The sequence below is a fragment of the Hevea brasiliensis genome, chromosome 9 (genome assembly GCF_030052815.1).
Source record: "Hevea brasiliensis isolate MT/VB/25A 57/8 chromosome 9, ASM3005281v1, whole genome shotgun sequence".
NCBI classification, from domain to species: Eukaryota; Viridiplantae; Streptophyta; class Magnoliopsida; order Malpighiales; family Euphorbiaceae; genus Hevea; species Hevea brasiliensis.
The window spans coordinates 32413694-32485782 of NC_079501.1; the positions used below are offsets into that span (position 1 = coordinate 32413694).

The following is a 72089-nucleotide window of genomic DNA, read 5'->3' on the forward strand; positions in this document are numbered from 1 at the left end:
TCAACTACTAATCCAATTTAGCCTAAAACTTTTTTATTTATGTCCAATTCAGTCCAATTTCCCTAATGGGTGTCACACATGCCATTTACTAAATATTTAATTTTTTTAATATATATTAAAATTAAAATATTTTTATATTTTATAATTAATTAAATTAAAATATAAAAAAAAATTATTTTTATTTTTAATATTATTAGTTAAATTGAAATATGAAAAAAATTATTTTTATATTTTCACATAATAATTAAAAATAAAAATTATAGAATATACTTAATTAAATTAAAAAATGATAAAATATATTTTTTCATTACATAACTATAATAATTTTAATTATTTAAATTTAAAAACATTATTTTTATATTTTCTTTTTTAATTAAAATTAAAAAATTATAATTAAATAAAACTAAAATATAAAAATATTATTTTTATATTTCTATATTATTAATTAATATTAAAAAAGTAAAATATAATAAAGTTAACTAATTATAATTATTGAATTATCATTAAAAAGTGATTAACTATGTTAAAAAAATTAAAAAGATTAACTATGTTTAAAAGAATTAAAAAATAATTAACTAAGTACTTAGTATTAAAAATATTTAAAAAAAAGGCAATTCACACATCAAGTTGTGTACATTCTTTAATTTTGGGCTAAATTAGATACAAATTAAAACTTTTGGATTAAATTAAGCTAATAAATACAAAGATAAATTGTAACACTCCTCACTCGTCTACAGTGTAGCCGAGCGAGGCGTGCTACACGGCATGCCAAAGCACCTAGTCCGTGATTATCTTATTTTCTGAACTCAATTTGATTTAAGAAGTCTTTATATGATATTCATAACATACTGATTCTATTTTCATATTTTAATAAAATTAGTGTTTCAAAAATGGTAATAAAAATTCGGCAAGATACCGTCTGTATTTTGCACAAACTGTCATTCTAAATTTGTTAAAAACAGTTCAATATAATAATCTCAACCTTCCAACTAATTTTTCAGTCTCAAAATTTCATTGTTTCAAAATACAATCCATCATAATTTACATTCATCCAAATACTCTCCATAGGAGTTTAATATATATAAATTATTACAAACTTAAAGTTTTATGATATACATATTACATAACAAAATGTCAAAATATAACTGATAGTCATTACACAAGATCCTAAGTCCTACCATGTATGCAGTGTAGTGCAGATGACTCTGGACTTCTGTGCAGATCTGATGTCTCACCCGGTCATAGGTCTACTGGGCTCCCCAGCTGTGTCTCCAATTCCTACACGTAGCAAAAGCAACGCGCAAAGCAATTTTGCTTAGTGGTGCCAATTATAAAGAAATATACACTAAAATAAAATAAATGAATTGTTTATGAATTTATGACATCGATATTCTTTGCAGTTGCTGATTCTACTTTTATTTGGTAACCTTTTATTTTTGCTAATTTTGGTGGTGCTGTATGTCAATAAACTGAATTTAGCTATTTGAATTTAATAATACTTAAATTAACTGCCCGTGTAGCCTATACACTGACCAGACTGGATAAACAGATATACTGGCATTGGGTACCTAGTACCTCGGGCCGTCACACCATCAGTCACAAAGTATCTCCCAGTGTGCAAACAGTGTGGTTAAAAAGCCATATAGTCAAGCAGGCGATAAGCCAAGTATAATAACATAATCCGTATAGCCGCAGGCTATTAAAATCACAGTGCGACATAATAAGCCGTAAAAACATAGTATGGCGTAAAGCCATTTACAGAACAGCTGTCAGAATCCTATTGGCATGCCAACCTATCCAAACTAGTCAACTAGGCAAACTAGGGCACATTAAAAATTAATTGTTTAATTCTTCATTTTTAGAGTTTACTAGTTATTATGTAATTCACAAGAAAATGTAAATGTTGACCTCTTTAGATATCATGGATAAGTTGATTCTAGAGTCAACATGTCATAGTTTGTAATTTAATATGCTGCTAATATAGTGCAATTTACCCTTTTCACAAGTTGGCATTTATTGCCAAATTACTTCAAAGCTTCATTGCATGTAAATGTCAAATTTTCAGTTTTAGTATGCTAGATTGGTCTAGCTTAATATCCTATTTCTCTTAGTTTTTAGCTTCTGGTCAAAGAATAAAAATTGTAGCTCTATGTCTTATTGAACTTTTGGCACAAATTTTAGGTCATTCTGAGTTGTATAGACCAAGATATGATCAATTTACTAAAGCTAGACAGATTGCATCTTTAGTGCAAAATTTGGTCAATTTTAGGTCAAATTCAGTTCTGGCAGTTTTGGTACCCTAACTTGGGCAAGCAATTTGACTTTGTTCTGGCCATTTCTGGGCTTTGGTGTCTTCATAAGAATTGTAGCTCTATGTCTAAGCTTTCCATGGTATAAATTTCAGATCATTTGGACCTATTTTGAGTGAGTTATGGTCATCTTAGTGATTACTATTCATATGGTCAAAAATCTGGGCTTGCACATTACCAATTCCGGATTAGGTCATTTTTAATGTCAGTTTCTAGGCAGAATTTTGGCAATATTTCTGCATGAAAGTTAGCCTATTTTGTGTCTAGTTTCACCTCCCATTAGCCTCATACCAATTGGGGTCACCAATTTTCACTTATGGTTCAATTTACCTACTGTCTTCACAACACACAATCTGCACATAAAAGAACACTCCCAAATGCCATGTCTCCTCCTCCCAAAACTACAATTATACATTCATAACACTTCTATACCATTCATCATATCTCAATCATGTCCATTTGGGCAGAATATACAAGTGCTCCATATACATTATACAACCCTAAATTACAAAGTTAAATTCAACATAACATATACATGAAAACACTTAATTATTACATATACCTCCCAATCATTACTTCACATACACTGCCCACAATTCATCTTTACCATAATTCATCCATGAAATTCATGAAATTAAACATTAATTCATGAATTTAAAGGCTGTCAAAAGTGGCAGTTTGCTAAGGTATTCAAATGGCTTTCCAAACCCTTGAATTTAAGTACACGATACATATTCATGGAAAGTAAATTACTACAACTTTAAAATGACTAAATCAACATTAATTTCCATCCATTAGAGGTAAGAAAAATTCAAGCAATATAGGTTCTCATGGCTGCCGAAATTGAACAATTCAATAACTCAATAAATTCTTCCATTCTCTTCACCATTCAACTCACCTCAACCTAAACATGAACAAATCAATAACTCAATACCTTCAGCTCACAAGGTGCGGCCATGGAGGTTTGGTTTGGGAGCTCCATTTCGGCAAGAAGAAGAATGAAGAAGAAGAAGATGAAGTTAGTGGGATCTACTGTCCCAAAGTCCCATATATGTGTCCTAAATCATGAGTTAGTGGAGCACTTAGGTTACTTTTATTGTTTAATTATTCAAAGTTTCACAATTTATATTTTATGCCTCATTTCTTTCACTATTCATATAATGTACCTCATTTTAATTTTTCATGATATTTTCAAAGTGTAATATCATTTATTTTTAATGGACATTGAGGTCAAAAGGCAACTCTAGGTGTCAAATGACCAAAATGCCCTTTGTGGGTTGTATTTTCGATTTTTCGGTAATACCGATTTTTGTCTGTTTCTAGATTTTTCGTTTTTCTTTATACCAATTTATTAATTTTCTTTGATATTTCTAGTGTCAATTACATTTCAATAAACCTTTAATTATGTCTCGAAATTTAATTCCAAGGGTTTCCCGCAGTCCTGAGCTCGGCAATTACTTTCGCCGTAACTTCCCTGTGCGATCACCCATCGCTACGGTGACGGCTCATTTAACCTAGTTTCATTTTCTCTTTTTTATTTTTCTTTAATTTTTCTTGTATTTTCTTTTTATTTATTTCATCATTATATATCTGTTCACTATCACCAAAGTGTAGTTGTAGACATCCTAACTTGCCCGGACTGATATTAGGTCACTGGAGCAATAGAACATACAGAATACGTACAGAGAGGATGTTACATAAATTGAGCTTTATTCCTCTAAAAATTCATGTGACCAATATGATCCGCACAGTAATTTCTTACTGGAATAAAACTTAATTTACTCTCTATATTTATTAGGGAGGTCTAATTTCGTTAATTTTTAACTTTTGGTTCAATTTAATTAAAAAATTTTAATTTATGTTCAATTTAGCTCATTTTCCCTAAATTGTTTTACACGTGTTATTAACTAAATATTTACTTTTTTATTTTTTAATATCAAAACGTCATTTTTATATTTTATAATTATTTAAATTAAAATAAAAATACTGTTTTTATTATTTAATATTATTAATAAAAATGAAATATGAAAAAATATTATTTTTATATTTTCATATAATTAATTTAAAATAAAATTTATAATAATTATACTTAATTAAATTGAAAATAATAAAAATATATTTTTTTATTTTCAAATAATTATTAAAATTAAAAATTATTATGAAAATAAATTTTAATTATTTAAATTAAAAAAAAACATTACTTTTATGTTTTCATTTTTTAGTTAAAATTAGAAATTATAATAAAATAAAATTAAAAATATAAAAAATACTATTTTTATATTTCCATATTATTAATTAATATTGAAAAAGTAAAATATCGAAAATTAATTAATTATGATTATTGAATTAACATTAAAAAATAATTAACTGTATTTGAAAAAAATTAAAAAATAATCAACTAAGCAATTAACATTAAGAATATTGAGAAGTAATAAAAAAAAAAAACAACTCACACCAAGTATATGTATATATATATATATATATATATATATATATATATATATATATATATATATATATATATATATATATATATATAAAATTAAATTTTATTAACAAATTAATTTTTGCTCAATTGATTTAATTTAAATAAATTTTCTCTTGTTTTAATAGCAATTTTTTAAATTAATTGATGACATAATTATTTAGGAAAAATATTCTTTAATTCTTTGTATACATAAATTAATTGTAGTTTATGTAATTACTTTATTTAAAATATAATAAAATTATTTTATTGGTGTTAGCTGTGAAATAGCTTCCACAAGTGCACGGGTCACAGTAGTATAGTTTTAAAAATATAGTTCTCACATAGAATTGTACTTAAATTGGAATTAAAGGAATAAACTAATTAGAATGATAAAATTTAAAGATATTAAAAATGAAATTTAAAATTAAAATTGGTATTTGAGGAATTTAAACTAAATCAAACAATTAATTAAATTAATTAACTAGATTACCAAAATTTAAATTGAAATTGCTAATTATAAAATTGGGAGGAATTAAATCTAAATTCAATAAAAATTAAAGTGATTCTAGAGATAGGGTTTTCAATATTGTTTGCATGTGGTTTATCCTCAATTTAATCAAACACATGAGAATTGCAATTTTGAGGGAAATCAATTCTTAGTTCTTTAAAACCTTTTTCAAGCATTTCTAAGTTGGTATTCATCAAACCAAACCCTGTTTTCATGATATTTCAAACCTAACAAAAACCTAATTAAAGCTCTAATTGATTTTAAAAGTCCCCTTAATCCTCTTAGCTTATCTCTAACACCAAGAAAATTAAGCTTATTGCAAGATTATCTATCCCAAACATTCACTTTTCAGTCCATCTGTCAAGGATTAAAACTTAACTTAATGAGAGCTCATTCATCAAGCAAGGCAACAAGCTCACAAGTAATAAAATGAAAATGCAACAAATCTCATTTAAATGACTAAATCAGTTCAAAGACCACAAATACAAAGCAATATTTACAAACCCATCTCTAGAATCTCAAAGATCTACTCACAAATCATGGTTTCAAGACAAACCCAAGTATAAAAATGAAGAAATAATGAAAATCTAAGCTAAGGGAAAGAAAAATCCAATAAAATGATAAAGAATCTACTGCTGGAGTGTTGCAAAAAACGTCCTTTGCTGCTGCTGCAAAACAATTTCACGTGCTCTTCTTCCTCTCTCTCTCTCTCTTGCAAAATCTCCTTATTTTTCTCCTTGTGGAAAGAAAGAGAAAAAGAAGTTTTTATATGATTCAGAGGTTTGCCCTAGAATGGGTAAAAAGGCAGAAGATTATGGAGAAAGTAACGTATTAAATTAGAGGAACGAAAGTGCCACGTCAGCCATTTTTATTAAATGACATAAGCTAAATCGGTTGTGTTGCGCCTTATATAGCAAGTTGTGTAACTTTCTGCCCGAGAAAAACTTCATATCTGACAATGACACAACCTGTGACACAAGCTGTGTCATAGGTTGTGCAACTTTCTGTTACTTTAACTCAACTTCAAAATTTTGCAATTCAACTCTAATTTCTTCCAAATAGCTGCTCTGATCAAAATACACCAAAATTCTTCAAATTTAACCTACAAATCAAATAAATTTCAAAAATTAAATTAAGAAGCGTAAAAAGGCAAAATTAACTAAATATATGCTAATATCTATAGTAATAGCTATAAACAAGGGTAAAGTATGTGCAAAAATTATGCCTAAATGATGATATAAAATGCATGCATCAAATTCCCCCATACTCAAACTCTTGCTTGTCCCCAAGCAAAATTTCATTAAAACTCATTTGGAAGGGAATAGAATCAGTCTTTGAAAACACAAAAATCACTAATCCAAACCACCAACTTACCTCTAGCCACCAACATTCTAAATTCCCACCAGCAAAGCACAAAGAGTAAAGCAATCACTCTTAACAATTACAGAATAGCTAAGAATTAACCAATCAACCCAAGCAACAAATACCAACCAGCTACAAGAGTCAATTGTGCCTAAACAAACCTAAATGAAATAAATAGCCAATGTGTCTCAAATAGATGGTGAGTAATGTATGGAGGATTATATTGCCAAACCATATGCAAGCATAAAAGATCTAACTCCACTAATGTAACAAGCTTTTTTTTAAAGAATCATTAGGTCTTTTAAGGGTTGTACTGGGGTCAAATAAGGTAAAATTGTGGTTAACAAAGAAAGGGAATAAGGAAAACAAAATATAAGAATAATATTAATCATGAAACTCAAAGTGCATCCAATATTCCCTTCTTTTTTTAAAAAAAATCAAGAGAAAAGAAATTCACAATGAATCTCAAGTGCTATCACAATGATTACATAAAAGGGACTACTTTTTATACTCTTTTGATTTTGTACTTGTCCCTATTTCATGTCACACCCAAAATTACCTTTGGGATATTTTGGTGACCTTTTTTTTTTATCAGCATTTCACAATTACTCTAGCACTTTTCAAGATGTTTCAATCCTCCAAGTTTTTTTTTATGTGCACTTAATTGCTAAAATATTATTCTCATAAATAGGTGATAGTGTTTGGGTTTTATAGCTAGGTAAATGATTTGGGTTCCAAAGAAATTTAGGAATTAAGGTTCAAGGGGTTTGCAAGGGTTAAAATGAAATTAAGGTGGGTTAAGGCTAAATATGAGGTTTAAAAATATGAAGGAATGCCTAAGTCATATTCCTATCAAATGCAAGTTAAAAATTTCGCTTTGAAAGATCTAAGATGCTTGTTCTAGGAATGGTGAGACAACAATGACCATTTTCTTCCTTAAAGGCTTATTCACACACTCAAAAACTCAAAATAACTAATCAGAATCTGCATACCTAGATGAATATATTAATTTTTAGCTATTAAATAAGAGAAAGAATAATGCTTAAAACTTTGTACCCAGCTGGAAACTTTCATTCCACTAACCATCTAGAGGTAAGTTAGATTGCTTGAATAAGCAACTTTTGGAATTCAAAGACTGGTTTAAAAAATCCAAAAATTTTAAATGAATAAATGAAATGCATGAATGTATAAATGTATAATGAACCTATATGCAACTAAGTATGCATAACTAAGTATATGAAGCTATATGTAGTGTATATTTGTGATATGTACAAGTATGAATTAATGAATGAGTATGTCACTATATGCAAATGAAAAGGAAAAATAATTTTTGCAAAAAAATTACGCTCTCCCCCATATTCAGAATAGAAATTGTCCTCAATGTTAAAAGAATGCAAGGAATGGGATAATTTGGCTATAAATTCAAGGGGTTCTCTCAAATACTGTGCAAGAAATAGGTGGCTAATATGTGCATAAAGAATGGATATGTAAGCCAAAAGTGGATAAGGGGTACCCTGTTTCATAAGTGGTAGCACAACTTGTGCTGAAAATGACACAACCCGAGATAAGAATTGTTACCTCATTGAAGGTGTAGCCAATTTAATTAAATAAAATTTGGACAGCTGCTGCACTCATTATAAAAGAAATAGTGGAATGGAATCAATTAGAGCAACTAAACTCAAAAAGTTGAAATAGGGAGAATAAGCTAAAAAATATAACCATGAGATATCCACTCTCAAAGTAGCATACCAAAATCAAGTGAGCAAAACATTAAGGATTCAAAACAAAAAAAAATGTTCTTATAAGCAATTAAAAAAAAATACTGAATAAGCAAATGTTTTAAATAAAAGAAAAGCAATACAAGCAAAATATTAACTAAACAAGTCGCTAAAAACACTAATTAATTAAGCAACTAAAATAAAGACATGAAACATGTAAACTGAAACTAAAAGCTGGTCAGTCATGAATGATAACTCCTTTACCCTTGCCATCTGGTGGAGTTGGTGGTGCTTTTGGTGGTTGCTGTGGAGAAATGATGCTCAAAATGAGTGCCTGGTTAGTTTTTATCTGCTCTAACTTAGCTCGCATGGCTTTCTTCTTCTTGTATGTAGCAATAGGGGTATCACCAGAATGGGCCACCATCAATTCAGTATCCATGGGTTGGATGGGTGGAGGTTGTGGCGTAGGGTGTGAGGAATGGGGAGGAGAGTTTTCGAAGGAAAGAGGAGAACCGGTCATGGTGAAAATGGAAGAGAGGGAGTAGAATAAAAATGAGGAAGAAGAAGACGAGGAAGGAGTAGAAGAAGAATGTGGTTGTGGATCATGGGTTATGGCGAGGATTGTGGCGTAAGGGAAGGAAAGGGAGGGAGATTATGGTTGTGTCAGGGGTTATGGTGAGAGAAAGAAGGATGTAGTGGGGATTATGAGTGTCGGGTATGGGATTAAAAGTGAGGGATTTTGGGTATGGGTTATGGGCTTTGGGCTTTGTTAATTAGGTGTAGGCTTTTTGGTAAAAAGAAAATGATAATGGGCTTTTGGGCATGGGTTTGGTTAAATGGGCTATGGGCCATGGGTTTGGTTTAGTTAGTTAGTGGGTTTTTTAAAAATAAAAATGGGTTAGTGGGCTTTTGGGCATGGGTTTGGTTAAATGGGCTACGAGCCCATTCTGGTGAATTAGGTTGTCAACCTGCAAAACCAAATAAACGACATAAGTTAGAACATAGGGATATAAGTTGTGCCGAAAGTTATAAAACTTTTTGCCCAAATTGCGCCTAGTGAACACAAGCTACGACACAACCAAAATCGATTGTGCCACAAGTTGTGAAACTTTCTGCCCAAATTGCTCTCAGTGAACACAAGCTACGACACAACCAAAATTAATTGTGCCACAGGTTGTGGAACTTTCTGCCCAAATTTGACAAAATTACATAGTACCTGAAAAATTGAAATAATTTAGATTTCAAGTGATCAAACCTTCATAACATGAATTCTAATTGCTCAACCTACTGTGTTCATTAAACACTCATTAAAAATTTTCAAAACACCAATTCACACATCCACATTCAAATAATTTTCTTTTTAAACCAAAATGACAAAGTTTAGAAAAACTTCCTCCAAATATCAACAAAAAGTGCAATGAGTCCTGCAAAATCAACCCAGCAAATATTTAGCCATAGAAAGATGAAAAGTATAAGGGACAAATTTAAAACTAAAATTTAAAGCTGAAATATAAACTAGACTAAAACAGAATGACTAATGCTCATTTGCTTGCAATGAATTGTATCCCATCTGCATAAGAAAATTAGAACAATGTCAAACTCTGAATAAATAGTATAGAAAAACTTAAAACAAATATATGAAAGAAATAAAGAATCAGAGAAAAATTGTAGGTTACGTCCAGAAATGCTAAGTTTAGGTCTTTAGCTTGACCTTACTCAATTAAAATTTTATGGAAAATGAGAGAGATAGCAGGTTGCTATCTTCTCAATCGGCTTACCAACTGAATAATGCCTCAACCTTTGACCATTTACCTTAAAATTACTAGATTTTTCACCAAAAATTTCAATAGCACCATGAGGGAAAACTTTCACAACTTTAAATGGTCCTGACCACCTTGATTTTAATTTTCCTGGAAAAAATTTCAACATTGAATTGAATAAGAGCACCAAATCTCCTTCTTTAAAGTCCTTTTTCTTGATATGCTTATCATGCCATTTTTTAGTTCTTTCTTTATAGATCCTAGCATTTCACAAGCATCAAGTCTCAATTCTTCTAACTCATCAAGTTGCAAAAATCTCTTTGTGTCCAGTTGCTTGTAATTTCAGGATTTCCTTTTTCACAACATCCTTCATTGTAGGATTTAATGTTCTTTGGTGTTCAATAGATGGTCTACTATTTGGCTCTAGGAAAATCCTATGCATACAGACTGTTGGACTAATTCCCTTTATATCATCAATTGCATAACCCAAAACTCTCAACAATTTGTCAATCTCAATATTAGTCAAAGATGCATTAATTATAACAGGATATGTTCCATTGGGTCCAAGAAAAGCATACCTGAGGTGTCACACCCTACCCCTCCGTAAGGCATGATATAATCCCGTAGTATACCTAATGAATTACCAAACTTCGTCTACTAATAACCCATTAAATACACTACAAGAGATTTTAAACCTTTTCTTACTTCTTTTTACAGTGGTGAGCACTATTAATAAGTGTTAAAAATTCTTTTAACTGAAGTGAAACCAAATAACACATTTGAAGTATTAATAATTTCTGTAAAAATTTTGGCAGAATGCCATCTGTATTTTGAATAAAATAGTTCTTCAAAAACTTGTAAAAAGCACTTACAATATATAATTCCTCAATCCCAAACTCCAATAACAATTCAACACAATAATTTTCTCAATATTATCAACTCAGTTCAACAATCAATTTTCCAGTGTTCTCAAAAGATGAGATAAAAGAAATATGTCACAATATTTTTACAAGCCAAAATAATTTACAATTTTAGTTTACAACTACTCAAGACCAAGTACAATATATACATACAGTGCACATATATTACAACAAAAACTACACAATATGGTATACTCGATATGCCCAGTGAAATCTCAAAATGTGGTACAAGCAGCCTACTCTGCTACTCTGTCCGTCTGTCTACCTGCAACAGCAATGAAAAAGCTATCACTGAGTAAAATTTACTCAGTGGTGCACAATAATAATTTAAAATACGGTATGTAAAACTTTTATTGACAATTTATAATCCAAACAATTCACAATTTTTCAAAGCTCATATAACACAAATTTAATCAAACAATTTAATAACACAGTGTTGCCAATCAATAATACAACTTAGGTCATGACACAAACTTTTCCGAACATGCCGTGTGTACATCACGACAAGGCACACTCACCCCACTAATCGGAATCAATGAGGGAGGAAGCTAGCTAGATAATGAGTACTCATCCACACTCACCTCAGACCGGCAAGTCAAAGAGGGAGGAATATAATCACACTCACCCCATAAATGGAGGAGGAACATAGTAATATTGTCATGCCAAGTGTGAATCAAAACAATTCTAAATCATAATATTTAAATATTTCATATAAACCACAAATCATATTTTATCTCAAAATTTCCATTTGCAAAGTAGGCAACACAATAATTTCCAATTAAGATTCCCAAAGCCAAAACAATAAAAAATTATTCATAACTCATTTCTTCAAATAAATTTTCTGGTAAAAGTAGTGAATATAAAAAGTATTGTGCACAGACCTCTGATAAATGCCTCTTGGCCCTAACTCAGTGTTCTTTATACTTCTCAATACCCTTTTCAATTGAAACACACAATTTAAAGTGTTTCAGTACTCAATGAATTTGTTTCTAACAATAAAATCTAATATTTAAATTTTCTTGGTACTATTCCCTTCAATTCATTTCATTAGTCAACCTATAATGTTGACCCTTGATGCACTCTAAGTGAGTCAATTCTAATGTTACCAATATGTCACATTTTATAGCCCCTTTAGTGTTGGTATATGTTACCAATTTCATTTCCAAGTGTATTGCATTTTATTGCAATTTATCGGATTTCGATGTACTATTTTGACCTAGCCGGACGACCTAGTTTCCTCGGTTTTCGAGTTTCGATCCAAACTACAAACTTGTAGGTCTATGTCTTATTGCAAGCGGGGCAAAATTTCAGGTCATTCTGAGTTGTGTAGACCAAGATATGGTCAATTTACCAATGCTGGACATAATGCACTAAAATGGTAGGCTTAGGTCATTTTTAGGTCACTTTTGGTTCGGCCAATTTTGGTACTTGAAGTTGTGCAAGCTATTTGGCTTGGTTCTGGCCATTTCTGGGCTTTGGTGTCTTCATAAGAATTGTAGATCTATGTCTAACCTATTCATAGTAAAATTTTAAGATGATTTGGACCTGTTTTGAGTAAGTTATGGTCAAAAAACTAACTGCTGCCCCAAATGGTCAATTTTTAGGCTTTTAAGTCACTAATCCGGATTTGGTCATTTTTCAAGTTATTTTCTGGACAGAATTTAGGTAGGCTTTCTTTATGAAAGTTGACACATTTTGTGCCTAGTTTCACCTCCAAGTGGCCTCATTCCAATTTGAGTCACACACTTAGGGTTATAGGTCTATTTGCACAATGCCTTTTACATGCTTTCCAAACACCAAACCAACACACATTCACCTACTACCTCCTCACTTGTCCATACCATTCTGCATTTGGCACTAACCAAAACCATTCAATTCTCTACATTCTAGGTCAACTTGGACAGAATATAACTACTTCCAAAATACACCAAATGCCGTCACAAGTCACAAGTTCATTCCCAATAATATATACACATAAATACTTCTAATTATCACACAAACTTCCATCATCAAATTACATACCTATCACTACTATTCCACACACATATATGCTACCATTCTTTTGTACAATATTTCAACAACATTTCATGAATTTGAACCTTATCAAATTCCATTTTGAGGCTGCTCAAAAATTACACATACACATCAACTGCCATTTTTACTTTTTAAGCTTACAAATCAAACTTTATACATGAAAACAAACTCCAATACATTTAATAACTTAATTTAACATCTCAACAACCATTTACATGCAAAGACAAGCTATACATGATGAAGTTCCATGGCTGAAAAAAATGTTCCATCACCAATAATTCATCAAACCTTAAAAATTCTTCCATAATTCAACTACCCACAAACTTAGTTACACTTTTAATGAAATAAGAATTGAAAATAACCACTTACCTCTTTTGGACTTCTTCAAAACTCTACCAAAACTTATTTTACTTGCTCCCTTATTGCTGCCCAAGGTGTGTAGGCAAAGATTAATAAAGAACTTTTGAAGGAACTAGGGCTTAATCATGGTAGAGTGAAGCTCCATGCAAGGTGTGGCAATGGAGTTTTATGGGAGTGGAACAATTTGCCAAGAAGAAGAAATGAAGGTTGAAGATGACTTTAAGTGGAGAAATCTGTCCACTATGGCCCTTTTTATATCCCATTAAATCCTACTTTGTGCTCCACTAATTAACTTTAAACATTATAATAATTAACTTTAATAAATTCTAATTATACCCCTTTAATTTTCCTTAATTATTCTATATATATGATTTCTAATTTTTCATGGCATTTTCAAATTTTAATACTATTTATTTTTCATGAACATTTAGGTCAAAAGTCAACTCTAAGTGTCAATATGCCCCTCTTCGAGTCAAATTCGGATTTTTCGATGCTACCGATTTACTCCTTGTACTGCCGATTTCTTTAATTTTCGTTTTTCGTTTATACTAACTTATTAATTTTTCTTTGATATTTCTAATGGTATTTATACTTCAATAAGTCTTTAATTATGTCTCGAAACTAAATTCTGAGGGTTCCCTGCAGTCCTGGGGTCGGCTATTGCCTGCGCCGTAACTTCTCCTTGCGGTCACCCATTGCGGCGGTGCTGGCTCGTTTAACTTAGTTTCATTTCATTGCTATTATTTTTTCTTTATTTTTCTTGTATTTTCTTTTCTTGTATTTCACTACCTTATATCTCTACACTAATATTTAAATATAATTCCAAGCATCCTAGCTCTCCAATGCATTAATCGTCACCGAACAAAGAGAACGCACTACCGAACATAGGGGTGTTACAATTCTCCCCCCCCCCCCCTTAAAATAAATTTCATCCTTGAAATTTTACCCAATAGCCGTCTTACAATATTCACACGTTTATTTTCTCCTTTCTATATGATCGTATAATCTTCTTTCCTCTAAATTTGTGTAAAACTTTCAACAATCTAATATAACATTTACTTTGTTTATATAGCACTAATCTTTTCTTACTATCGTTCAGTCTAATATTTCGATTCATGTTCCCTTTTTGAAAGACCATTGAGGTCATGTTAAGATTATTTATCTAATCATAGATCCTTTGACCATTCTAGTCAACAATCTTACTCACATTCATAACATTTCTTTGTTATATTTGAACCAACTATTCAAATTTTTACTTCCACAACTCTTTTTATCTACTAATATTCTATAACTTACTTCCTTTTGTACTAAACTATAACCTTTCGATATTCTAACTTTTGAGTTATAAATCCCTAAGTAGGATTTCCAAACTCATTTCCATTAATAAAATTTTGTCCTGACATAACTATACCAATACAAATGCCGTTGGCAACTATTCTCATCTTGGTGTACTATCAGTAGTACATAGCTCTACACAATAATCTCAAGTCAGTACTGTAATCTGCAGCTTATAGTATAAATATCAAGAACATTGCATAGTTACTATGATACATTCCAATAGATCAAACTTTTTTATCTTTTATCCTTTTCGAATTCACTAATATCCGAAACTTATTCTGATTACAATATCCACTGACAATTACTAACAGTAACATCTTTGTCCTCATCTAGAGCAATTCTATTACTGTAACTTACATTTACATCCTCTTGCCTTACATTAAGTAGGCTTGTCGTTTAGCTTTATAATTTATGGTGTTTTAAAAAATATTTTTCGCTGATAAACTCTTCCAAAACTAATTTCACTTATTATCACATTCCTTATCTTAAAGGACTAATCACTAATGCATCAAAATTTATTCCCATGTAAAGGAATAACAATAGAACATATAGTTCTAACACTAACATACAACTAAGTAGTGCTGGGATCAAACAATAAATTTTTTTTTATTAAGAACTTACCAGCAGCTACATTCGAAGTTTCTGTTCTTTCTCCTTGTCGTATAGTGGACGCTCTACCTAATGAGCTACTATGTTCGGGTTGATTCACTATGTTATGGTTGTGAGGAGTACCAACTCTATTTCTATCTTGACCTCTACTGACTGTCTGTGAACTTTGGAGAGCAGATCGAGGTGCTCTAGTACAATCTCTAACAAAGTGTCCAAGCTTTCCACAATTGTAGCAGGCTCCAGAGGCCTTACAACAAATACCTCAATGTAGCTTACCACAACATGGCAGAAACGAGCAGAATAGGAACTTCTGGTTGTTCGACGACTAGATCTTGGTGTTCTCTGCCCTGATGATCCACCTCTGTCATATCCCTGAGCTCGGGGTTCCTCAAATTCTTTTCTCTTCCCTAAATTACTGTTCGAGCTCTGACCCATAGGTCTCTCCCTCTTCTCTATTTCATGTTGCCCTTGTGGGGGTTGGGTTTGTACTTGAGCTTGAGCTGACAAAGTATCAGCCATTTGTTGAAAGAAAGAGGCCATTTGTTGGGCCATTTGTGCAGTAATTTGTACCGGTGAAACTGGTACAGTCGAGCCTTCGATACTCTGAGGAACTGGGGCCTCAACTTATACTTTTGCTATCACAGACTATTCTATTGTCTCATCTTTCTCTTCCATATCTTTTTACAGGATTTTCTATTTCTTGTACTACCAACACAATGAGATTTCCTCTTGTTAGTGCATATTTATAATGTATTGTACTGTATGTATCAAATAATGACATTGAGCAGTTGTACTATGAAGAAAGAATATTCAAATTATAGGTCAAAACAGAATTTAAAAACTAGCTCTGATACCACTAAAATATGTCACATCCTACCCCTCCGTAAGGCATGACATGATCCCGTAGTATATCTAATGAATTACCAAACTTCGCCTACTAATAACCCATTAAATACACTATAAGGGATTTTAAACCTTTTCTTACTTCTTTTTACAGTGGTGAGCACTATTGATAGGTGTTAAAAATTCTTTTAATTGAAGTGAAACCAAATAACACATTTGAAGTATTAACAATTTTTGTAAAAATTTTGACAGAGTACCATCTGTATTTTGAATAAAACAGTTCTTCAAAAACCTGTAAAAAGCACTTCAAATATATAATTCCTCAATCCCAAACTTCAATAACAATTCAACACAATAATTTTCTCAACATTATCAACTCAGTTCAACAATTAATTTTCCAGTGTTCCCAAAAGATGAGATAAAAGAAATATGTCACAATATTTTTACAAGCCAAAATAATTTACAATTTTAGTTTACAATTGCTCAAGACCAAGTATAATATATACATATAGTGCACATATATTACAACAAAAACTACACAATATGGTATACTCGATATACCCGATGAAATCTCAAAATGTGATACAAGCAGCCTACTCTACTGCTCTGTTCGTCTGTCTACCTGCGACAGTAATGAACAAGCTATCGCTGAGTAAAATTTACTCACTGGTGCACAATAATAATTTAAAATGCGGTATATAAAATTTTTATTGACAATTTACAATCCAAACAATTCACAATTTTTCAAAGCTCATATAACACAAATTTAATCAAACAATTTAATAACACAGTATTGCCAATCAATAATACAACTTAAGTCATGACACAAACTTTTCCGAATATGCCATGTGTACATCACGACAAGGCACACTCACCCCACTAAGCGAAATCAATGAAGGAAGAAGTTAGCTAGATAATGAGTACTCATCCACACTCACCTCAAACTGGCAAGTCAAAGAGGGAGGAATATAATCACACTCACCAAGGAACATAGTCATATTGTCATGCCAAGTGTGAATTAAAACAATTCCAAATCACAATATTTAAATATTTCATACAAACCACAAATCATATTTTATCTCAAAATTTTCATTTGCAAAGTAGGCAACACAATAATTTCCAATTAAGATTCCCAAAGCCAAAATAATCAAAAATTATTCATAACTCATTTCTCCAAATAAATTTTCTGGTAAAAGCAGTGAATATAAAAAGTATTGTGCACAGACCTCTAATAAATACCTCTTGGCCCTGACTCAGTATTCCTTATGCTTCTCAATATCCTTTTCAACTGAAACACACAATTTAAAGTGTTTCAGTACTCAATGAATTTGTTTCTAATAATAAAATCTAATATTTAAATTTTCTTGGTACTATTCCCTTCAATTCATTTCATTAGTCAACCTATAATGTTGAACCTTGATGCACTCTAAGTGAGTTAATTCTAATGTTACCAATATGTCACATTTTATAGCCCTTTTAGTGTTGGTATATGTTACCAATTTCATTTCCAAGTGTATTGCATTTTATTACAATTTACCGAATTTCAGTGTACTATTTTGACCTAGTCGGACGACCTAGTTCCCTCGGTTTTCGGGTTTCAGTCCAAATTATAAACTTGTAGGTCTATGTCTTATTGCACGTAGGGTAAAATTTCGGGTCATTCTGAGTTGTGTAGACCAAGATATGGTCAATTTACTAATGCTGGACAGAATGCACTAAAATGGTAGGCTTAGGTCATTTTTAGGTCACTTTTGGTTCGGCTAGTTTTGGTACCTGAAGTTGTGCAAGCTATTTGGCTTGGTTCTGGCCATTTCTAGGCTTTGGTGTCTTCATAAGAATTGTAGATCTATGTCTAAACTATTCATGGTAAAAATTTCAGATGATTTGGACCTGTTTTGAGTAAGTTATGGTCAAAAAACTAACTACTGCCCCAAATGGTCAATTTTCAGGCTTTCAAGTCACTAATCCGGATTTGGTAATTTTTCAAGTTACTTTCTGGATAGAATTTACGTAGGCTTTCTTCATGAAAGTTGGCACATTTTGTGCCTAGTTTCACCTTCAATTGGTCTCATACCAATTGGAGTCACACACTTAGGGTTATAGGTCCATTTGAACACTGCCTTCTACATGCTTTCCAAACACCAAACCAACACACATTCACCAACTACCTCCTCACTTCTCCATACCATTCTTCATTTAGCACTAACCAAAACAATTCAATTCTCTACATTCTAGGTCAACTTGGACAGAATATAACCACTTCCAAAATACACCAAATGCTGTCAAAATTCACAAGTTTAATCCCAACAATATATATACACATAAATACTTCTAATTATCACACAAACTTCCATCATCAGATTACATACCTATCACTACTATTCCACACACATATATGCTGCCATTCTTTTGTACAACATTTCAATAACATTTCATGAATTTGAACCTTACCAATTTCCATATTGAGGCTGCCCAAAAATTACACATACACATCAACTTCCATTTTTACTTTTCAAGCTTACAAATCAAACTTTATACATGAAAACCAACTCCAATACATTTAAACACTTAATTTAACATCTCAACAACCATTTACATGCAAAGACAAGCTGTACATGATGAAGTTCCATGGCTGCCAAAATGCTCCATCACCAACAATTCATCAAACCTCAAAAATTCTTCCATAATTCAACTACCCACAACCTTAGTTGCACTTTTAATGAAACAAGAATTGAAAATAACCACTTACCTCTTTTGGACTTCTTCAAAACTCCACCAAAACTTATTTTTCTTGCTCCTTATTGCTACCCAAGGTGTGTAGGCAAAGATTAATGAAGAACTTTTGAAGGAACTAGGGCTTGATCATGGTAGAGTGAAGCTCCATGCAAGGTGTGGCAATTGAGTTTTATGGGAGTGGAACAATTCGGCAAGAAGAAGAAATGAAGGTTGAAGATGACTTTAAGTGGATAAATCTATCCACTATGGCCCTTTTTATATCCCATTAAATCCTACTTAGTGCTCCACTAATTAACTTTAAACATTATAATAATTAACTTTAATAAATTATAATTACACCCCTTTAATTTTCCTTAATTATTATATATATATGATTTCTAATTTTTTATGGCATTTTCAAATTTTAATACTATTTATTTTTATGGACATTTAGGTCAAAAGTCAACTCTAAGTTTCAATTAATCAAAATGCCCCTCTTCGGGTCAAATTCAGACTTTTTCGGTGCTATCGATTTACTCCTTGTACCGCCAATTTCTTTAATTTTTGTTTTTCATTTATACTAACTTATTAATTTTTCTTTGACATTTCTAATAATATTTATACTTCAATAAGTCTTTAATTATGTCTCGAAACTAAATTCTGAGGGTTCCCTGCAGTTCTGGGGTTGGCTATTGCCTGCGCCGTAACTTCCCCGTGCAGTCACTCATTGCTGCGGTGCTGGCTCGTTTAACTTAGTTTCATTTCATTGCTATTATTTTTCCTTTTTTTTTTCTTGTATTTTCTTTTCTTGTATTTCACTACCTTATATCTCCACACTAATATTTAAATATAATTCCAAGCATCCTAGCTCTCCGGACAAACACTGGTCACCGGAACAGTAGAACGCACTACCGAACATAGAGATGTTACATGAGGTTGGAAGGAAGAGGTTTAAGATCTACCTTTAGGGTATCCTCTACCTTTAATGATGGTGCTTTAATCTCCAGATTTTGCACTTCTTCAAGCTAAAAAATTGTAGTTTCAGGATGTGGTGGAGAGCTCTACAAGTGTTGTGCAAAAGTAGCTATGTTGTGATTGTCGTCATCAATGCTCCTACCATGGACTAAGCAATTTTTAAGAGGGTCTTGTGGATAGCTTTTTCTGAAATGCTCTTGAACAATCTCATCAATGATGTCTACTTGTAAATAAGACTCAACTTCTTCATGTTTCCTTTTCATGGCTGGATTGATGTTGAATATCATTTGATCATCTCCCACTCTAAGTGTCAATTTCTCACCCTTTACATCAATTAATGCACTAGCTGTTGCCAAAAAGGGTATTCCTAACAAGATAGGAATTTTTGTGTCTTCTTCCATATCTAAAATGACAAAGTCCACCAGAATGTAGAATTTTCCAACCTTGATAGGCACATTTTCTAGAATGCCTTATGGATACTTAATTGAACGGTCAGCCAATGAAAGATACATGTTTGTGGGCTTCAACTCTCCCATATTCAACTTCTCATTTATTGAAAGAGGTATTAGGCTGATGCTAGCTCCAAGGTCACATAAGGCATTTGCCACACAATTATCACCTATATGACAAGGAATGGAAAACACACCCGGATCTTTGAGTTTGGGAGGTAACTTCTTTTGAATTATAGTGCTGTATTGCTCTCCCAAGTTGATGGTGTCATAATCTTCTAGCCTTCTCTTATTGGTAAGAATCTCCTTCAAAAACTTGGCATAACTTGGCATTTGGGATAGTGCCTCAATGAATGGCACATTGATATACAACTTCTTTAGCACTTCAAGGAATTTTCCAAATTGTTTGTCTAGTTTATGCTTGATGAATCTTTGAGGGTAGGGAAGGGTGGGCTTATAAGGCTCAGGTGGGATGCATAGTTTCTCTCCCTTATCTTGCTCACTTTTCCTTTCTTCTTCTTTTTCATTTTTCTTGCTCTCAACTGAATTTTCTTCTTTTGTGCTCTCTTCTTCTTCTTTTTTGTTTTCACACTCTTGACCAACTTTCTTACCACTTCTCAAGGTCACAACCTTACATTGTTCATGAGGGTTTTGTGGTTGGCTAGGTAGTTTGCCATAGGATTTGCTTCCTGATGAGCTTGCTTGTTGAGCCAATTAAGTTTCCAACATACGGTTGTGGGCTTGTAATTGATCCATGATTTGTCTCATGTGTTGCATTTCTTCCTCCAATTTGCTATTCATTTTGCTTTGTTTAGCAAAAAATTTCTCCATCATGCTTTCTAAGGTTGGCTTCGATTCATGAGGTGGAAGGGATTGTTGTGCACTTGCTTGATATCCAGGTTGTGGCTGCCTTGTGAGCTGAAATTGAGGCTAAAACTGAGGTCGATTCTGCTGCATATACTGCTGGTTATGAGCATAGTTTGAGCTTTAACCTTGATGACCAAAAGTTTCTTGTGGTCTCTATGTTGAGTTGTTGACATTAGAGTAAGAATTTCCCATAGATTTTTATTGATAACCTCCTGCATAAGCAGCTTGTTCTTGCAAATAATCATCACCATAAGAAGAGTAATCAACTTCACAACTTTGGGTTCCATCTATGTAGGTAACTTGTTGCATAGTTGTAGGAGTTGAGGTTGTTGCCTTTGTGCAAAAATCACTAAGAAGTTGAGTCAACTGATCAAATTTCGCATTCATGTAGCAAACTGAGTCAAGTTCATAAATCCCAGCCTTCTTTGGCTCAATTGTTCTTTGATTTTCCCATCAATGGGTATTATGAGCAATCTTCTCTAATAGATCATAGCATTCTTCACTTGTCATTCTCATGAAATCTCCTCCTGCTTGTGAATCAATTGTATTTCTTATGGCTGGAGTAACTCTGGTGTAGAAATTCTGAACAATCATCCATTTGGGTATTTCATGATGAGGACACTGCCTTTCAAGCTCCTTAAATCTCATCCAAGATTCATACAAAGTTTCATCATCCCTTGGTTTAAAAGCTACCATCAAATTCCTTAAGTGAGATGTCTTCCTAGGTGGGAAAAACTGAGATAGAAAAGCTTGAGTTAGCTACTCCCAAGTAGCTATAGTAGCTTGTGGAAGTGAGTCATACCACTCTAATACTGAATCCCGAAGAGAAAATGGAAATAAGGTGAGTCGAATCACTTGATCTGAAACTCCAGGTTGTTTTTGTGTGCCACATATCATCAAAAATTTCTTCAAATGAGAATGGAGATTTTCAAGTGAGCTACCTCCAAATTATGAATTCTGAACCATTTGAATGAGATCAGTCTTTAACTCAAATTGATTGGCTCTAATGATAGGTCTATTATCTCTCACATCTGCACATCTAGGAAAAGCATAAACTAACATGGTTCTTCTCTGATGATCATTTTGGTTAACAACTTCATTTTGCCTATTTTGCTCATTTCCTCCATTGTTTCCATCAATAGCTCTATTTTGATTCTCCATATTTTCAATTTTCTCCTCTTGCTCAAATCTTTGTTGTTCTTCTTTTTTTGCTTCCTTTCTCCTCTTAGATTCCTTTTTGTTGGCTTGACAAAATTTTTCAATTTCAGGGTTAAACAACAATTCAGTATCACTTGTGCTTTTCGATCATCTCATAAACAAGAAAAGTACCTAAAAAACACAAGGAACAGTAGTGAAAATAAAAGAAAATAAAAATTCTAATCAGCTTAAAATAATTAAAATCCAACTTAAAAACAAACAATTCCCCGGTAACAGCGCTAAAAACTTGGTATTAGCTGTGAAATAGCTTTCGCAAGTGCACGGCTCACAGTAGTATAGTTTTAAAAATATCGTTCCCACAGGGAATTGTGCTTAAATTGGAATTAAATGAATAAGCTAATTAGAATGGTAAAATTTAAAAATATTAAAATAAGATTTAAAATTAAAATTGGTATTTAAGGAATTTAAACTAAATCAAACAATTAATTAAATTAATTAAACTAGATTACCAAAATTTAAATTGAAATTGCTAATTATGAAATTGGGAGGAATTAAATCTAAATTCAATAAAAATTAAAGTGATTCTCGAGATAGGGTTTTCAATATTGTTTGCATATGGTTTATCTCCAATTTAGCCAAACACATGAGAATTGCAATTTTGAGGGAAATCAATTCTTAGTTCTTTGAAACCTTTTTCAAGCATTTCTAAGTTGGTATTCATCAAATCAAACCCTGTTTTCACGGTATTTCAAACCCAACAAAAACCCAATTAAAGCTCTAATTGATTTTAAAAGTCCCCTTAATCCTCTTAGCTTATCTCTAACACCAAGAAAATTAAGTTTATTGCAAGATTATCTATCCCAAACATTCACTTTTCAGTCCATCTGTCAAGGATTAAAACTTAACTTAATGAGGGTCCATTCATCAATCAAGGCAACAAGCTCACAAACAATAAATCAAAATGCAACAAATCTCATTTAAATGACTAAATTAGTTCAAAGACCACAATACAAAGCAATATTTACAAACCCATCTCTAGAATCTCAAAGATCTACTCACAAATCATGGTTTCAAGACAAACCCAAGTATAAAAATGAAGAAATAATGAAAATCTAAGTTAAGGGAAAGAAAAACTCAGTAAAATGATGAAGAATTTGCTGCTGGAGTATTGCAAAAAATGTCCTCTGCTGCTGCTACAAAACAATTTCACGTGCTCTTCTTCCTCTCTCTCTCTCTCTCTCTCTCTCTCTCTCTCTCTCTCTCTCTCTCTCTCTCTCTTGTAAAATCTCCTTGTGGAAAGAAAGAAAAAAATAAGTTTTTATATGGTTCAGAGGTTTGCCCTAGAATGGGTAAAAAGGCAGAAGATTCTGGAAAAAGTGATGTATTAAATCAGAGGACGAAAGTGTCATGTCAGCCATTTTCATTAAAACGACACAAGCTGAATCGGTTGTGTTGCGCCTTGTGTCGCAAGTTGTGTAACTTTCTGCCCAAGAAAAACTTCATATCTGACAACGACACAACCTGTGACACAAGCTGTGTCATAGGTTGTGCAACTTTCTATTTCTTTAACTCAACTTCAAAATTTTGCAATTCAACTCTAATTTCTTCCAAGTGGCTGCTCTGATCAAAATACACCAAAATTCTCCAAATTTAACCTATAAAACAAATAAATTCCAAAAATTAAACTAAGAAGTTTAAAAAAGATAAAATTGACTAAATATATGCTAATATCTATAATAATAGCTATAAACAAGGGTAAAATTTATGCAAAAATTATGCCTAAATAATGATATAAAATGCATGCATCATTTATTTACAAAAATAATTTAAAATTTACTAATGTTACAGGTCAAATAAACCAAGTGACATTTTACTATCTAATATGATAATCTTACAAACTTGGACTATTTTAGTATTTGATTTATTGACCAAATTATTATATGCATTCTATTTTTTGAATTGGTTTCAACTAATATTTCCAATTATTCTTGCTTTTATTTAAATTTTCGATATAATTCTATTTCTCATGTATCTTTGACATTTTTCGGCTGTAAAAAAAAAAGTTATTTAACAAAAAAAAGAAAGTAATCTAATGTAGAAAAGCAAATAAAAGGGAAATGGGAAAAAACAACTACTAATCTCTTATAGTGAAAACTTGAAAGATAACTCTAAACTTTTTAAGAAAAAATTGCATTAACTATATAAAAGAGTGCAGATTGTATATTTGGGTTGTCACGACTCGATTCCACAAGCTAGATCAGCATTAGGACCTGAGTCAGCATAAAGCCCCCGAGGCCCGTAGTAAGCCTAATTATTCAAAACCTATAACCAGGATCAAAATCAAGGCCTAACATGCATACTGAAATAAAATAAAACACTATAAATTTACTTAGCCCAACTCAACCCAATGTCTATCAGAAATTCCCTACTAGGAAAGTCTAGCTCAACCCTAACCCATAGCAAGTACAAACCATTTCATATCATAAATTTTTCATTAAATAATACAATATATTCATAACCAATGTCACAATGGTTAAATAAATAGATAAATAAATAAACAAATAAATAGAAAAAAAAATTAATAAATCTGCAAAGGAAAATGCATGTTAGACTTAAAAAATAAACTCGCTCCTCCTGCAATCTAGGAAAAATATTTGAACAGAAATGAGCGTTTGACTAAGAGAGTTTAGATATTGATTATAAATGCAATTTCTATAACTATCTACAACCATTGCTATCTTGCTGTGAAATGCATTTCCAACACATTAAACAGATAATTCAACCAATATTCGCATAAGAAGTTAATTTGGAGTTACTGACACACCTAGTGTATCACATCAATATATATATGGGAACTGATCTCCTATACAGCTCTTTGAATCAAATATCTGCTAGCGAGGTCAACTCAAGCCAAACTTTCTCTTAATAATCCAAGTGCGGGGGTCAGCGAAATTAACTCAAAGCTATACTTACCCCAACTTATTCATATATAAGGATCGGGTCCTAGCGAGTCAAGCTCTAACTACGGCTACCTGTCCTACTCGTATCCATAGCCACACCATACTTACCCCAACACACACATATAGAGTTCTAAATTATCCTTAAAGCGGCAATCATAATAAATAACAATAATTAAATATGCAGCAACAAAAAATGTCCCTAATATATTAACTATTATGTGCATAATTAATTATTTATAGAATGCATGAGCATGCCAGACATATAATTAATATTGAAATTATAAAAATAATCAATATCCAACTCATAGACTGATCGAATCAATTGCAGATAGTCTGACTAGAGAGAAGAAAGGCTAGCTTACACTGATCACCTATACAGACACACATACCTCTATCAATTTACTGATAGAATTAACTAATTAATTTAATTAAGGAAGTAAGAATAATTCCTAAGGTCGTGCAGAAATTTTGGCAGAGTCTCTCCTCTAATTGGATCTAACCCCCCTGTAAGAAAACTTAGCAACAGCAACACACATGGCCTCAGGCCCACCACAACAATTTTAATGCCCATCCGAGGCCTACAAAAAACCTAATCCAGGTCTAATCAACAAAACTCTAGCTCAGATCCCCAACTCTTCTATAGTCTAAATAACTATTTTTAGTACTTCAAAAATTATGAAAATATTCTTGAAGGTCCTCTACATCGTTCTTGTATTGATTAAAGTCATTTTATTTAATTTTTTTAAGTCAGAAATATTTTACAGATTTAAACAACTAACTTAGCCAAGGTAAAAACTACACAATTTGAGTTATAAACTACCTTTGTAAATTCTGATACTTAGAATGCGTCCGGAAAGTCTGAAAATGCTTAGAACAACTGTAAACACGACCCCTTTCCAGGACAGCCCACTGGACACCCAGACAGAGCCGAAAACTCAGTCCCGAGTGCCGATGAGCTATCGCCGAGTCGGTCACCCCTAAATAAAACCCATAAATTGCTAATAATTATCATATAATTATATTTAATTTACAGATGTCGAAAAAGGTCAAAAATCTTATCAAGTGATCTGGATTATTTGATGATCGCCTTTTTCAAATAGTATTTGATCGGAGCGGGGTCTATCCCATCTCAAAGGTTTTGCCACATTGAGTTTATCAGTGGTCTCAGATCGCTGATCTGACAGTCGGATCGTCCTAGATCTAATTGAAAAGCTTGAAAACCTCGAAATTTCTGTCCTTCATAACTTTTTCCTCTGACCACCATTTAATGCAAAATTGGTCCCAAAAGAAAGTTCATGGAATGGAGGATTCCAATGACATCAGAATTGCATCCATTTGACAATGGACAATGCTGGAATCACGCTAAAAAGCTCCTACCTTCGTGTCACGTCTTTCTCTCTACTTCCTTATTTGCCGCCGCTTCTGGTGGTCCTGGCTGTCGTTCATGGCCTCATGGTGGTCACTGGAAGAAGTGCCCCGATGGTAGATGGTGGCTCACTAGAGAAGAAAGAAAGAGAGAGAGAGAAGTGAGAAATAGGAGAGGGAAAGAAGATGAAGGGGTGGGGAAGAGTTCCTGCACATTTGAATTTCATTTTCTTTGTTTTTTTTTAATTATTTCAAAGCCTGCAACAGCACATGAACATCTTTTCAACTTTTGGTTTTGTTTTTTTTTTAATTATTATTATTATTATTATAATTATTATTATATTTTCATAATATTATATTTTTAGTCCTTAAACTTTTTGAGTATAATCAAATAGGTCCAAAATTCTTTTCAATTGGGTCCCTAAATACAATAATAATAATAATAATAATAATAATAATAATAATAATAATAATAATAATAATAATAATAAATCAAGTCTTAGAACCAATGTTAACAATAATAAAATAATATATTTTATTAATTGTTTTAACATTAATATTTAAAACTAATCATTTAAATTAAAATTGGATTATTAAATAATTTATAAAATATTTTTAGAAATAACATTAAATATATATAAATGAAAGTATTACAAAAATTATAAATTAGTTAGATAATATTAAAATAATATTTAAATACTATATGAAAATATAAAATTTATATTTTAAAAAATTCAGGTACTACATGGGTGCCTTTATTTTAATTGACTATAATACAATATTAATTTATTTGATTTTTTTTAATTTAATTCATAATTTGTGTCAGTTTAACTCTTTTTAAAAAATAAATATAAATTTATTTTAATTCCGTTGTATTTGATGGAGTGAGAAAAGTAAAATAAAAATTAATAATAATAAATTAAGCTACAAATAAACTTATTATGAGATGTAATGATATATTTTTAAATTATGATTTAATTAGTTGCTAATGAGTGAGTGATTAAATTATAAATCAAGTAGGAAAGGTATTAACAATGCAATTAGAAAAAAAATGGAGAAATTAGTACAGGCTCAAGGAAAGGACAACCCAAATAAATAATATTAATATATTTATTTGATTTGTTTTAATTTAATTCATAATTTGTGTCATTTTAACTCTTTTAAAAGTTAATTTATTTTAATTTTTGTCTTACTTACTCTTAAATACATGGTCAATGATGGAGTAAAAAAAGTAAAATAAGAAATATTAGTAATAGAAATAAAATTACAAAATAGAATTATTATGAGATGTGACTGCATATGTTTAAATTATTATTTAATTAATATTAATAAGTGAGCGATTGAATTATAAACTAAGTAGAAAAGCATCATTGCTTCAATTATAAATAGAAAAAGAAATGAAGAAATTAGTGGAAGCTAAAGAGAATTAAATAGTGCTAGAAAATAGTAATAATAAAATGGTGGAAAATAAAATATTAGTTTGAGGCATGGTGATATTGTTTTAAGGATAATTCTAGTATAAGCTACTATCCTCTAAGATTTGAGGAACTCTTCTTAATATTACAAAGAAATAATCATCAACAAAAAAATATAAATAAGATTTGTGAATCGAAACCAATAACTCTTGAAAGAAGCAATAAAAATAATAAAATAAATCAAAAGAATTAAGAGTAATTAAATCAAGAGAGAATACTTAGTGAGAAGAAGAAGATTTGATATTCGTCAAATGAGAGAAGGTATTAACTATTTATAGGCATAGAGAAAATTCATATCAAAATTAATTATGTCATTAAACCATTGTTAATTAAAAAAATATTATTTTTTAATTGAAAGAATTTTAATATTGCTATTAAAAATATTAAAACTCTAAAACGTTAGCCATAAACTTTAGGTAAATAAGTTGACCGTTGCTCTTAACTCAATTGTCTTAATGGCCATAAGTTTTTTTTAATGACATAAGTTATTCTTTATTTATAATAATAATAATATGTTTAAAAATATTTCACTAAATAGTTTTGATTTTCCTTTAAAGTAAACATAAGTATTGATTTTATTGCCATTGACGTTTTCAAATTAAAAATAAGAGAACATAATAATGGATGATAATTTCATTTAGTAATTACTACTTTTCTATTATTTAAATTTGAAACATCAAATTAATTAAGGATAGTATTTATAAAATTAAATTCTATAATAATTATATATTGCAATTCATTAGCAAATTAAAAAAAATTCAATAAATTAATAATTATATTTAGTAATTAATACTTTTTCATTATTTAAATTTAAAAGATAAAATTAATTAAGAATTTTATTTAAAAAAATTAAATTTTATAATAATTATATATTACAACTATTTAGGAAATAAAAAAAATTCAATAATTTCAATTAAAAATTATTATTTAACATAAATATAATATTTTTGAAATTATATATAATAGCATCAAAAAAATATCTGTCTATTTTAATTTAATTTAAAATTGACACTTTATATAAATGTAATATTTTTGAAATCTTTTATAACACTATCAGCGGAAAACCTGCTTACCTTTTACATATATATATATATATATATATATATATATATATATATAAAATATAAATCGAACTTTTAAATTAAATTTGACTAAAAATTAAAAATAAATTAAATTCAATAAATTCAACCTCCATGAGGCTTTATTCATTTTTGATTGGATAAAGTCACATCAAGGAACCAAAATCGCCAAAATGCTTCACCATAAAAATCATGCATCAAAGATCACGCCGTTGGTGAGTTATGTTTGTGTCGACATGGCATAGATGCGAACATGATTATGATTGACACGGTTAATAAATCGCATTAAAAATTAAAATATAAATATAACTCTTTTATTGTATAAGTTATATTATATGATATTATTAACATTAAATCGTGTCAGATTAATTTGACATTATATAATTCATTTAACATAATTTTGATATGATTTATTATAATTTAATATAACTCAACTTATTTAATATAATTTGACATGATCTAATATAATTTATTTGACACATTTTGATCTAATTTAATATTTTTATAAAATAATATATTACATGAAATTTATATATATTAACATGCATAAATTTAATAATATATAAAAATAAAAACATAAATCAAGTAAATGATATTTTTAATATTTAGCCAATCAACATTTTAAATAATGATTAAAAATAATAATTATTAAGCAATTTTTTCAATTTATAATATAAATTTACAAATTAAATTAATAAAATTAATTTTAATAAAAAAAATCAAATTAGTTATTATACCAAAATTCTAATGCAATAAATAATTAGACTTATATTTATTAATTCATTACTTTTAATAGTGTTATTTGTAGGTTAGCTAGTTAAACAGATTGGCAAGTTAGAATGGGTTGGCTGGTTAAAAATGGGTTGACAAATTGAGAGTCAACATATAACACAAATAATAAAACACGATATAAACGTATCAAATCAGGTTGACAGGTCAACCGTGACACATATAATTATTGACGTATCATAAACAGATCGACATAATTTTCGATGTGAATATGATAAGCTCATCTTAAACTCTCAATTTTGATCTTACATTTAAGGGTTGTGTCTAGAATTATTACCCTCAAAGCACGAAGGAAAAATCTATTTACTTTACATATATAAATAAATTTAATATAAATCAAATAGACTAAATTTGACAAAAAAAAAATAAAAAATGACTAAACTCAACGTTCATTTCTAATTAGATAAGGCCACATCAAGTAAACCGAAATGGCCAAATGCTCCATCATAAAAAAACCAGGCATCAAAGATCACGCCGACACCGACGAACACTGGAATATTCCCTACCGACGGACCATTTCGAAATTAAACAGACCAAATCCCGAAAACTATATATACCGCTTTTTCCCATCTCGATTTTGAGCCCTAAAATCACACTTCCTCTCTCGGGCCTCCACCTAGACGCGCACATGCTCTTCACTTCAAAATTCCTCACTTTCCTTCGCTTTCCCTTACTTTCTCCCTCCAATTCCTCGCTTCCCTTTATCGATTTCTCCGACAGCGCGTCAGAACGGCTCCGTCCTTTTCGCTCTTGACCTTGTCGTTCCAGATCGCGAGGTATGTGCCTTTGGTTGTTATCAATTTTGCCGGCTGTGAGGTCTGGGTCTTGGTTATGGATGCTGTGGAGTTGAATTATCCTGTGGATGTGGCGGCACCGAAGCTTATGGGATCGGACGGGTTTGGTAGAGATAGGGTTACGTTGATGGAGGAGGAGGCAGCGGCTTGCGAGTCCAGCCGTGAGCTGTGCAACTCTTTGCTTAGCAAAAAAGGTGATGTCTTTTACTTCATTTTTATCTTAATTTTGAAGCATATTGGGGGATTTGTTCGTTTTATCGGTTTATCCTCAAATTTGCCTCTTATCTAAGCTTATAACGCCTTAGATTATGTTGGAGGGAACTTTTTGATCCCTTATTACTTAATTTTGTGATAATTTCTGGTAACTTGTTAACTCTGAACTCCTTTTATTTTGAAGTTGGGCATGATTTTGTTTGTGGCAGTCACCTATGATTTCATAGGGAACTGAGAGCTTTTGCTTGTCGACTGACTGAGATGGAGAAAATGGTTAAAGGCTTTTACACTACGATTAGCATTGAATTTAGGGAAAAGCTCCGATTGAGTCATGCTGGTGCAAGAATTATGGCGAATAAAAATTAGAAGCTAAGCATTCATAGGGCCAGAGAAATTGCTGGATTGGGTGAATGACTTGTTTTTTTTTATTATTTTGTTGTGTGTTGTTCCAGCTGTAGCTACCATTTCTTTAATTCTGTGTTACAGTAATAGCTTGTATTAGCTTGCAGATGGTTCTGTGGTAAATAGGGCTTCATGTCAGAAAATTTCATGATGTTGTAATGAAATATCTGCTTATATAGTAGTTTAAGGAAGGCTTAGTGCTTCAACATATATGAGCAGAAGAAAAAAGTTCCCTTTTCATTTATTAGTGATTGAGCTATAGTCGAGATTTGCAAACTTAAATTTCTAAATCTGACAATAGCTTCAGAAATGCTTGTGGGAAGTTCAACTAGAAGGATTTTTGGTTTTAACTATTAATTTGGAACTTAATGATTTTGATTAACTTCTTATTGTTATTTATATATTTTATATGATTTATCCATCCTCTTTTGGTTCGTCATGTGTGAGTGCTCTTTTTTCCTGTAACTAATATGTCTTAAAATAGTGCGCCTTTGAATATGATTGGACAGAGTGGACAAGCTCAGTGAATTTTTTGGAGTCTACACCCTTGGATAAGGTTCCAGGTTCTGAACTTTGCCAGCATGCAAGCCACCTGCCCAGCTTTCCTAGTGAAAGCGTGTCCAAACAGCGCCATTGTAGTGGTGCCAATGGTCCTTCGAGGGTTGTTCCAACGCCTGAAAAAGCGCATGTACAGAGAAAATCAGGACAAATGTCAAGAAGTGGTAGTGGATGTCATAAAAGGCCACAAATAGCTCTATTGGAAGATACTAAAGGTCCAGTTGTGGTTGATGTCATGAAGGATCCATCTGATAAGCTAGGATCGCATCTGACAAAAATTGACTCTCAAGGTAATGCCACGGCCACCTAAAAGTAAACTACACATTTGTTATAAATTCTGCATGTTGAATTTTTTGATTAGTGGAAGTTTTGTAGTTACACATTTCCGAGAATTTAACCCAAAATCATTTAGAGTGGAGAAAGAGAATCCATATAGCCGACCCCAAATTTTTGGGATAAAGGCTTAGTTAAGTTGAGTCGGAAGTTTTGTAGATGCGTAAAAATGCTAGTGCTGTTGTCATTATGCAGAAAATTTCAGGTGCATTGATTTGTTTGCAATGTGCATATTTTCATTTATATAGTGGCAATCCTTACATTGAATGCAGTGATTCTCCATACATTGACTGTGGTGTTCAAAAGTGATGCAATGAATATTTGAAAGATCTTGAATAAATTTAATTTTGCTTATCCTTAGAGATTGTTGGCAAAATTCTGCTAGAGCTGAAACAATAGCCAAATAGTCTTATCTAGTTCTGCAAGATGATCACTGATCAGCATATTGTTTGTTAGCTATGGGCTCTACATGAGTAATTTTTTGTCCTGATTATGTGTTTATTGCAAACTTACATTCTAGAGAAAGCTCATTTGTCAAGACAAAAGAACAACTTCAGCAGCAAACGTGGGGATAGGAGAAATTCCAAAGTTTCCACGAGGGCTAAATATGATTCCTTCTCTGTGAAGGCAAGTTTGGCGAGCTTCAGTTCAGCTGCTGCGGGAAACAACTTCTTTGGTATGACATAGTCAAACAACATACTTTTCTATCTTATGATTAGTTCTCATGGCAATGTTTTTTTTTTTTTTTTTTTAGTTGTTGCCTTTGCTTCTGTATTTATTGTTGCAGTGGATACAACTTTATATTGTGTTAACCAGATACCTTTGATGCTTTTGAAATTAGCTGGTTTTATGTAATTTTTCTTATTTTTTATTATTATTATTATTTTTTTGCATTCATCTTCTCTCTCAGCATTTGGAGTATGCAATTCTATTTCCATGCTGATGATTACTTTTGTGGGGTGCCTTTTACCCCTTCCCATCCCCCCCTCCTCCCCTCCCCTCACCACCCCCTCCTGTCTTCCTTTCTCTTTCTCTCTCTCACTTGTATAAAACTCATGTGCACGCATTTGGATAATAATGCCAGGATTGTATGGTCTGAAGACAGATGTTCATGACATCACAAAACTTGTTGATGATTTATCATTGAATGATCTCCTTCAAGGCGCTTATGAGTGTCCTAGCTTAGGCAAAGACCGGGGAAAGAAAGCAACAAACACAACTGAACGTATTCTGCATTCAGTTAGAAAGGCTTGCTCTATTCTTCAGCTACCTAGGTCTGCACAGATCCAAAATTTTGCTGATATAGATAGCTGTTCCAATGAGAAAATGCCTATGTGCCAATCTAGCTCTATTTCTACTGTGGGAAATGGAGATAATGGTGATTCATCTACAACAGATATATCTTTATCAAACAAGGTTAGTTTAAATCACATCTAAGATAATTGTCTGGATGCAGGACAGGAATTACACTTAAATGACTATAGATTTGTTTGGCATTATTGGTATAGCTGTGATTAAAAAAGGCACCTTATTGAATATGTTGATTAAAGCAATTAAAATTTGTTTCAGACTTTCAGGATAGAGTTGACTTGTTTTGACTGTAAAAACCCAAAATAGCTAAAAGAAGAGTTTAAAACTGCTTTTTTGCAATAAGCCAATAACATTTAAGCAAAAAAGCAGTTTCACTTGCAATACCAAGCAGAAAAGTTTGAAAATTTTAATGACAGGAACTTCTTCCCTTCTCTCTGTAACTCTCTCTCCCCTTCTCTTGCTGTGCATGCAACTACTGGCTTTGTCTTAAAAAAATATTGGAATTTTTTTTTTAAACCTATGATGTCCAATGTGCCAATTGATCCCCCCACTCTGTCAATCTTAATATGTAAGTAGCTTTTTGATCTTGTATTTTATCATTACTTTTTCTTCAGACATTGAATTCTAATCATAATTGTGCATGTGTTATTGCTTCCCCTTTTGAAGTTACAGGATTCTAGCAGCAAGTCTGAAACTCCTGCTAATTTGCTCAATTTTTCATTTGACCAACCTAAAGATACGTTAGAACGCTTAACACTTCCTCCACCCAAGGATTTGGAGTCTTTGCTTCTGGATGCAGCCAAGCCTGCTGTTTCTTCAAGGAATGCTTCTGAACCACGTCCAGGCAAGCAAATATCTCGCTGGCCTAGCTTGCCACAATTTCCCTGGTCACACACTTTTAGTGGGCATTGTAGAACCAATTCTGATGCAGTTAAGCTTTTAACAAGTAGGAGCACATGCCAAGGTAGATGGGTGAAAATGGGGTATGCTTTCAGTTCCCTTGGAAGTACCTCTAATTATTTTACAAACTTGGAGTCCTTCGCTTATGATGAGACCTTAGTTCCAGCAAGTGGTACAAAGCTGTCTATCCTAGATAATAATTTTGCTTCATCTACATTTGTTCCTCGGTGCGAGTGGGGTTCCTCAATAGCATCAGCTTCTGTGACATCCCACACTCCTCTGGGCGATACTTGCATGAAGGGTTAGTTCTTTTGAGGTGTCTTTTGAGACTTGAATTTAGCTCAGATGCATGGGTGTCTTTATAGTGGTTTTAATGAAATCATCTTTCTTCCAAATGCAGAATCTGGTGGCCTCAAGAATCGAGGAAAAGGTATGATTTTACAGTTACTTGCAACTTTGTTTCTTCAATAATAGGCTTGGCCACGGTTTGTTGTTTCTTTGTGCATGCATAATAGCTTGTTGCTAATGTTTGTGCAAGTTCTATGAAATACTGAAAATGGAGACGTGGGTGCTGCCTACGTTGGCATTTGTTTGATTGGGAGAAGGAAAACTCAAGGAATGTGCAAATTAATGCCACTTGAATTGAACCTCCTTGATTGGTGTGCACCTTTTTATTTGCGTTTTTCTGTGTGACAGTTGGGCATTGTCCAAAAGTACTGGCAGCTGCTCAAACCTTGTGTGAGATTGCCGCATGTAACTCGAGGCTAAACCGAGATGGAATGATAATGAAGTGGCCAAAGAAGCCTACTCAAAAGGTGATGAAAGCTCGCAAATCAAAATCAAATGAGAAACATGAAGAAATGTTTGCATCATCCACTTCGACAAGAAATGGGGACCAAATATTGGCCTCAAAGAGGCCTAAACTCTCAACAAGTGAGAACAAGGAGGATCTTGTGCATATTAATGGTGTGCGAAAGGGCCCAATAAATTGGTCTACGCCAAAATCAAGTAGATCATCAGCCAAGTTGTCAGTTAGGGATTCAACTGCCTACATTGTAAAGCAATCATGTATGATGCCACCTCCAGCAAAGGTTCTGAACAGAACTTGCAATGGCCAACAAAAGGTCCGTAAATTAATGCGAATGGATTGGAGCTGGGAATGTGACAGGCAGGACTAATAAAATGCCATTCCCAGTAGTTGTGATAGTCCGTGCTCGTGCTAGTGCTGGCGCTGGCGCTGCACGGTCTGCCAAACTAGGTTGTGTACATAGTGGGGTTGTTGTAGGAACCTGTTGTAACTCTAGGAGGGGTGAACAGGGATGTTGTAACATTAAGGAGACCTGTAGTTCACAACAGAGAAATTCTTTGCCTTGTGTAAAGCATTTATGAGGCAATAGAAATTTCAGTTTTTTTTTTTTTTAAATTTATGGACGGCGTAAATGTTACAATAAGTACTTCAATCCAATTTTCAAACTCGAATAATTTGCTTTTCTTCTGGTCGCATGAAATTTAGCAGTGTTCTTTATTGCTCAAAAATAGGTTGCAAAATTATTATTATTATTATTTTTAATGTCTTAATGATTAAACTGTATTTCGTTGCCCTCAGTTGGGTTGGTTATGTTTGGTTATGTTGTAGCCTTTTAGAAAAATCGTAGGGAGAAATAAGAAGGCAAGTGCGGGTGTCGTTAGCTTTTTTTTTTTTGTAGTAAATTAAACTTTCATTGCTCAATGAAGATCAGCAGAAACAAACGGAATACAAGAGCTTGGAAGAGTATTCCAAACTGTATGGCTAGCATGAAAATAGGATGCCCTAGCTAAACCATAAGCAACCATATTAGCTTGCCTTTTGACCCATAACAAGGAAATGTTATTGCCCTGATGAATTAAGGACCTGCAGCCGAGATGATGGAGCCCCCTTCCGACCTATCTTCACTTGTTAGACTGAACTGCGAAGTAAGTCTCCTGCGAGTAAACCTTAACCATCACGCTATGAAGACCACGCTGCCCAATGGCCCCTGCCTCACGGAAGTAATGAACTCTATGAAGAAAACCAAGTAACCTAAGATCACAGTATCACTCATGTTAACTTACCTAAACTTTATTTATTGTGGTCCTAAACATAAATACGAGAATTCCACCAATTTTATATGCAAGCTTAATCGTAAATATTAAGTTTACAGTGAATTAAATTTATTTAAGAATTTTCTTATACTATTTAGGTTTCATTTTATATCATGAAATACATTTACTTAAAAATAAAATTAATTTTTTAGTGTTTGAAATACTAAAAAATTGGGCTTAAAAATATTTTTTATTAAAAATAAAATTAAGAAAAATATTTTTTTCATTTAAATTTATTAAAATATGAAAAAATTTTATAAGTACATAATACAAACATAAAATCATTAATTTATCGGTCACCTTATTATCAAGGGCCATCACTGATAATGGCCACCCTATTTTATCATTTTTTAATTTTTATTTTAAAATAAAATAGTAAAAATTGTATTTTATAATTTAAATATTTTTATGGTATTATAAATTAAAAGAAAATGTTTATACTTCAAACAATAAAATATAATTTCTCTTTACTTTAGTAATTAATATAATCAAATAATGAAGAAAAAAATTTTTTTTTTTCAGAAAATTTTTCCTTTAAAAATATTTTTCACAATTTTTTTAAAATTAACGTAGCCTTAGACTTGGGAGGATCTCATCAATCTACAATTTTTTTTTCCATATTTGCTGAAAGGACAGCTATGTCAATGATTTTAATATACCCTCTTTAAAAAAAATCAATAATACCCAAATATCAAATAATGGGATTAGGCCTTTGGTTAAAAATATTCTACTTTTTTATAAATATATTTTTTTAGGAAATACGCATTCAAGAACTTAAAAACTTATTTTTTTATGAAAGATAATATAAATGTGTTTGATATATAAATTAATTTGTTTTTAAATTGTAAAAGATAATATTGTCCCTTAAATATTTCAAAATGTAATAAATTAAATAATAAATTGATAAATTCATTACATTTAATTAGAAAAAAGTTGGTATACGTGAATCTGTGATTAAAAATAAAAACAGATCTATTTATTAGTAGACTAGTCCTTTGAGATTCAACATCAGTTATAGTGTGCGTATAAGTGTGGGTTATATGAGATCAAAAACTTCATTAAAATTATCATAATTTTAATAGTGATTTATTCCTATCATTAACTCATGTGTGCTTGTGTTTTATCTCTTAAAAAAAATAATAACTAGGAAAATTTAGTTTATCTAATTCAATTTGAGTAAATTACTTTCCTTACATAAAAAAAAAATAGAATACTCTATTTTTCAGGAATTTCTACTTAATCTGTTTACTTCTAATCAAACAATGCCAATATTATATGGACCTTATACTTATCTAGATTAATATGACTTAATAGAGGCATGCTTCTGGATTACTATTAATTTATTTTTTTAGTATATTAAATTTTATTTTTTAATTAAAAAATAATAATTTCTATATATGGGACTTGCTTAACATTCACAATACATCTAAAATCATAAAATAGTTTTTTAATATATATTTTTTCCTATTGTGCATGTATTCATGCTATTTCTTTTAAAATAAAATTAGCTTTCACTTTGATTCCAAATCAATATCTCATAATTCTAAAAACATTTAATTCTAAAAACATTTTATTTTTTATTCATTCATTTTTATTGTCTTAATCATTAAAAAATATAAAAAATAATTTTAAAATAAATTTAGTAAAATAAAAAGAGAATAAATTAATCATTAAAACCTCCTAAAAAAACCTGGCTGTTGCAGCTTTAAAAAGTGACAATGTTTCTTTTCTATTTTTTTTTTGACCAAAAAATAATTCATTGAAAAGATAAAATTTGGGAATTTACAAGAATTGCTTTAACTGGCAACATAATATCTTTTTTTTTTTTCCTTTTTTTTTTCTAACTGTGCAAAAATAGAGACGGACAGAGTAATACTGTAATGGAAATCTCTTGCTCAAGATCAGATGTTAATTCCACCCCATTTGGCTTTCCTTAATTACTTATCTATCAATAAATAATATACAGCGAACACAAACTATATCCTTATTTAAAAAACAAATAACATTAAAAATTCATGAGAACATCTGATCCAATATCAAAACCAGAGCCATGGCAAATCCAGGATCAAACCCTGGCTGTACGATCAAAGCAAAAACTTCTATCCCAAAAGAAACTCCTCCAGTTTTGGCTTCTTTCCTCTTGATCTCAGCCACCACCCTCCTTGACTCATCCAGTACTTTACATGATCTGTGTGCATACGAACCTTCTATCACATATGAATGCCTTTTCCGATCTATGGTTCCTCGAAAAACATATGCTAGTACATTATTCTGATTTGCTTTTAGAATTTGAATATGCTTCTTTACACTCCAAATTGGCTTCTTTGATAATTTTGTTCTTGGACAACATTCACCCATTTCCCCTTCATATATAAGCCAGCTCTCTCCTAATCCAAGCTTCTGCAAGATTGATTCTATAACTTAAACTTAATATCTTGAAATACATAAAAGAAATGCGAGAAAAATACTTATATATACCTTGTGACGATGCATTGTGAGGATGGATTTCCCAGAGCCATCCATGAGAATAAGTTCATCGGGATGAGCAATATAATTGTCAACCCGATAAGCTAAATCTCCATGGGAATTAATCACTGTAAATCCACTGCAATTAATTATAAGAGACTTTCTCCATACTGTTAATGAAGTACACGTCCCAATCCCATCTGTAGTAATCTTGATCTCTGATTCTTGATGGTGTTGTTCTTCATCATGGACTGATCTTGACAAGGATTTCAAGAAAAAGAACATCTTCCTTTAATCCCCTTCCTTGGTATCTCTCTCTCTCTCTCTCTCTCTCTCTCTCTCTGAAGCTCGAGGAGATACTTATAGAATTGATGTTTGAAATTGAATGTATCTTTTATGAAATTGCTTTGCTTGTTATAAGAGAGACATATACGCGTGTGGCGCGTGGTTATTGGTGGATTAAGAAAAATTTCCATATTAAAACTTACTATATAGACAAATCATACCTAACTGGGTATGCTTCCTCTTCTAGACCCGTGCTTGTAAGGGTGATTAAGAAAATAATTAAGTTTTGATCTTTAATTTGGTAATTGGGGTCAGCGTTTTATGGGTATTTAGCCTTGGAAGATGTGACACGTGTGTCTATTTTCAAATGTTGGTGGTCTTGGGATTCCAAGTTCCTATCTTCCATCAAGTCTTGTGGTAGGTTACTGTTTTCTCTTATGAAGGAGAACCACTTTAACAATCGGATTTGTTTTTTTAATTTGCTGTAGCTCACTATATAAATTAAATTTATTTATTAAATATATAAAATTATATATTTATTTTTTAAGTCTATAATAAATTGTAAAAATTTTTTCAAATAAAAATTTTAAGATTAAGGATGATGATGTCTACGAAAATTACTATATTCGAATTTAAAATTAATTAATATTTTTAAAATTTAAATATATTTAATAATTATTACTAGAAAAATATCTAAATTGATCTTATTTTATATATTTTAATTAATAATTTATATAAAAATTATTTTTTTAATAATTTACATTTTAAAATTTTTAATAATTTTATAAAATATTTAAAATTTATTTTATTTAAATAAAATATAAAAATTTATTAATATTATTAAAATATATGTACATATATTATATTTTATAGTATTTATATAAACAGAATTAGGTAACGAATATCCAATATATAAAAACCTAACTCGATCAAATCCCATCACCGATATTATTTTTTAAATTTAAACTCATTCAAAATTTAGTTATTTACTATTTAAATCTATCATATTAGAATTTAATCTGATTGAATACCTATAAAAACTCAAGCAGTTGCTATCGGATATACCCAAGAGAGAGTGTATTGGTGTATAGTACATCTGTTTACTGGTCTGGGCAGTGTTCGGCCTGGCCCAACATGTTTATACAGGATTTTAGAAGAACAAATTAATGTATATTTACAGTGTAATTTATCTAGTTTTAACTTATCACACTTACTAAATTTTGGGCGTCCATGCATGTGTAATCGTAACCATCCATATGACCACTAAAATTACACAAATCCGTATAAAAAAATCCACATTTTTTTCTCAATTTCTCAAAAACCAAGCCAAAACCCACATCAAAAAATTTTCTATCTATCATAATAAGGAGAAAAGTCGAGATTCGCCACTAATTGAGGTCATAGAACTCGAGTCAACGAAGCGGCACGAGTAACATGATAATAAGCCAAGTTGTGGCTTATGTTCAGAAGGGAGGGAGGCAAAGTCAAGAATTATATTGGCATCATCATGAGAGGAAGATACAAAACCCACATTCTAATGAATTTTTGTGTTCTTAGGGCTTCGAAAATAAGAAGAAGATAGAGAAGGAGATCCAAATTTTGATGGAGAAGATGGATGCAGGGCTTCAACGGAGAAAATGGAGAAGAAGGAAATCCATTAAAGTTGGCACATGAATTTCCTTTTATTGTTCATTTACTCTCACGCGGATATATGGATGCATATTATTGCATTACAAGAATCATGGGATTTATAAGCAGATTTATTTCATTTGTAAATACAAACGCAATTCTAATGAATATTAATTACAAGAAAACAAGAAGTTATTTAATTTATTAATAGATTTGAAAATTGATAGGTAAATTAAGACTTTATTTGTTTCGTAAAAAATTATTTTTATATAGAAAATATCTTTTATAAAAACTATTGGAAAAAAATATTTTTCATAAAAATATTTTTCTTATTTGATTGTTATGTTAAATAAATGATATGTATTTATATAATGTATGTATAAATATTTTCATATTTCAATAAAATTATTAAAATCTAGAAAATAAAAAATAATTTCTTCTTTTAAAAAGATAAAATTATTTTTTTTTAAAATAATTTAATTTTTTCTTTGATAAAAATATTTTTCATCTAATTTTCTTAAATGTTATACGCATTAGAAAATGTGAAAATATTTTCATAAGACAAATGAAACCTAAAATTGAATTTTTAAATATATCACTAATCCGTTTGAAACCAAAAATGAGTTTACGAGTTACAAACAGATTCAAGAATCCATTTGTACATTCCAAATGGATCTAAAATCTGTTTGTAAATTGATTACTTAAAAAAAAAATTAATTGTACAATTTATAAATGGATTTTTAAAAATTAGGTGTGCAATTTACAAACAAGTGTGGGAATCCGTTTATAATTTATAAATAAATTTAAAATCTGTTCGTAATTTTAAAGGGAAAATATTCGGTTTTTTTTTTCTTTTTAAAGTCTGCTTTTATTTCAATTCCTAATGTATTTTAGAATTCGTTGGTTAATTTTGAAGGGAAAAGTTTCTTTTTTTTTTTTTAATTAGCAATAGATTATTAAGCCATTTGTAAGTTTGTCGGTAAATCATAGTATATAAATGGCAAAACTCATTTCACTATATAAATGGCAAAATCCATTTCTCTCACTTTTATTTTCTCCCATTTAACTCATTTTCTTTATTTTTTTTTTCTTTCATTTCAATTTCTTCTTTTTTTGTTCTCATCTTCGTTCTTTCATTTTCTTCATCATCTTTTTCTCATTTTCTTTTCTCTCATCTCCTTTCTCCTTTCTCCCTTCTTCAATTTCTTTTTCTTGTCTTTATTTTCTTTTTCTCATTTTTTCCTCTAATTTCACTATTTATTCTCTTTTTTTTTATTTTCTTAATCATCTTTTTTTTTTAATTTTCATTTCTTTTCTCATTTATTTCTCATTTTCATGTTCTCTCATTTTCTTTTTCTCTTCTTTAATTTTTCCTCTATCATTTATATTAATAATCTTTTAGTTATAAAATAGTATATATTTTTAATAATTTTTTAGACTAATTTAATTTGTTTCTCAAAAGAATATTCTTGTGATTTTATAAATTATATTATATTTCCATAAGCTTTAATAAAATATTTTATAGTAATTATATCATAGTATATTATGACAAATTATTATTTATAATTTCTATCAGTAAATTATTTTTAATAATATTAGTATAGTATTTTTTTAGTCGCAAATATATATTTTTTATTAATAAAATAATGTTTTGTCAATTAAAAAAAAAAAACTTAAATCCAGAAGGGCGTATATACGTTTGGCAGACTTTAGAACCAGGAAATAGAGACCGGTGAAACCATAGGTTTTCTATGGAATAGCTGGCTACTGTATCAGCAGACAATCAAAACTAAATTTAAAACATGTTAATTATGATCCTAGCTAGCTAACTACGCTTCAAGTTGGTCAGCTAAGGACAGCTTGTATCATGATGGCTTTGTGACTAATGAGACATTTGTGCTTAATTTAGCTTCTATGTCAATTTCGGGGCTCGCAAATTATGAAAATCTCAAATATCTTGGCAGAGAATTAACTTTCATGCATGAATATATTTCAAAATATCTAACTTGCTCTATATATAATTTGTAGTTCTATACCTCTTCATCACACTCGTACGTTAATGCCTATTAGACTTGAAGCGTGAATAAGTATAAACTTATTTTGCTTTATGTTAAAATATTCAACTAATAAATAGAATGATCAGAATTTAAACTTGAGACCTTTTAATTTAAGAGGCTCTATACCATATCAAGAAACCATTCAACCTAAAAATTTAAATTTGTAAATGAGAGTTACAAAAATAATTATATATCTCTCTATTACATTTTAGGTATATTTAATTATTAAATTAATAATTTAATGAATTTTTAACATATTAAAGAAAAAATAATAATTATTGATGAAATAATAAATTCAATGCTTTAATTAGACTTTTAATGATGGCATATCTAAGTACACAAAAACATGTATTATGAATAATTCCTCAAAAATTCAGTAGGGTTTGTGGAAAAGATATTTGCAGTCATATTTGTTAAAATTGCACATTGATTTGTAGGATTTTACGGATTAGAATTATTAAAATGAATTAAAAAACATGTAAAACTAAAATCAAGTAAAATTGAGATAATTTATATTTTTAAATAGTGAAATTAAATTCAAAAAAATAATATGATTTTACGAGTTTATAGTTCTATAATTTTACGTATTTAAAATATTACCTTTTAATTTATTAAAATTATTGTTATTTGTTATTTTAACATATTTTAACATATTTTAAGTTTTTAAATACAGTAATAACTATTATTTATACTGCTATAATTATTATACATATATCTTATCATTTTTTATTTTTTTAGCAACTATGATTATATTTTTTTTATCATAAATATAATCTAATTTATATATATATATATATATATATATATATATATATATATTAATCATCAAATATTTTCATCATTTATGTGTATACATGTGTGTTAATTTATTAAATTATTAAATAATTTTATTTATTATGATATTGATAATTTAATGAAAAATATTACATTTAAAATTCAAATAATTTGAATATTAATGATGCTACTGTGAGCTTCAAGGGTCTAGTCCTAACGCCACATAGATTTGCAATCAAAGAAAGGTGAGGAGGGTGGCTTTCTTGGCAATCGTTCTTGCTCCTTCATGGTTGTCACACAGCCCTTCGTGGATCTCGAGCAAAACTAATAAATCATCTTCTCTGCTGATACATTTAAGCCATGGTTGGAGGTAGGATCTCTTATGCAGCCATCCGTTGAGTATGCTATACCTTGTTAATCTTTGCATTATCTTTTTGGCTTCAAGTTGATCTTTTGGAAGTGTACCCTGATCGAGGTAATAGAAAATAGGTGTCATCCATGTTTCTCCAATGTCAATTGGTAGTGCTTCTTGTTCGTCCACTATTGGTGTTGCTATTTCTTCTAGAGGGATGGGTTGGAAGAAATATTGTTCACCTGCCGCTACTGCTTTTGCCAGAATATCTGCTTCTTGATTCTCCTCCCTCAATATTTGGAGAATGTTTACATCTCCATTATCTGCTCAGATGTGAGCTTATCATGCTTTGGATATGTAGCTCATAGCTTCCCAAGTGATGGTCTTTTACTTGATAGTTTCCCTACAGTTGGTTAATGACCAATTATAAGTCACAATAAATATTGACTTTTTGGGTTCTTACCTTTTTTATGATTCGTAATGCTTTGAGGATAGCTTCATATTCCGCTACACTGTTTGTTGCTTAGAATGCTAGCTTTGTTGCATATTTTAACTTTGCTTTATGTGGTCCCTCTAGTACTACACCTATCCTTGCATCGAAAGAACTTGATGCTCCATCTGCCCATATGTTTCATTGTTCCTTTGGTTTTTCTTCTCTTTCAGGAATTGGAATTAGCTCGGCCACAAAATTTGCGAGTGCTTTTAGTGTTGTCCTTAGCACATATCTGATGTCATACGCTCCATGTAGCTAATCGTCTAGACGTGTCTGGTCTGTGGAAGATCTTTCATAGTGGGTAGTTTGTTCGGGCCTTAATGGTGTGGCTTTGAAGTAAGGCTTCAATTTAGTTGATGTTGATAATACTGTGTAGGCAAGTTTTTCCTTCAAGGCTAGATAATTTAGTTTGGAACCTTTTAATACTTGGTTTATGTAGTATATTGGTCTCTGGACACCTTTTTCTTCTCTTACAAGGACCGAGCTAATGGTCTCTTTAGTTATTGCAAGATAAAGAAATAATACCTCACCCGGTTTTGGTGAATCAAGTAATGGAGGGGATGATAAAAATTGTTTTAAATTATCAAAGGCTACCTGGCTTTTTTCTACGCATTTGAAGTTATTTCTTGCTTTTAAAGCTCAAAAAAATGGTAAACAATTTTTTAGTTAAGCAACTCATGAATCTTTTGAGAGTTGTAATTCATCCATTCAGTCATTGTACTTCTTTTATGTTGCTCGGAGGCTACATATCGATGATTGCTTGAATTTTTTCAAGATTCACCTATATCCCTCGTTCGGATATCATGAAACTGAGGAACTTGCCTACTTTTACTCCGAAGGTACATTTGTCTAGGTTCAGCTTCATTTCTACTTTATCTAATATATCAAATGCTTCAACTATGTCTTTGGCATGATCCTCCAGTTTTTTCGATTTTATTATCATATCGTCTATGTATACTTCAGCTGTTCGGCCTTTTTCCTCTTTAAACATTTGGTCTACCAGCCTTAAGTATCTGGCTTCAGCATTTTTTAGACTAAATGGCATGGCTTTATAGCAGAACACTCTTGAATTTGTTATGAAGGCAGTCTTTTCTTCATCTTCTGGATCCATTTTTATTTTGTAGTACCTTGATACGGTGTCGACTAATGACATTACTGCATGCCTGGCTATTGCATCCACTAATTTGTCAATGTCGGCAATGGGTAGTAATCCTTCAGACATGCTTTATTGAGGTCCATGTAGTTAACACACATTCACCATTTTTCATTTGCATATTTTACAAAGATAACATTGGCTACCCAGGTTGGGTATTTGACTTCCCGAATTAGACCTACATCAAATAATTTCTTAACTTCATTTTCAATTACCTGTTGACGCTCTGGTGCAAAACATCTTTTCTTTTGTTGGATTGGTTTACTTTTGGGCTGACATTCAGCTTGTGAGTAATTATTGCTGGATCTATTCCCTTTACATCTTTCGCCTTCCAAGCAAATGTGGTAATTCTGTCTTTTAATGTTCGGATGATCACTTTTCTGTTCGGCCTACAAAACACAGTTCCAAGGCAAACTTTTTCCCTTCTAATTCCTCCTCTATTATTGGTTAATTGGCTCAGGTGAGATTTGACCTTCTAGTTTCTTCAGTAGCTTCATTGGCAGGGTTACTTCCATAACTGCCTCTGTTGATTTTTTGTAACATTCTTATGCTGATTTTTGGCTCCCTCAAACTATTACTGTTCCTCCAAAAGCAGCCAATTTAATACACATCCATTGCATGTTGATCACTATGCCATTGTCATTCAAGATAGGTCGGTTGAGGATAATGTTGTATGACAAGGAAATGTTGAGCACTGTAAACTCTGTGTAAATTTCTCTCTTGTACCCTTCATCGCCTAGGACCATTGCCAAATTAATGGTTTCGAGTACTGGGATTGTCTTGTCACCTAAGCCGACCAAAGGATACATGAATTTGGCGAGGTTTTTGGATTTGTGCATGAGTTTCTCTAAGAATTCCCTCGTTAGGAGTTTATTGAGCTGCCTATGTTGATCAACACCAGTTATCGTGTAACTGTTCATCTGCACAAATATAACCAAAAGGTCAAAATGTGATTGTTTTACCTCATGGTCACTAAGACCGATGATGATTACCTCCTTACTAAATTCATTTTTGTTAATGGAGAAGATTATTTGACCTCCTGTATGGCTCATTTCAGCTAGCCTTTTATTGTCTATCTTGCCTGTGTTTAGTCTGCTAGCAATCACATTAATTACCCCAATTGAACTCTTATCTTTTTCGTTGATGGTGTCCTTATTTCTGGAGGTGGACACTCTTCTTTCATCTCGACTTTCTCTTGTAAATCTCCTAAGTTGGCCATCTCTAATTAACTATTCTATCTCATCTTTAAGCTGTCTGCATGTATCTGTGGTGTGGCCATAATCTTCATGAAACCTACAGAACTTACTTTTATCCCTTTTCCCTGAAGTATCAAGGTTGAGCTTTTTTGGCCATTTGACCTCCTCGTCGTTCTTCTATATCCACATTGGAACTTTTAATCTTGCTTCATTTAACAGCGTGTAATTATGGAACTTCTCTTTACTTTGCTCGAGATTTCTATCCTAGCTATACCCCCTCTGATCTAAGCTAAAATTCTTCTTTTTTGGTCTTCTATCATTATTTTTCCTAGATTTTCTTTCTTCTCTTAGGGCATGATGCTCATTATCTAGCCTGATGTACTTCTGAGCCCTCTCCATTAACTGATAGTAGTCTACTGCTGGGTTTTTTTTTTTATTAAAGAGTCAGAGAACTTAATGTTCCTGGTTCCTTTTTTCAGAGCTTCACATGCACTCTCATTGTTCAAGTTTTCAACCTGCATTGCCTTGGCATTAAACCGAGAAATATACTCCCTGAGAGACTCCTCTTTTTTGAAGATTTGAAGATAACTTTTTTAGCAAGATGCAAGAAATGAATTTATTCTTGAACACAGTGGCAAGCTGATGAATGTTTTGAATTGATCCGATTTTAAGGAGCTAGTACCATTTCTGGGTTAGCTCGGTCAGTGTCATTGGAAATACTCGGCATAGGTGATAATCGTTCACATTTTCTAGCATCATTGTCATTCAGAAGTTCGTCACATAACTCCTTGGGTCTATTGTTCTAGTATATTTATCTAGGATAGGTAACTTGAATTTTGATGGAACTTGTTCAGCCAAGATCGATTCATACAGTGGAGACTCATCTCCGATCCCTAAGTTTTCTTCTTGTACCTATTTCTGGTATCTCTGCACTGCTTTCACCAGTCCCCAATTTACCTTTAGTTGAGGCGATTCATTAGACTGTTCTTCTTACTCATTTGCAGTGATCTGTTCAGTCTTTTTTTCTGAGTTGTTTATCGACTTAGCCATCTCCTACTTGGTCTCTTTAGATCGGGCTGGATCTGCATCTCCAAAGGGTACCCCTATAACCAGTCCTGCTTCTAGGGCAGGTGTCCTTGTTGGGGCGCTAGTACTCAAGATCAATCCTCACAGGAAGCACAGAAAATGTACATAAAATGTACAACAAAGAAAAAATGATCTCAAGTGTGGGTTGTCAGCCGATGATCTGAGTTTTCCACAAACAGCGCCACTAATGCTAGAAAGCCACCTTTCTCACCTTTCTTTGGTTGCAGATCTATGTGGTATTAAGACTGAACCCTTGAAGGTCACGGCAGCATCAATTAAACTAAACAATATGTTAGAAAGCTTTATATATATATATATATATATATATATATATATATATATATATATATATATATATATATATATATATATATATAATTATATAATTTTATGTTTAAATGTATATGAAAATTTATTTATATATTTATATAAATTTAATTATTTTTTAAAAAATATTTTAAACAAATTGTAAAAATTTATAAATTTATAATTTTATGATATGATTTTATATTTATCTTTAATATTTCATTCATCGATTTTAAATTAAAAAAGCGAGTTTGACAATCTAATTTGTAATCACAAGTGGTAAATCTAAAAAGAGTGTTTCAAAACAGTAGTGTTTAATTTGATAGAGTTGGTCAATAAAAAGCTATGTAGGACCTTGATGTTCATGGCTTCATAATATATATACAATTGTTAATTAATTAATTAATATGAATTGCAGAATTCGAATCAATTTCTCTTGGAACACGTCTTTCCTCATATGGATAAGGCAGCCATTAACAAATCATACACCTAATTTGATCGCAATTTTTTGGAACTTCAAAAACGTAATTAAAATTAAATCACTTACGTGAATAATTTGATCACTAATTAAGATTAACTTTAAATAATTTGTCATATGAGTCGAATCGATATTAGAACTTGAGTTCATATAAAATTCTTGAAATTTGCAGTAAGCTTTAATATTTTTAAACCTATAATCAGATCTATAACTCTAGGCCCAAAAGGCATAAAATAACTATATAAAATATTATAATACAATTTGGATGGTTCACCTTAACTCAATCCATAATACAGCAATTAGAGGAATCGGCTCAACCCTAAGACCTAACATTCATAATCTATTTATTACCATTAATTAATACAACTTATTTATACATCAGTATCGCGACAAAGCTTTAAGAATTAAATAAATAAACACAATAAAAAATTTTTAACTAAGCAATGTAACAACTTGCGGAGAAAATTGTAAGTTAGACTCTGAAAATAAAATTTGCTCATTCTACAACCTGGGAAAAAAATATTAAATAGGAATAATTGTTCGACTCAGCGAGTTTAGATTAGATTATAGGTGTAATTTCTATAACAACTTGAAACTAGTGCAATCCTACTGTGAAATACACAGCTAACACATATAACAAATAATTCACCCAATATTCACATGAGATGATAATTTGGAGCTACCCAAGTACCTAGTGTATCACATCCATACATAAATATGAGAGCCGATCCTTTATAACCACTCTCTCAATCCAAATACTATCAACGAACTCAACTCAAGCTAGACTTTCATTTTAATCTAAGTGCCGAGGCTATTGAGATCAACTCGAAACCGTGAGTCACCCCAACTTTCCATATTTACAAGGACTGGGTTCCAGTGAAACTAACTCAATCTATGACTACTCGTCCAATCCATACCCATCATATGCACATAAGTATAACACACACAATTCCACATTATTCTTAAGGTTGCAAAAATAAATAATTAACAATAATTAAATATGCAGCAATAGGAATGCCCCTAATATATTTTAACTAATTATATGCACCAATAAATATTTATAAAAATGTATGACCATACATATATATATATTGAAATTACAAAAATAACCAATATCTAATTTACAGAATGGTCGACTTGACTACAGCTAGTCCAACTAGAAGGTAGAAGAATGGTCGGCATAGATCACCTATATAGACATACTAATCTCTATTAATTTGCTGACGAAATAATTAATTTAAACTAAAGAAGCAAGAATTAATCCTAGATTCTTGCCAAAATTTTGGTAAAGTCTCCCCCACAACTGGATTTAAGCCCTTGTAAGAAAAACTCAGCAAAAAATAACAAACAGGCCTCAAGCCTAAAATAATAAACAGACCTCAAGCCTACAACAACAAACAGCACATGCCCATCTTGGATGTCTAAAACACATCTAGAAAAGTATGAAAATACTGAAAATTAGGGGTGTGCAGTTTTCGGTTTTAACCGAAAAATCGAACCGAACCGATTAATTCGGTTCAATCGGTTTGGTTTTAAAATTTAATCGGTTTGGTTCGGTTTATAATTTTGATAATTTCGGTTAAATCGGTTCGGTTCGGTTCGGTTATTTTCATAAAAAAATAAAAAAAACCGAACCAAACCGAAATTATTAATATATATAGGAAATCAAAAAAATCGAATCAAATTGAATCGAACCGAATCGAACCAAACCGAAATCAAAGGAAACCGAACCGAACCTAAAGATTTTTGAGTTTTGATTTCTAATTTTTTTTGTTTTTTTGTTTTTATTATTTAGATTTAATGTTAAAAATATGAAATTTTATAAATTTCGGTTTGATCGGTTTTAAACCGAACCGAACCAAAATTTATCGATTCGATTCGGTTCGGTTTTCTCCTATCAATCGGTTCGGTTCGGTTCGATTTTTAAAATTTTTGATTTCCGGTTTTCGGTTTTATCGGTTCGGTTCGGTTCGGAACCGAACCGACCGTTTGCACACCCCTACTGAAAATGACTGTAAATATGAACACCTTCCGGGATAGCCTAGTGGGCATCTGGACCAGACCAAATAAAAAACTCAATCTAGAGGGTCGTGAGCTATCGCTGATCCTATCGCACCTAAATAAAGCCTATAAATTGTCAATAATTATCATACAATTATATTTAATTTACGAGAATTGAAAAGGCTCAAAAATCTCATTGAGTGATAAGACCGTCAAATGATCGCCTTTTTCAAATAGTATCCAATGAGAGCAGGGTTGGTTCCATCTCAAATATTTTGGCACGTTGAACCCAGGTTCCAGTGAAACTAACTCAATCTATGACTACTCGTCCAATCCATACCCATCATATGCACATAAGTATAACACACTGAAGGAATGGAAGTGTGAAAAACACAAGTTTATACCATTGAATTCAAAAATTTTCACCTAGGGTCACATGCATCATGCAAGATTTATTTTTATCTATATGATTTCAATGATAAACAACATATTAAAACTCTTTTAATATGTTTTTGGATCTATATTTACCATTTAAGATTTTAAAATTAATCAGATTAATTTTAGAACCCTAGATTAAATCAAGAACGATTACACTAACCTCTTAATGCACTGCAGCGTGTCTGCGCTTTTGAGATTCGTCTTTAGGACACCAGATGTTGTCCCTCTAGCTTGTCCACACCAAGAACACCTATGGCAGCCCTTGAACAGCTTCTAAAGCTTTTTCTATTAATTAGAAATTCAAGTTCTGCCTTTTAAGAGATTAGAGATGTAAACAGGATACTAGAAACAATTTCTAGTGTTCTTAATTCAAGAGATTGATGGCTAATCTCTTTGAATTGATGAGAGATGAAGAAGAATAGATGAAAAGCCTCAAAATGGCGTGACAAAGGAGAGGAGTGGCTGCTGGTTGTTTTTCTTTTCATAACAACACTTAAATAGCTAGGTTAGCACATTAAACCCTTGCCACATGTCACTCTTTGATTAGCTCTAGGTTTAAGTGACCCAATCACATTGTGCTAAGTGTCAAACCTATATTTAATCTTGATTTTAATCATCTTACATGATTAAAAAACATTTGGCAAGCTTATGTGTAATCCCATGTGTCACCATCTCATGGTGCCACGTGTCACACTGTGAAATGACCAAAATGCCCCTGTGTCTTAATTTTGAGTTCTTAACCCAAAATAATTATTTTTCTTCTTCTAATCAATTTATATCAAATATAAATTAATTAATTAATCTCTATTAATTAATTTCTCATTAATTAAATTCATATTTAAACATTTTAAATATAAATTTAACTTATATTATACATCCAATAATCTAGATTTGGTTTCAAGTCATGCTAGGGACTTTGCAATTTAATTGCAAACCAAACCTATTTAATTAATCAATTAAACTCTTTAATTAATTAATTAAATCATATTTAAATAGGTGATAACTTGTGTATGTGTGTGATTTACTAGGCTCATCACTAATTGGCAATGAGACATGATATCAACTCTTAATATCAACAGAACTCTTTCTTACCATAAATGATTTCTCTAAATCATTTTATGCACCTCATAGACCATGGTTAACACCTAGCATAGCATGCCATGGCCACCCAATTAGTAATAAGGTTTACCTTAAATGAACCTATAATCATATGTTACCATGCACTATAATCTCTCTGTTACAAAATCCCAACTCAAGCTGGAGTCATGGTTTATGTCAAACTCCATTTGCTATGAATATTATGTTCTCTTTTAATTCCAGTTCTTGATTAAAAAGATTTTCTCATCAGAAACTCTTTTTTGAATAAATCTATCTGTCCTGGCCAGGAACTTGAAACATCAAGAACAATTAAATGAACATAGGATTTTATCTCTATTTACTTAGAAGAACATATTCCATCTTGATCAACACTTACCTCCATATATAACTAGTAGGAGCCAACAGATGCCCATATACCCATACACAGTACAAGTATGAAAGCAGTATCAAACTCAAACTACCTATATACAAGATAACTGTGCTATCTCAGGTCTAAAGATTATATGCACTGATATGATTTATGACAAAAACATTGACAAGAGTAAACTCCATGTGCTTGTCATAAGTGTCACTGGTTCGGCCTACTTATCATTTATAAGTGCCTATCATGTTTGTTATATGGCATGAGACTCACCATTCCATCTTATTTATATCTCATGTAAATAACTTGGGAACAAACATGAATACAATCTTTCTGGATAAGTCATGTCCTTATTATGAAGTATCCTCGATTGTGAACCTATTTATGATACTTTGTGCTAGAAATATTGTCACTCATATTCTTAACAACTTAAGAATAATATTTCTAACAAAATATCAATGGACCTTTTCTATTACACATAAATGTATTATGTAAACGGAAAAGTAGAAATGCCTTTTTATTAATAAAAATATGTACAAGATACATACTAAATGATATGCTCTAGGGCATACTACTAACAATCTCCCACTAGCACTAGAGCCATTCATTACAATATCTTAGACCTATTTTCTCAAGATGTCGATCTAACTGAGTCTGTGACATAGGCTTAGTGAATGGATCAGCTGGATTTTCAGCTGATGCTATTTTCTGCATGGCTACATCGCCTCGCCCAACTATTTCTCTGATAATGTGGTAGCGCCTTTCTATGTGTTTGGATTTCTGGTGAGACCTTGGTTCCTTAGCCTGTATGACTGGTCCATTGTTGTCACAGTGTAGTGGAACTGCTGACTCAATGGAAGGAACTACTGTAAGTTCTGTCACGAACTTCTTTATCCAAACAGCTTCTTTTGCAGCATCTGATACATCAATATATTCAGCCTCTGTAGTGGAATCTGCAGTCGTGCTCTGTTTGAAACTCTTCCAACTGACTGCACCTCCATTACAAATGAACACATATCCAGAGGTAGACTTTCTATCATCGATATCTGATTGGAAATCAGAATCAGTATAACCTTCCAATTGCAAGTCTCCACCTCCATAAATCAAGAATAAATCCTTAGTTCTTCTCAAGTACTTAAGGATATTCTTGACAGCTATCCAGTGTTCCAAACCTGGATTGGATTGATACCTGCTAGTCAAACTAACAGCATATGCGATATCCGGCCTAGTACACAATATTGCATAATGTGACACCCCTTACCCGGCTACAGTGTATCCGAGTAAGCTATGTCACACGGTGTACCGGCACACTCTATTTTACCTTAATTAATTTTTTTTTGTCAAAGTTTTGAATATAATTTGCGAAATATAGTTCATTTATTGAAATTATAATTTATTTGAGGTTCCGGATATTTTAAAGAAAATCCGGCAGAGTACCGGCTAAAAATAGAGAAAACAGTTCTTCGGAACCTGTTAAAAACACTTCCAAATAATTTCCAAACAATCCCCAACTTCAATTTATCAACAAAGTCTTAATATCAAGATCTCCACAACATTTCTCAATTTCAGTTCTCAATAACCTTTTCATTTCTCAAACATCCATTTCTCATATACAAACAATAAATAAATGCTCAAATTTTGCATTCATAGCCATAACTTTCATTATTTACATGAACATCAGAATACATTACATAAGTTCAAATACATATGAGAAAGTAAAAATTAGCTACAAAATATCAAAATGACACCTAGTGTCCTACCAATGCACTGCAGAAGTTGAGGTGACACGGACATCGTGCGTAAGCGCGACAGACTCACCCGGTTTGCGGTCTCACGGGCTCACGATCTGTATCTCCGATTACCTACGGCGTGGCAAAGCAACGCGCTAAGCAATAATGCTTAGTGGTGCAATAGTATAATAAAAGAAAATAGCAGAAAATAAGTATGTATAGAATGTGTATGATTTCTTTGTTTGGTATTGGTGTATCCATTATTTCATTATCTTTGTCTACTTTCATTCATTTGGTTGCCCAAGTAACCTACGCTAGATGACTGGACTGGATAACGGGTAAACTGGCACTGGGTATCAAGTACCTCGGGCCGTCACACCATCGGTCACATATGCATCTCCCGGTGTGCAACAGAACAGCTAACAAGCTGTGATAACATCAGGCACAAGGCCAAAACTCAATACAAGGTCAGAATGGCTAAAAGCCATAAAATCACAGAATGACATATTGCCATGTGCAGTACTGCTAACTGAACCCTATTGGCATGCCAAACTATCCAAACCAATCTTGTTAGGTATACTAGGGCATTTGATACTTTAAAATTCTTCAATCTTTGAATTTCAAGTTTTGGTGTCACTATTCACCTCTTTGGTCAACTAAAATGTTGACTTTTAGGTAGAAATTAGGTACATTGGTTTTGGCACTCCCAACATATCACATTTTGCATTTAAAACTTGTTGGAATTGGTCACCATTACCATTTCTAACTTAAAATTAAGAGGGCAGAAATTTCAGTTTTTGAAGCCTAAGTTTACTATTCCATTAAGCACTGTTACAGTGGGAATTTGAAGAAATGGAAAACATGAAAGTTGTTCCTTATTTTGTATAGTTGAATTTCCTTTTTTGAATCACTCCATTTGGAGTTTTGTAGCTCCAGATATGGTCCAAAAACCACAGCTGGCCGGATTGCCAAAACTGCAGAGTTACCAAATCTACAGTACCATGAACAGTGACTGTGATTGCATTTTTGAATAGGTTCTGGCCATAATTTGGGGTAGGTTTCTTCATGAAATTTGTTTGTCTATGTCTTAACTTGTTGCTGTAAAACTTTCAGGTCAATTGACCATATCTACAGTAAGTTATGGCCAAATGAACAGTTACTGTTCATTTGGTCATTTCTGCAAGTGCTGTTGCAGGGTATCCGGATTGGGACCAACTTTTGGTCCTCTTGCTTTGGTCTTTTGGGCATGGTTTCTTCAGCAAAAATGTGCCATTATAAACCTAGTTTCACGTCCAATTGGCCAAACACCAATTGGACCTACACAGCCAAAGTTATGGCTGTGTAAGTGGGCTGGAATCTCAGCCACCATGCTGCTGTCTTTAGGCAGCCTACCATTCCACTTTGCCATGCCATTTTTCAATCCAATTTATGGTCAACATACCTCAAATGGTCACTAATTGACCATTAAAATGTTCTTTAACCATTTCATAAGCCAAGTCAAATTTTCATTCCTAAACCCTAGCTAAATTTTCAAAGTTTTCACAATTTCCCTAATTAACTCTTTCATTCTCTATATATATATATGTATACACTTTAAACCTAAGCTCTAGTTCACTCTAAGTCCATCAAACACTCCATTTCTATTCCTTCAATAGGGCTGCCGAAATGCATGGCATACATACACATAATTTTTTTTCATTTTAGTTACAATTCCTTACTTATTTTAAGTCCCTTAGCATAGAAATAAAGAGCTTTAGGTGTGTATATGCACTAACCTTTAAGTGGCACTTCTTGGACTTGTATTTTCCTTAGAATTTCTCCTCTTTGTGGCTTCCTAGAGCTTCCTTAAGATGTGTAGATTAATTTTAGTGAAGGTGACTTAGGATTTTATGGTTGGATGTTGGGAGATTTCAAGCTCAATTTGAGCAACAATGGAGGGAGGAAGAATGGGCAAGGGTTTCGGCTGGTTTGGGGAAAGAGGTGGCTGCTGGTTTTTTTTTTTATTTCTTGGTCTCAATTATCTCTTTTATTAGTTAGTCAAATGGTTGCTTAATTGTGATTGGTTATAGTTTTCTTAATGACATCACCATGATGTCATAAATAAGCCTTTTCCTCATTTTCTTTTCTTTTCTTCACTACTCATTTTCAATTTAATTTCTAGTAATGTTTATTCATATTTTATGTCATATTAATTATTTACTCAACTGGACAAGTCGGCCAAAAATCACCTCTGAAGGCGAAATGACCAAAATGCCCTCCGTTTGGCTTAACGGGTCAAAATTGTCTGTACCAATTGAAAAATTTTTCTAAGTATTTTCTTGGCATTCTAATACCATAGGAACCTCAATAACCCTTCTCTGGAGTCCCAAAAATTATTTTATAATTTTTCCCCCGGGTTTAGGGCTCCTAGTTGCGAGAACCGCAACTTCCCTCTGGGTTACCCATCGCTAGGGCACTGGCTCGTTTAACTGGGTTGTATTTTATTTCTAAAATTTTTACTAAATTTTTCTTATTAATATTTGAGTTAATTATGGTTCCTGACTTTAGTTTAAATATTTTTCCGGACGTTCTAGCTGTCCGGACCGACACCGGTCACCGGAACAGTAGAATGTACGGAATTGCTACCGGGAGGGTGTTACAACTCTTCCCCTCTAATTTAAATTTCGTCCTCAAAATTTACCTGATGCAAACAGTTGAGGGAACTGTTGCCTCATCGTCTCTTCACTTTCCCAAGTTGCCTCTTCGGTGTTGTGGTGCCTCCATGGCACTTTCACCAGTGGAATCTGCTTGTTCCTCAATTCTTTTACTTCCCGAGCTAGGATCCGTAGAGGTTCTTCTTCATATGTCAAATCCGGTTGTATTTCAATTTCTTCCCTGGAGATGACATGTGAAGGATCTGAGCGGTATCTTCTTAGCATGGACACATGGAATATGTTGTGGATCTTGTCCAGCTCTGGTGGTAAAGCTAGCCTATAGGCCACTGGACCCACACGTTCAATGACTTCATATGGGCCAATGAACCTATGGCTTAACTTACCTTTCCTTCCAAACCTCAATACCTTCTTCCACGGTGACACCTTGAGGAACACTTTGTCGCCAACCGCATATTCTATTTCTTTTCTCTTCAGGTCGGCATAAGATTTCTGTCTGTCTGAGGCAACCTTCAGATTGGCTTTGATTAGTTTTACTTTCTCCTCAGTCTGTTTCACTGTGTCCGCCCTACCAATTTGTCTCGCCCAATTCAGTCCAAAGACACCGAGTTCTACATTTTCTCCCATACAGTGCTTCATATGGGGCCATTTGGATACTAGCTTGGTAGCTATTGTTGTATGCAAATTCTGCCAGTGGGAGGTATCTATCCCAACTTCCCTCTAACTCAATGACACAACTCCTCAGCATATCCTCAAGGACCTGACATATATTTCATGTTATTATTATCATTTCAATTCAATATGTGTATTTGTTTAATTTGTTTCAATTGTTTACCTAGATTACTCTTTCAGATTGCCCATCCGTCTGAGGATGGAAGGCTGTGCTAAAGTGGAGTTGTGTACCCAAGGATTCATGCAACTTCTTCCAAAATCTCGATGTAAACCTTGGGTCCCGATCAGATATGATGGAAAGTGGAATTCCATGCGATCTAACTATCTCACCGATATACAATTACGCTAACTTCTCCGGTGAGTAGTCACCCTAATCGGCGAGAAAGTGTCCGACTTTGTCAATCTATCAACTATCACCCATACTGCATCATGTTTCTTCTGGGTGAGAGGTAGACCACTTCCAAAATCCATGGTGACCCGATCCCATTTCCATTCAGGTATGCGTAGGTAGAGCAAACCCGATGGAACTTGATGTTCTGCCTTGATTTGTCGACATGTCAAGCATTTAGTCACATAGTCGCCTATGTCCTTCTTCATACTGTGCCACCAATATCAAGCTTCAGATCATGATACATCTTTGTACTTCACGGGTGCATAGCATATACACTGGTGTGTGCCTCTTTTAGAATCTCGGCCTTCAATTCCCCATCACCGTACACAGTCTTCCTTTGTAATATAGACACCCATCTGCTTTCACCTCATAGTCGATTGCTTTTCCTCCGAGATTGTGCTCATAATAGCTATTAACTTTTCATCCGCTTTTGCCCATCTAAAATCTGCAGAGTGATTTGGCCTCACTTGCAACTCAGCCAAAATAGCTCTATCTCGAATCAAAGTTAGACGGGCATTCAATGATCTTAAAGCTGTCATGGATTTTCTGCTCAAAGCATCAGCAACTACATTTGCCTTCCCAGGATGATAGTCAATTACACAATCATAGTCCTTCAGGAACTCAATCCATCGCCTCTGTCTAAGGTTGAGCTCCTTCTGGGTTGGCAAATATTTCAGGCTTTTGTGGTCTGTGTAAATATAGCACTTTTCACCATACAAGTAATGCCTCCATATCTTCAGTGCGAAGATAATTGCTGCAAGCTCTAGATCATGGGTAGGGTAATTCTGTTCATGTGGCCTCAGCTGCCTAGAAGCATAAGCGACCACCTTCCCCTCTTGCATCAATACACACCCTAACCTATTATGAGAAGCATCACTGTAGACGACGAAGTCCTTTTCTGACACTGGCTGTGTTAACACTGGTGCCTCTGTCAACATAGCCTTCAACTTCTCAAAACTGGTCTGACACTTGTCATTCCAGTCAAATCTGACATTCTTGTGTAACAACTTGGTCATTGGAGCAGCTATTAAAGAAAATCCCTTCACAAATCTTCTGTAATACCCAGCTAGCCCCAAGAAGCTTCTGACCTCAGTTGTGTTTCTGGGAGGCTTCCATTCCATCACTGCTTCTATTTTCTTGGGATCCACCCTAATCCCATCAGCTGACACTATGTGTCCAAGGAATGCAATCTCATTCAACCAGAAGTCACACTTGGACAACTTAGCATACAGCTTCTTTTCTCTCAGGGTTTGCAGAACAATCCTCAAATGCTCATCATGTTCTTCCCTGGTCTTGGAATACATCAAAATATCATCAATAAAGACCACTACGAACCGATCTAGGTATGGATGGAAGATACGGTTCATAAGGTCCATGAATGCCGCTGGTGCATTTGTTAGGCCAAAGGGCATCACCAGAAACTTGTAATGCCCGTACCGGGTCCTGAATGCAGTCTTGGGCACATCTACATCCTTCACCCTCAACTGATGATACCCTGATCTGAGATCAATCTTAGAAAATACTCCTGCTCCCTTCAACTGATCAAACAGATCATCAATTCTAGGCAACAGATATTTGTTCTTCACAGTCACTTTATTCAACTGCCGATAATCAATACAAAGCCTCAAAGTCCCATCCTTCTTTTTCACAAACAGCACTGGAGGTCCCCATGGTGACACACTGGGGCGTATGAACCCCTTATCAAGTAACTCTTGCAACTGAGTTTTCAACTCCCTCAATTCAGTGGGTGCCATCCTATAAGGAGCAATGGAAATGGGTCAGATCTGCAGTGTCTCAATAGCAAATTCAACTTCCCTTTCTGGTGGCAAACCAGGCAACTCTTCAGGAAATACCTCCGGGAAGTCTCTCACTGTGGGTATATCACTCAGGTTTGGCTTAGCCTGCCTAGTATCCATCACATGTGCTAGGTAGGCTTCACAGCCTTTTCTCATCATTCTTCTTGCAACTGTGGCTGAAATGACATTGGACAAGAAATCCGTCCTTTCACCCACAACAGTGATCTCATTGCCCTCAGGAGTTTTCAAAGAAATTCTCTTCAATTTGTAATCAACTATTGCCTGATGACGTGACAACCAGTCCATTCCCAAAATCACGTCAAACTCGTGGAAGGGCAACTCGATTAGGTCTGCCAAGAATTCATACCCCTGAATCCTTAACGGGCAACCCTTGTACACTTTGTTCACCACTAAACTTCTTCCCAGGTGCATGGGATGAGCTAGACTGACCTGGTACCCTCTTCTGCTGTCTATCCCTTCTGGTTTGCTCACTGATTCTCACTTTTTCAACCCTTAATGCAGCTTCCACTAACTTGCTAAATTCTGTGATTCCCAAGGCAGTGAGTTGGATCTTGATGTTGTCATTTAGTCCCTCTTCAAATCTCTTACATCTTTCAACTTCATTAGGGACTATCTCCCTTCCATAGCGGCTCAATCGGACGAATTCCTTTTCATACTCGGCCACTGATAGCTGTCTCTGCCTCAGGTTTATAAACTCTCTTCTTCTCTCTTCTAGGTATACAGTACCCACATATTTCTTCTTGAATTCTGAGAGAAAGAAGTCCCAAGTTACAACTTCTGGCTGCACTTCACTGGACACAGTATCCCACCATGCGTAGGCATCATCTTGCAACAGGGATATGGTAGCCTCTAGGTTTTGCTCTGGGGTGCAGTGGAGTTGTTTTAGAACTTTGCCCGTTCTGTTCATCCAATTCTCAGCTGCAACAGAGTCATCTTCTCTCTTGCCGAAAAAGTCCACTGCTCCAAACTTTCTTAGCCTTTCCAGGTGTGATTTCTGCTGTGAAGCTGGTGGTGGTGGTGGTACTGGCATTACTCCGGCCATTTGTCTAAAGAAATCGGCCATTTGCTGGAACATGGCCTGTGGAGGCCGAAAGGTGCTCGCTTGAGTCGGCGAGCAGTGTTCTCCCATGCCCCAGCCTCAATCACGCAGTGGAGCATGACTCTCCACTTCCTCCTCGACTGCTCTCTGTGATGTAGGGTCCATATCCTATTCAAAATAAGAAAGATAAACAGATCTGCATTAGTGTCACCTCGAATCTTACAAATGCAATGCATGGCATGGACTCAATCTAGGCCCAGAAACGCCTAAACCGTGCTCTGATACCACTAAATGTGACACCCCTTACCCGGCTACAGTGTATCCGAGTAAGCTATGTCACACGGTGTACCGGCACACTCTATTTTACCTTAATTAATTTTTTTTTGTCAAAGTTTTGAATATAATTTGCGAAATATAGTTCATTTATTGAAATTATAATTTATTTGAGGTTTTGGATATTTTAAAGAAAATCCGGCAGAGTACCGGCTAAAAATGGAGAAAACAGTTCTTCGGAACCTGTTAAAAACACTTCCAAATAATTTCCAAACAATCCCCAACTTCAATTTATCAACAAAGTCTTAATATCAAGATCTCCACAACATTTCTCAATTTCAGTTCTTAACAACCTTTTCATTTCTCAAACATCCATTTCTCATATACAAACAATAAATAAATGCTCAAATTTTGCATTCATAGCTATAACTTTCATTATTTACATGAACATCAGAATACATTACATAAGTTCAAATACATATGAGAAAGTAAAAATTAGCTACAAAATATCAAAATGACACCTAGTGTCCTACCAATGCACTGCAGAAGTTGAGGTGACACGGACACTGTGCAGAACTGCCAGATAGACTCACCCAGTCTGCGGTCTACTAGGCTCACGATCTTTATCTCCAGTACCTACGCGTGGCAAAAGCAACGCGCTAAGCAATAATGCTTAGTGGTGCAATAGTATAATAAAAGAAAATAGCAGAAAATAAGTATGTATAGAATGTGTATGATTTCTTTGTTTGGTATTGGTGTATCCATTATTTCATTATCTTTGTCCACTTTCATTCATTTGGTTGCCCAAGTAACCTACGCTAGATGACTGGACTGGATAACGGGTAAACTGGCACTGGGTATCAAGTACCTCGGGCCGTCACACCATCGGTCACATATGCATCTCCCGTGCATGTAAGCAGCCTAACAAGTCGTGATAACATCGAGCATAAGGCCAAAGCTCAATACAAGGTCGAATGGCTAAAAGCCATAAAATCACGTAATGGCATATTGCCATGTGCGATCGCTAACTGAACCCTATTGGCATGCCAAACTATCCAAACCAATCTTGTTAGGTATACTAGGGCATTTGATACTTTAAAATTCTTCAATCTTTGAATTTCAAGTTTCGGTGTCACTATTCACCTCTTTGGTCAACTAAAATGTTGACTTTTAGGTAGAAATTAGGTACATTGGTTTTGGCACTCCCAACATACCACATTTTGCATTTAAAACTTGTTGGAATTGGTCACCATTACCATTTCTAACTTAAAATTAAGAGGGCAGAAATTTCAGTTTTTGAAGCCTAAGTTTACTGTTCCATTAAGCACTGTTACAGTGGGAATTTGAAGAAATAGCAAACATGAAAGTTGTTCCTTATTTTGTATAGTTGAATTTCCTTTTTTGAATCACTCCATTTGGAGTTTTGTAGCTCCAGATATGGTCCAAAAACCACAGCTGGCCGGATTGCCAAAACTGCAGAGTTACCAAATCTATAGTACCATGAACAGTGACTGTGATTGCATTTTTGAATAGGTTCTGGCCATAATTTGGGGTAGGTTTCTTCATGAAAGTTGTTTTTCTATGTCTTAACTTGTTGCTGTAAAACTTTCAGGTCAATTGACCATATCTACAGTAAGTTATGGCCAAATGAACAGTTACTGTTCATTTGGTCATTTCTGCAAGTGCTATTGCAGGGTATCCGGATTGGGACCAACTTTTGGTCCTCTTGCTTTGGTCTTTTGGGCATGGTTTCTTCAGCAAAAATGTGCCATTATAAACCTAGTTTCATGTCCAATTGGCCAAACACCAATTGGACCTACACAGCCAAAGTTATGGCTGTGTAAGTGGGCTGGAATCTCAGCCACCATGCTGCTGTCTTTAGGCAGCCTACCATTCCACTTTGCCATGCCATTTTTCAGTCCAATTTATGGTCAACATACCTCAAATGGTCACTAATTGACCATTAAAATGTTCTTTAACCATTTCATAAGCCAAGTCAAATTTTCATTCCAAAACCCTAGCTAAATTTTCAAAGTTTTCACAATTTCCCTAATTAACTCTTTCATTCTATATATATATATATGTATACACTTTAAAACTAAGCTCTAGTTCACTCTAAGTCCATCAAACACTCCATTTCTATTCCTTCAATAGGGCTGCCGAAATGCATGGCATACATACACATAATTTTTTTTCATTTTAGTTACAATTCCTTACTTATTTTAAGTCCCTTAGCATAGAAATAAAGAGCTTTAGGTGTGTATATGCACTAACTTTTAAGTGGCACTTCTTGGACTTGTATTTTCCTTAGAATTTCTCCTCTTTGTGGCTGCCTAGAGCTTCCTTAAGATGTGTAGATTAATTTTAGTGAAGGTGACTTAGGATTTTATGGTTGGATGTTGGGAGATTTCAAGCTCAATTTGAGCAACAATGGAGGGAGGAAGAATGGGCAAGGGTTTCGGCTGGTTTGGGGAAAGAGGTGACTGCTGGTTTTTTTTTTTATTTCTTGGTCTCAATTATCTCTTTTATTAGTCAGTCAAATGGTTGCTTAATTGTGATTGGTTATAGTTTTCTTAATGACATCACCATGATGTCATAAATAAGCCTTTTCCTCATTTTCTTTTCTTTTCTTCACTACTCATTTTCAATTTAATTTCTAGTAATGTTTATTCATATTTTATGTCATATTAATTATTTACTCAACTGGACAAGTCGGCCAAAAATCACCTCTGAAGGCGAAATGACCAAAATGCCCTCCGTTTGGCTTAACGGGTCAAAATTGTCTGTACCGATTGAAAAATTTTTCTAAGTATTTTCTTGGCATTCTAATGCCATAGGAACCTCAATAACCCTTCTCTGGAGTCCCAAAAATTATTTTATAATTTTTCCCCCGAGTCTAGGGCTCCTAGTTGCGAGAACCGCAACTTCCCTCTGGGTTACCCATCGCTAGGGCACCGGCTCGTTTAACTGGGTTGTATTTTATTTCTAAAATTTTTACTAAATTTTTCTTATTAATATTTGAGTTAATTATGGTTCCTGACTTTAGTTTAAATATTTTTCCGGACGTTCTAGCAGTCCGGACCGACACCGGTCACCGGAACAGTACAATGTACGGAATTGCTACCGGGAGGGTGTTACAGCATACATTAAACTTCCAATAGCCAAAGCATATGGAATCCTGGCCATTTTATCTCTTTCTTCAGGTGTCTTTGGAGACATCTCTTTAGAAAGGTGGATACCATGTCTCACTGGCAACAATTGTCACACCTTACCCCTCTGTAAGGCATAACATGATCCCGTAGAATACTTAATGAACTACCGAACTTTACCTACCGATAACTCATTAAGTACCCTACAAGGGATTTTAAAACGATTTTCTTACATTTTGGAAGTGGTGATCATTTTTGGTAGAAATTAAAACCATTTATTCAAAGTTTAAATACTAGTGAAAATTTTTTTTTTTCCATTTAAATTTTGCTGCAAATTCTATAAAAATTTTGACAGAGTTTCCTCTGTATTTTGAGAAAACCGTTCTTCAAATACCTGTAAAAAAGCACTTCTAAAAATTTTTCTCAACCACTACTTCGGTTTCACAATCAAACTCAATCAATTTCACAATCATTTCAATAAATTTCTCAAGTTCAAAATTCAATAGTCCTCAAGGTACAGTCAATCCATTTCATACATTCATATTTCTTTAAAGATAAACAATTTATGTATACATCATACAAAAATTTACATTAAGAAAATCCAAACTAAAGTTTATTACAAATTTTATACAGATTTTGTATAAGCTGCTCAAAACCCATCTTTACATGTCCATACATTTCTGTGCATTAAATACATCAAAATAATTATTTACGATCAGGGTATAAATTATACCCGATAGCTTCAAAGCAGAACGATCCTCAATCCTCAATCCTCAGCAGCTTAGTCTGCTGCTCCTTTAGTCTCGGTATCTGCGACAGCAATAGAAGCTATCGCTGAGTACTAGGACTCAGTGGTGCACAACATACTAAAATAATATTTATGCAAAACTTAAATCACATTTATTCAAAAATTTGACTAAACATGAGCATTAAACACAAAAACATAAATTATGAGATTTTAATGCAAACCAGGTTCATTTCAAAGTATCAAAACACATTTCATAAAACCCACAGTTAGATCATGCCATTCGAAACAAATAGAATCTCAATAGCCAGAGGCTAAAGAGAAATCGTATCACAAGGCTAGCTAGCTCAAATATATGGATATCCATTCACATCCTCTTCTACTGGCACACCTTAACACTTCTCCAGAGAAGGAATCAAAATTCGAAACTAATTACCCCCACTAGTCATGCTAGTGAGGTGTTCAAATATATGATCATGACACTGTGGTTTCAAAACTTATCTTAATAATTTGCTAAACATTTTCATTTCAAATATACACAATAACTTTCAACAATTTAAGTCAAAACATCATAAATAATGTCACAAATAAATTTTCAACAATTCGAAGCAAATGTAAAATACATATTTCATTCACTTTATCAATAAACTTTAAAACATGGTGATGTTGTGCACAAACCTCAAGTGAGTCGCCTCTTAGCCTCGACTCGGTTCCTCGGGTTCCTTCCCGATATTCTTTTCAACTGAAACACATAATTTTACAATGTTTCAGTACTAGAACTTAACACAAATCCAAAATAAATTTAACTTCACATTTACTTAGTTCTAACGTGTTAAATTCGACGTTCTCGAAATTTTTGTGTTTTGGGTTACTATTCACTGCACTATTTAAGTCAAATAGTTGACTTTCTAAGGCTTCATAGGTATGGGAACTCCAACTTCACCCACATACCACATTTTGATCATTAAACTTGTTGGTTTTGGTCATTTTCTCAAAGCTTAGGTCATTTTGGCAAAATTGCTAATTTTCGATTTTGGTGCTCCGAAGTTGCACTGTTCCATTGGTCGATCTACTGTTGGAATTTGACAAAACTTCCTTCATAGAAAATTTTCCTTATTGTCTTAAGTGTATTCTCATTTTTGGACCACCTCAATCGGAGTTTTTTAGCTCAAGTTATAGCCAAAATAAGTTTACTGTTCACGTGCACTGTTCATACTGGTATTTTGGGTCTGGCAGATTTTTGATCCAACTTTGGTCAGTAATTTGATCAAGTTAAGTTCATAATTTGGTCTAACTTTCTTCATACGAAATGTTCTACTATGTCTTAGGTTTCCATCGATTCAAGAATCACCTAAATCCGAGTTTTCTAGAGAGAGTTATAGCCATTGGAACTTTACTGCTCAATGGCAATTCTGTAGAGTTGCAGGTTTGATAACTCAATTTTGCTCAATAATTTGAATAGGTTAATGGCATAATTTGGGGTGGTGTTCTTCATGACAGTTTTAGATCTATGCCTGATCTAATTGCTGGTAAAATTTTAGGTCAATTTGACCTTCCTAGCTCGAATTATGACCAACTGTTCATTTGGTCAGTTTGGTGCAGTGGCAGCCTGCTCTCATTTCACTTTGGTCAATTTGTTCACAAAGTTTTAGTCAGTTTTTGGCCATGGTTCCTTAATGAAAATTGTGCTATTTTATGTCTATTTTCATCTCCAATTGGTGGCATATCAATTGGGCTTGTAAAATTTGAGTTTTGGTTCTTCAAAGTGGGTTTGGTCATGCTGCCAGCAGCATGACCATTTGACCTACGAATTTGGTTTTCATTCCAACAATTCCCACACATTTCCTTTGGTCATTATTGACCATTTTTCAGTTCACAAGTGGTCAAAGATATCATTTATGCATTTCTTCAAAATTTGGTTCACAAACCCTAAGTCCCAAAACCCTAACTTACTAAATTATTGTATTTAACTACATTTATGCATCTCTATCCTACTACCATACTCATACAAACTTACTAACACCTTTAATTCATTCAAAATACATCAAACTTTCCTCCATCCATGGCTGTCGAAATTTCAGTTTGTCCTTCTCCATATTTTTATTTCATTTTAACACATTACAAGCTAATTCAACAACTAATGATGCATTAAAAATGGAAAGTAACAAGTTGACATGCTCACCTCTCTTAAATCCTCAAAACCCTATCTTTAGCTCCTCTTTCTTCTTGAAATTCTCTTCTCAAGTTGCAACTACAAGCTTTAATGAAGTTCTTATGAGAGTTATTAAGGTTGGGTAATGAAAAATTAAGCTTAAAGGTAAGCTTAAATGAAAAGCTTTCATGGAGGATCTATGGAAGAGAGGAGGCGGCAAACAAGAGAAGAAGAAGAAGGATTTTCTATTTTTTTTTTCTTTTGTTTCCTTTATTTATTTAGGCTTAGGGAAGACCAAAAAAAAAAATCTAATTTAATAATTATTTAATTAATTCTTTTATGACATCATCTTTGACTTTTCTAACTTCTTTCTTTTCTTTTTTTTTTTATTTTTTTCTATTAGTTCTTTAATTTAATTCTTGATTCCGAAATTTTCTTTTCTCCATTTTTATTTGACAGTTAGGTCAGGAGTCAGCTCTCGGGGTCAATTGACCAAATTGCCCCTCGCCGGTTGATCGCGGTTTATAAATAATTCAATATTTCTTCTGGCTCCCTGACCTAATTATTTGACTGGCTTAACAGTTCTTTTTCGTGATTTTCTCTTTTTCACTGTGTCCATAAGGGTCTTAAGGACCGCAATACGCTTTTTATTGCTCAAATTTGAGTTTAAAATGACTTGTGATCGTTCGAGGAGGTCACTCATCGCTGTGACTCTCGGCTCGTTTAACCTCTTATGTTCTGTTTTTCTTATTTATAGTTAACTAATTAAACATTAATAATTATTTGTGTTTATGGCTTCTCAAGTTGTCTTAAGTGTGGCTCTAATCTCCTTAATTGTCTGGACCGACACCGGTCACCGGAACAGTGAAATCTACCAGGCTATGCAAACGGGGGTGTTACAACAATCCTCTCTTAGAATCAAGCATGTTAAACCTCTTTAACACCTTTCCAAGTATAGACTTTGAGATAAACCAATTATTCTTTTCGCTCTATCTTTATAGATGTAAATCCCAAGAATATAGGTTGCCTCCCCTAAGTCTTTCATGGAGAATGTATTTGACAACCATACCTTTATTGTTGTCAACATACCTGTGTCATTACCCATCAACAGTATGTCATCCACATATAAGACAAGGAAAGTGATAACACTGTCACTAACCTTCTTATATACACATGGCTCATCCTCATTTTTTATAAAACCAAAGGATTTAATGGCTTCATCAAAATGGATGTTCCAACTCCTTGAAGCTTGTTTCAACCCATAAATGGATAGCTTTAGCTTGCATACCTTGGAACCATCTTGGGATTCAAAACCCCTAGGTTGTTCCATGAAAATGTTTTCTTCAATGTATCCATTGAGAAAAGTTGTTTTGACATCCATCTGCTAAATCTCATAATCATAGTATGCAGCTATTGCTAATAAAATCCTAATTGATTTAAGCATGGCAACAGGTGAGAAAGTCTCCTCATAGTCGATTCCTTGCCTTTGGCGAAACCCTTTCACTACTAGCCTTGCCTTATAGGTCTCTACCTTTCCATCATAACCAATTTTCTTCTTGAAAACCCATTTGTTCCCTATAGGTACAATACCTTCAGGTGGGTCAACAAGATCCCAAACTTGATTCTTTTACATGGAATCAATCTCGGATTTCATAACATCAATCCATTTTAAAGAGTCTATATCTGATATAGCTTCTTCATAAGTAAGTGGATCATCTCTATGATCTACTTCTTCATGAGTAGACAACTCTTGTTCTTCTTCATGAAGAAAACCATATCTCACTGGTGGGTGAGATACTCTGGTTGTTCTACGAGGAACAGCTGTAGATGTTTCATCGATGGGTATAGGTTGACTAGACGGATCTATATCCATCTGATCTGTTAGTTGGTCAGAATTCTCCAATTCTAACTCTATTTGCCTTCCTTTGCCTCCTTCTTGAACAAACTGTTGTTCAAGAAATGTGGCATCTCTACTTATCACAACCTTTTGTGAAGTAGGCAAATAAAAATAATATCCAAAACTATCTTTTGGATATCCAACAAATCGACCTTTTTCTGATATGGTCTCCAATTTATCAGTGTTCAACTTTTTGATATAAGCTGGACAATTCCAAATCTTAATATGCTTAAGACTTGGTTTTCTTCCATGCCATATCTCATAAGGTGTGGAAGAAACTGATTTTGATGGAATCCTATTCAGAATATACAAAGCTGATTCTAATGCAAATCCCCAAAAGAAGATTGGCATATCAGTATAGCTCATCATACTACGTACCATATCCAATAGGGTATGATTTCTCCTTTCAGATACACCATTCAGTTGTGGCGTTCCTGGAGGAGTCAGCTGAGAAACAATGCCATGCTCTCTCAAGTATTCATCAAATTCAGTACTCAAATATTCACCTCCACGATCTGATCGAAGAGCTTTAATACTCTTTTCTGTTTGATTTTCTACTTCAGATTTAAATTCTTTGAACTTTTCAAAAGATTCATGTTTGTATTTCATCAAATACAAATACCCAAACCTTGATTTATCATTAGTAAAGGTAATAAAATAATGAAAACCCCCTCTAGCCATTTCTTTAAATGGACCACATACATCACTATGTATTAGCTCCAAAATATTTTCAGCTCTTTGCCCTTGTCCAACAAAGGGTGACCTAGTCATTTTGCCCTGAAGGCAAGATTCACAAGTTGGAGTAGGCTCAGAGCCCAATGAGGATAGAATCCCCATTTTCTCCAGTTTTGCAATCCTATCTTCTGCAACATGACATAACCTTAAGTGCCAAATATATTTTGAACTTGAGTTGGTTTTCACTATGGCATTACATTCTTTTAGATCACTTGCATTCAATTTGTGTTCGTCATTATTATCCAAATAATAAAGACCATCATTCATATAACCCGAACCAATATATTTATTTCCAAAATAAATATTGCAAACATCATTTGTGAACTGAAATTCATAACCATTTCTAGTCAAACTAAATATAGAAATGATGTTCTTAAAAGCATCAGGTACATATAAAATATTATCCAAACACAAAACATGTCCAAACATGTAAAAAGATTTAGATCCTATGGCTAAAGCTTCAACAGTTGAGCCATTGCCAATCTGGACTCTAATATCTTGAGAATGCAAGCTGCTACTATTTGCTACCTGCATATCATTAGAAATGTGAGAACTGGCACCAGTATCTAAAACCCAAGCTGTAGATGAACTATGAGTATCATCAGAATCTAAATAACAAGATATGGACATACCTTCCAAAGGTGTATCCTTCTTGTCCTTCAGAGAAGCAAGATACTCTGGGCAGTTCCTTTTCCAGTGCCCATCCTTTTGGCAGTGGAAACACTTTCCTTTGCCTTCATCAGCTTTAGTCTTCCTTTTCTGTTTAGCTATTTTCTTGGAAGGACCAGGAATCTGAGGTTTCTTTTTCTTATTGCCCTTCTTTTTATTGGACTTTCTAGCAGAAGAAGATGCCATCAAAGCTACCTCTTTTCCTTTATTGCCCGACATATTCTTTTGGGTAATAACCAGCATGTTGAGTAAACCAGCTAAGGTGCATTCCTGTTTAGTCATATAGAAATTTGTCACAAAATTCCCAAAAGACTCAGGAAGGGACTGAAGGATCAAATCCGTTTGTAGTTGGAAATCCATGTTGAAGTCAAGATGTTCCAACTGCTCAATCAGCAGAATCATCTTATGGACATGATCCCCAACATTCTGTCCCTCAGACATCCTCATACGGAATAGCTGTCTAGATATCTCATACCTAGCATTCCTGCTGTGCTCACCATACAACTCTTGTAGGTGAAGGAGGATCTCACTCGCACTCAACATGTTCTCATGCTGCTTTTGTAACTCATTACTCATGGAAGCAAGCATGTAACACTTAGCTCTCATATCATGCTCCTTCCACTTGTCCAAAGTTTCATGTTCCTCTTGAGTGGCCTCTGGAGGTAAGGGACCAGGAACATTTGAATCTAGAACATATCCTATATGTTCAAGGTTCAGGACAAGTTTCAAATTTCTTAGCCAATCAGACAGATTAGGTCCTGTCAACCTATTGCGATCAAGTATGCTTGCAAGGATATTGGATGGTGGTGGTTGTTTTGTGCTCATTTTTATCAGAAAATTAACTGCAGAAAATAATCAGATTAATTAGTAAATGTATCATGTAATTAATCAAAATGATTATGGTCTTTTAATCAAATTGGTCCTCCCACTAACTTAGCGAATCCTACACTTCCAAAGTAGAAAACGGAAATCCTAGTTGGATAGATTTCTAGTGGGTGATTGAATTCTTATAATTCTATTGATCATCCTCAGGTACATCCATTATTGAAATTACAATTAACTATAAGTGAGCAACTCCTTGCCCATCACATCTCATGTGACGTTCAATCATTTACCTAGCCCCTAATGCTCAAAATCTCAGGTACATCCATTATTGACTTATCTTGCATTAGTTAAGTTGATCCCATTGAGCCAGTAATTATGTAAATAATTTTAATGTCCTCAGGTACATCCAATATTGGCCACCAAACCATTTACATATTTACAACATCTCATGCTTAACAATTATTCTTAAGAAAATCTCT

The 72089-nt window shown here is 33.0% G+C and overlaps 2 protein-coding genes and 1 non-coding gene across 5 annotated transcripts; 2 read left to right on the forward strand and 1 right to left on the reverse strand.

Annotated features, from left to right (window-relative positions):
- The first annotated feature begins 21838 nt into the window (after positions 1-21838).
- LOC131183683 (small nucleolar RNA R71) lies at positions 21839-21944 on the forward strand. The gene has a single exon (XR_009151722.1). It is a non-coding gene; the product is annotated as a small nucleolar RNA R71 (small nucleolar RNA).
- Positions 21945-30501: 8557 nt separating this feature from the next.
- Positions 30502-35988, forward strand: LOC110639713 (uncharacterized). Of its 3 annotated transcripts, XM_021790772.2 has the most exons (8): positions 30502-31048; positions 31979-32317; positions 32881-33036; positions 33445-33776; positions 34338-34515; positions 34603-34872; positions 34972-35001; positions 35268-35988. In XM_021790772.2, the coding sequence occupies exons 1-8, from the start codon at positions 30892-30894 to the stop codon at positions 35747-35749; spliced, it is 1944 nt and encodes a 647-aa protein (XP_021646464.2). In that variant the 5' UTR covers positions 30502-30891; the 3' UTR covers positions 35750-35988. The 3 variants fall into 3 exon arrangements, with proteins under 3 accessions (XP_021646464.2, XP_021646463.2, XP_021646462.2); XM_021790771.2 differs by having other exon boundaries at positions 34344-34872; XM_021790770.2 differs by having other exon boundaries at positions 30503-31048; positions 34338-34872.
- A 2608-nt stretch (positions 35989-38596) lies between these two features.
- LOC110639716 (protein LURP-one-related 17) lies at positions 38597-39548 on the reverse strand. The gene is made up of 2 exons (XM_021790774.2): positions 39171-39548; positions 38597-39092 (listed from the first exon to the last, which is right to left on the reverse strand). Exons 1-2 carry the CDS (start codon positions 39441-39443, stop codon positions 38706-38708), a joined length of 660 nt encoding a protein of 219 aa, XP_021646466.2. The 5' UTR covers positions 39444-39548; the 3' UTR covers positions 38597-38705.
- Positions 39549-72089: the final 32541 nt, after the last annotated feature.

What these genes read in the sequence shown, in the direction of transcription:
- LOC110639713 (XM_021790770.2), top strand. Translation starts at nt 30,892, where the DNA reads ATGGATGCTGTGGAGTTGAATTATCCTGTGGATGTGGCGGCACCGAAG. An exon ending in CTCTTTGCTTAGCAAAAAAG is followed by an intron (nt 31,049 to 31,978) that starts GTGATGTCTTTT and finishes ATGATTGGACAG; the next exon opens with AGTGGACAAGCTCAGTGAAT. An exon ending in GACAAAAATTGACTCTCAAG is followed by an intron (nt 32,318 to 32,880) that starts GTAATGCCACGG and finishes CTTACATTCTAG; the next exon opens with AGAAAGCTCATTTGTCAAGA.
- LOC110639716 (XM_021790774.2), bottom strand. Translation starts at nt 39,443, where the DNA reads ATGTTCTTTTTCTTGAAATCCTTGTCAAGATCAGTCCATGATGAAGAA. An exon ending in TCACAATGCATCGTCACAAG is followed by an intron (nt 39,093 to 39,170) that starts GTATATATAAGT and finishes TCAATCTTGCAG; the next exon opens with AAGCTTGGATTAGGAGAGAG.